Here is a 72,089-nt window from a genome sequence, read left to right as displayed (position 1 = left end):
TGTTAATTTTTGTTTTGCCAGAACATTTATTCGAGTAGATTGGCCAATGTTTGTGTTTTCCCAGTCGTTGCAATTACTTTGCTAAATTGGACAATTCATTCCGAATTTCATTCTTTTGCGCCCAGATTCGTTCCAGACAGGAAATGTCAAGTTAATTGTCCAAATTGAATAAATATTCCATAGTTTGTAGAACCAAATAGCCCACTGACACATTGCTGTCCATGCTCACACTCCAAGAATAACCACTAGAGCAAGGGGACTGGGTTGTCCATGGAACCCGACCCCAACACTTCATTGGCTTTAGGAGGGAAGGGGTAAGTGAAGAAACTAGGAGCCTATCTGGGGACGACAGTCAATGTTCAGCACCAGGCAACTTTGTTCATATTTTCAGGTAAAAATTAGTGGGGATTTAAACCTCCAGCATTGCACTGAGATCACACCCCTATGCCACCACAGCTCAGTTGTGACAGTCCCATACTGGCTCCCACCTGACATTTTTGATGGAACACGTCGAATTCTGATGCACACTGAAAGAAACAAAGATGGTCACCAGACATGACATCAAATGAAAGAGGTTAATCCGCCTTGTGTTAAATTATAACAAATCTTATTGACACCTGAGTAGTGGGTGGGAAATAGTTTCTCCCGAGTTCAGGAATTCTCACCCACAGTATGCGATAGAATTCGATCCCCGAACAGAGCCGCAACAGGGAGCAGGGGTGAGGGGTAAATCAGGGAAAGAAGGGTGGCAGCATAACCTTGGGGATGGGGTAGCCGAGTGCCTCCGTCTTACTCTAACAACAGTATGATCAGCTTTCAAACAAACTAAAAATCAGATTTAGCCACAGAGAGTACAATACAGAGCCACAATATCCCAAAATTTCTCTACAAGAAATGAGAGAAATGTTGGGCCTATTTTTCACTCCTGTTTTGGGGTGAGAACAGGGCAAATCGGAATGCAGAGCTTACCGTCCCATTCCCGCCCACCTCCATTTTGATTAGTGCCATCCAATAAGCAGCCAAAACATCCACTGGAAACAGACGAGAGCCTCATTACAGAAAGCAAATCGAGGTCCTATGACAAGGGCAGCAGGCACATGGGAACAACACCACCTGCACGTTCCCCTCCAAGTCACACACCATCCCGACTTGGAAATATATCGCCGTTCCTTCATCGTCGCTGGGTCAAAATCCTGGAACTCCCCACCTAACAGCACTGTGGGAGAACCTTCACCACACGGACTGCAGCGGTTCAAGAAGGCGGCTCACCACCATCTTCTCAAGGGCAATTAGGGATGGGCAATAAATGCCGGCCTCGCCAACGACGCCCATGAACGAATAAAAAAAATAGGACCCCAGTGCAATTTTCCAAGTACCAATAATGCTCCTCCTGGCCCCAATCAACCCTATGTGCCCTCCCCTGGGGTCACCTCCCTCGACTGGCACAGCTCTGCGGAGGAGCTGTTGGATTTCCCAGGGGGGCTTTCCCCTTCCTGCCCATGCAGTGGGCAAGCTGCTCCGAATGTGTGGGCATCTCACTGTGAATATGGTCATGAGGCCTGACCGTCAAAATGATTCGGGCCTCTGACCTCTTTCATCAGGCAGGCGGTGGGCTCACTTTGTCCGTCCGATGAAAGGGGGCGCATCAAGATCGGTTCCGTTATGTTTGAGAAGGCGACAAACCCCAGAACCAGGGGGACGCAGGCACATATTTACAAAAGGGAAAATGCACAAACAATTAAGATTACATGGAATTATATAGAATTTACAGCACAGAAATAGGCCATTTGGCCCAACTGGTCTATGCTGGTGTTTATGCTCCACATGAACCTCTGCCCATTTTACCTCACCTAACCCTATCAGCCTATCCTTTCTCCCTCACAAATTTATTTAGCTTCCCCTTAAATGCATCTATGCTATTCGCCTCAAATACTCCATGTGGTAGCAAGTTCCACATTCTCACCACTCTCTAGGTAAAGAAGTTTCTCCTGAATTCCCTATTGGATTTATTAGTGACTATCTTATATTTATGATCCCTAGTTTTGGACTCCCCCACAAGCAGAAGCATTTTCTCTACGTCTACCCTATCAAACCCCTTCATGATTTTAAAGATCTCTATGGGGTCACCCCTCAGCCTTCTCTAAAGAGGCCAAGCCTGTTCACTCTTTCCTCTCAGTTCTGGTATCATCCTTGTAATACTTTTTTGCACTTTCTCCAGTGCCTCTATATCCTTTCTATAATATAGAGACCAGATGTGTGCACAGTACTCAAAGTGAGGTCCAACCAAGGTTCTCCACAAGTTTAACATAACTTCTCTGTTTTTCAATTCTATTGCTCTAGAAATGAACCCTAGTGCTTTGTTTGCACTTTTTACGGCCTTGTTAACCTGATTTAACTACTTTGTGCGGAGGGTGATGAATGTGTGGAACAGGCTGCCCATGGAGGCAGTGGAAGCAGATAGTGCGGATAAATTAAAGGGAAAATTGGAAAACAAAGAGGGAGTGGGCAACTGAAGAGTATAATTTTTTGGGATGAGCCAGATTGACTGGACCATCTTTCTTAGTGCTGCATTTTTGCTCTGTTTCCATGAACATTTTGTCACAATCTTCACATAGGGTTGGGTAAAACTGCCACTAAACTCACAACAAGCCCTTGCCCCCCACCCCATCAGCTCCACCACCCCCACTTTCAGCGTAACTCTACATCACAGGCCGATAATCAGATTTGAGTTGTTTTTGAAGCTGTTGCTACTTTCTAATTTGCCATTTATGCTTGGGCTTCATTTAAAGTGGGCTCTTCAGCTGAATAAAGTTGCTCATCGCCTGGACAGGAATCCACAAAGACACCTTAATTGCCGATTCTAACCCTGCGCGCAAGGGAGGAGCAGGGCGGGCTGCTGGTTAAAATGGCGGCCTGGCGCGTCCTGCTGCGTTTCCGATGTCTTTGCGCCCGCCGCCATTTCACCTGCTGGGTTTCCGGCAGCGTCGGGGCTGCTCGCTGCAGGCAGGCGGGTGCTGATGACGCCATTCGGACCGCAACATGATTTGTACCAAGGATCGCGCAAATCACGCACCGTACCGGACCTGCCAGTGAAACCTGGTGACAGGTAGGATCGGGGCCAGAAGAGGTCCAGCTAAGTTCTAATTTTCACTTGTGGGCCAGGAGGAGCAGGAGCGTTCCTCCAGACTCCACAAGGAAAACTTAGACTTCCCCTTCCTCGGGCTTCCCTCCCCCTCCCTTAACCGCCTCCAGATCCCTCTCCCCCGCTCACCACTTACTTTATGCCAAGGGCCGTTCCTTCGAGTCCCTGGTGGCGGGCCCTCCTGCCGCACAAAATCCTGCTCCCACCCGCCGGCTGCCTCATCATTCCCGCTAAGTTCAGGCAGAAGTCCTTCCTCCAGCATGTTAACGAAGCCCGGGGGGTTAAAATGGCCCGGACTTCATGTTGGCACCATCATGGGCGCTTCACACCTGCCCCTGCTCCCACATGCCACACACCTACCCCGAGTTAAAATTGGGGTTTTAAAGACCCATTAAAAGCATGAAATGAATAAAAATAACTGGATGAGGTTTCCCTGCTAGCAGTAGTGCTAATAAGTAATACATTTTTCCTCCCTTTTCACGTTTTTAAATAAAACACACTCCTCTCCAATTGTTAATAAAAGGACACCTGCTCTGAGTAACATAAAACTGAAAAGGGAGACAATAAAGTTTTAATGATACGACAAGTCCCAATTCCCACTCCAAATGCAGCATCGTCGTGGGGCATAAATGGGACTTGTCAACACCCGGCTTTAATAAAGCTACAACGCTGCAGAGAAAGGTTGGCTGGAGCTCACAGACACACACGCCCTTCGAGAATGGCAAAAGCAGCTGCAGCTGTGGGTTACCTCATTGCTTGTAAGAGATAAGGGACCAAAATTGAGGCGGCAGTCCCTTCCTACTTGCAACAGCGCAACGGTTCACTTGGCAGGTCTTTCGACATTAGAAAGCCAACAGTCATGGTGGCCAGGTGATTCCAGATGTTGGAGGACTTGAAACCATGTAGTTAGTACAATCTCGCTAAAAGCAGTGAAAGGAACTGCTCCTGCTTTCTAAATGATCTCTACTCCCCAAACCCCTTTCAGCATCACGCAGTTTCTCAGCTTTATAGATGTGCCCAGGTCATAGACTGGTCAAGAGAATCCCATCTCAGCAGCAAGGAGGTCACAAATGTGTAGGTTTAGCTGACTATGCTGTGCCCACCCAGCCTCCTTCGTTCACTCCCAATTCTTTCCGTACAGGACGCTAAACATTGTCCAGCAATCTGCAATTGATGAACATGGGTGAGTTATAAAAAGGCTATTACACAAGGGATTGGGAAGTACAATGAATTTGAATGCTATCCTTTCACTCGGAATTGGGGTTTGAATCCAACCCAGACAGATGGGATTAAAATTTCCTCCCCTTAATGGCTGATAAATATCACTGTTTGTTTACTCTCGGACCACTTCCCAGAGAGCTAATTTCTACCGAACAAAAAGGCTTTCAAATTTAGCCCTTGTTGACTCTATTTTGTCTGTAATCTCATTCAGTAAGGCCATAAAGACACAGTGTGAGAAAAAAAAAGGTTGTTTTGCTAGTGAGGTGCTGTGGTGTTGTCTGCAGGATGGAGTTTAAAGTACATTGTCTGGGTATTGTAGGAGAGAGTTCTGTGTTGTATTTGGCCACTTCTAAGTACATAAGTAGAAATATGTTACATTTCTCCATCCATTCCTTAATTTAACAAGGGAAAGAAAGAAAAGAAAGAAGGAAGGAAAGAAAGAGTATTGTAGCATCTTATAACCCCCTCCAGACATTCCAAAGTCCTTCACAACCAGTAAATTATTTTTGAACTACAGTCACTGTTGCTATGTAGTTAAATATGTAACAAAAGGATATATATTTTGGTGCAGAGTATAAACGCAGAAATGCATACCTGCCCAATTTAGTAAATTAATCTTATTTTAAGGATTGAAGTAGTTCCAAACTTTTGCTAGATTTAATTTTTATCCAAATCTAAATTAAACAGTGCAAATAATGTTGTTGCATGAAGGTTGCAATGAAGTAAATATGTTTATGAACAAATTGTTAATATTTGGTCATTTCATAAATTTGCTTGTCTCAGATTTGCATGTGAATTCAATTATATATGATTAGCCTACTGATCAGGAAGGTATAATGGTGTAATTTTTACCATTCAGCTCTCCCAGCACAGAGGTCTGCACAATCGGAGTTCAAATCGGGAATTTTGAGATTAGTACATCCAATTCAAAGCCCAATTAATTTTTTATCTATTATAGATGGAAAATCGTGTGAGACATGAACCAGTCATGCTGACTTCCACTCCTGAACTCCCAATATACACCCCCGTCACTCAAAGCTCTGTGCTGGAAGCACTCATTCATAAAATTCACCCTGATGTTTTATTTCAGGGCTGGAAATTTCCATTCCCCATCTCCTCTGGACCATGTTACTTTTCCAGCTTCAATGAAGAGAGAGAAACAAGCACCTCTACCATTGTGTGTACCAACAATTTGTTTATCTCTTATCTCCAGTCCTTCATTCTTTCTCTGAAGACGGGTGGTGGTTCATCTGTGGAAAAAGTGACAAGTTTGTTGGGTTCTGTTCCTAAAAATTCTTATGTTCTAACCTGCATTGCACTACCTGCATAGGCTCTTATGATTAATGTATTAGTTAAATTGTGTTACTAAATTTTGAACTCCTCTTCATCTGGACATGGGCCCTCCTTACAATGTTACGTCAATGCACATATATCAGAAGATACAATGAAGGAAAGTATATAAAATGGAATTTAATAAGGGTGAAGAATTTCCTCCCATAATTGTTTATTTTAAACACACAGATGAATGATAATTCATAATAAAAGGTATGGAATCAATGGAGCGACTTATACCTAAATCATGCCAGTATACTGGACAGGGCCAATTCTATTATCCCATGCTCCCAGTTCCATAATTTCCCAATCAGTGCTCCCTGTGAGGCCCACTCCTTGCCAGGAGCATCAGTTCAGGGAATCAATCTGCTATCTGAGTGAATTTCCTGATTTCTACACAGTAGTATATAAACACTGGGCACTTTACACACTGCCACAGATCTCCTGAAAATATTTTATAAAACAACAGTTTACATTCAGTTAAGACGTTCAGCGTATCTTGAGTAACTTAGCAGTAAACATAGTTTTCTGATGGTTCAGCTTTTCCGAACAAAATCTTCCGAACATTGTGAGACAGATACAATTAAGTTTGGTCAATGAACCTTATGTTGTGTACTCGTGTATCTAGTAGTAGCCCATCAACATTCTCCATATCTCTGTAACCTCCCCTCCAATAACTGCGTTCCTCCAATTCTGGCCTTTTGTGCATCTCCGATTTCTTTTGCCCCACCATCGGCAGTCGTGTCTTCAGTTGCCTAGGCCCTAAGCTCTGGAATTCCCTCCCTAAACCTCTCCGCTTGTCCACCTCTCTCTTCTCCTTTAAGACGCTCCTTAAAACCTACCTCTTTGACCAAACTTTTGATCACTTGTCCCAATATCTCCTTATGTGTCTTGGTGTCAAATTTTGTCTGATAACATTCCTGTGAAGCGCCTTGGTATGTTTTACTACATTAAAGGCGCTATATAAATGCAAGTTGTTTTGTTTGCATAGAAAATCATAATTGGGAGTGTTTGTGCAGTGGGTTTGCGCACTATCCTTTTATCTCTGGACGTAGGTTTGAATCCATTCCAGGCTGATAAGATGAAGGGCTCTACATCCCAGAGTACTAAAGCAAGTGGCCCTCGAAATAGTGGATGCATTGGTGGTCATCTTCCAAAATTCTATAGACTCTGGAACAGTTCCGACAGATTGGAGGGTGGCAAATGTAACCCCACTATTTAAAAAAGGAGGGAGAGAAAAAACAGGGAATTACAGGCCAGTTAGCCTAACATCAGTAGTGGGGAAAATGCTAGAGTCTATTATAAAGGATGTGATAACAGAACATTTGGAAGGCATTAACGGGATTGGACAAAGTCAGCAGGGGTTTATGAAAAGGAAATCATGCTTAACAAATCTACTGGAGTTTTTTTGAGGATGTAACTAGTAGAATAGATAGGGGAGAACCAGTGGATGTGGTGTACTTTTCAGAAGGCTTTTGATAAGGTCCCACACAAGAGGTTAGTGTGCAAAATTAAAGCACATGGGATTGGGGGGAATATACTGGCATGGATTAAGAATTGGTTGACAGACAGGAAACAGAGAGTAGGAATAAACGGGTCTTTTTCCGGGTGGCAGGCAGTGACTAGTGGGGTACCGCAGGGATCAGTGCTTGGGCCCCAGCTATTCACAATATATATCAATGATTTGGATGAGGGAACTGAATGTAACATTTCCAAGTTTGCAGATGACAAAAAGCTGGGGTGGAATGTGAGCTGTGAGAAGGATGAAAAGAGGCTCCAATGTGATTTAGACAAGTTGGTTGAGTGGGCAAGAACATGTCAGATGCAGTATAACATGGATAAATGTGAGGTTATCCACTTTGGTTGTAAAAACAGAAAGACAGATTATTATCTGAATGGTGATAGATTGGGAAAAGGGGAGGTGCAACGAGACCTGGGTGTCCTTGTACACCAGTCGCTGAAAGCGAGCATTCAGGTGCAGCAAGCAGTTAGGAAGGCGAATGGTATGTTAGCGTACATTGCAAGAGGATTTGAGTACAGGAACAGGGATGTCTTACTGCAGTTGTACAGGGCCTTGGTGAGACCACATCTGGAGTATTGTGTGCAGTTTTGGTCTCCTTATCTGAGGAAGGATGTCCTTGCCATGGAGGGAGTGCAACAAAGGTTTACCAGACTGATTCCTGGGATGGCAGGACTGAGGTATGAGGAGAGGTTGGGTCGAGTAGGCCTATATTCACTAGAGTTTAGAAGAATGAGAGGTGATCTCATCGAAACATATAAAATTCTAACAGGACTAGACAGACTAGATGCAGGGAGGATGTTCCCGATGGCTGGGGAGTCCAGAACCAGGGGTCACAGTCTCAGGATATGGGGTATGCCATTTAGAACCGAAATGAGGAGAAATTTCTTCTGTCAGAGGGTGGTGAACCTGTGGAATTCTCTACCACAGAAGGCAGTGGAGGCCAAGTCATTAGATGTATTCAAGAAGGAGAAAGATATATTTCTTAATGCTAAAGGGATCATGGGATATGGGGAAAAAGCGGGAACAGGGTACTGAGTTAGACGATCAGCCATGATCATTTTGAATGGCGGAGCAGGCCTGAATGGCCGAATGGCCTACTCTTGCTCCTACTTTCTGTGATTCTATGATTCCATGATCCTCTCTCTATTAGCTATATAGGCGCTGAGTGAACTCATTTTGTACAATGTCAAACAAGCTCATATTGTGTGCAAGCCTGCAACAAGAAAAGGCTACTTGCAATTGGGTGCAATTTGGTAATCTCACTTCGACAAGCTGCTACATTGGATAGTTACCTACCTGGAAAGATTTATATTGGGTGCAGATGAGGGAAGCTAATCTGAGGTTAGTCCAGTGTTGATGGAGGTCTGCTTGTCATCAGCCTATCCTGGGAGTCCTCAGTACGGACACTAGCTTTCCAAAGCGGAAAACCATTCCATTCACTGCTATTAATATCCCTCGCCTCATTGAAAACAAAAACTCACCAAAAGTTTACACTGAATTAAAACAATAGAAGAAGAAAAATATAATTAAAATCTATTAAAATAAAAACTATGCTACAGCCATCATTTCATACTTTAATTCTGCCAAAATGTACTTGCCATGGAAACATTTAAGGTTGAATTGCCTTTAAAGTATGTGGGGTTAGACAAGTAGTTATATTGAGGTTTTAAGTCACATTGGAATTCTGTAAGTTTTCCAGTTAATATTCCTAAGTTCATATAAAAAGTATGAAATGAAGATTACATGACAGATTACTTTGTACATTATAAATACTAAGTATGTATATAATCAGTGTCTAGAAGAGCTTCCAAATTTCCATATCTTAATTGAGCTTAAATTGTTGGTGTATGTATTTCTGAGAAGCTTTGTGGCATTGTGTAATAGTTAGCATTATATATGAGCACACAGTGTACGAGTATGTCCAAAACTCTTGGATCTGTTCTGTTTCTGTTTAGAAGTTGAAATGCTCCACCATTTTGTATTTTGTAATTTTAATGTTTCTGTTGCTCATCTGTCCTTAAACCAACTTTTAACTCAGACTCAGAGTCTTAGAATCATAGAATCATACAGCACAGAGGGAGGCCATTCAGCCCATTGTGCCTGTGCCAGCTCTTTGAAAGAGCTATCCAATTAGTCCCATTCCCTTGCTCTTTCCCCATAGCTGTATCCCATGTCCTCTGTCCCTATTCAATATCCCCTTGTTCCCATCACATACTCCTGTCTCTCATACCCCTTACTCGCTATCCCCCAGTCCCTCACTGTTAACCCTCTAGTGTCTCCCAATGAAACTGTTCATGCTTCTGTCTCCTTTACAAATAGCATCCTTTACTGGTGCTCGCCACAATTTTTTTGTAAATAAACCCCCCATTGACAATTATTGCCACCTACTTTGCTGACTTAGCCAGTTTGTTCCCAATACCATGATGATTGACAGCAGATGTTTATGTACAATATGTGCTTGATGCTAACAAATGTTTTCACTTCAATTATTTCCACATCTGGATAATAGGAAACTGCACGTCTTGGCAGGGTTAAAATAAAATTCATTACATTAAAAATTATGGGGCATTGCAGCTTTGAGGGATAATTGCTGCCTTCAAGTTCATTTTTACTGTTGTTTTGCAAGCTGTGTTTTCTTATGTTATGTAGAGTCTCATTAAAAGAATATTATTTTAAAAAATCAAACTCTAGCAAATAGTCATGGTTACCTTGAAGATCCTTGTGTTTTCTTTTCAATTTGTTCAACGCTTTTGTTTAAACAATATACAATGCAAGATTTTCAGTTGGCCCCTGCACATTTTGCTGCATGTGGTGATGCTCAAGATTTGTCTCTATCCCTCACCATTCTTCCTTGCGATCTGTCTCTATCCCTCACCATTCTTCCTTGCGATCTGTCTCTATCCCTCACCATTCTTCCTTGCGATCTGTCTCTATACCTCTCACCATTCTTTCTAAGGATCTGTCTCTATACAACTCACCATTCTTTCTCAGGATCTGTCTCTATAGATCTCACCATTCTTTCTCAGTTATCTGGTGTCTTAGGACCTTTTTGCAGGGTTTTTTTGTTGTCTTTTGTCATAATGGGACATAGGATAGAGATGAGCCTGCAGGGATCTATTGTGGAGTGCATGTATAATTACAGAAGGTTGGCTTACGGTGGAGTTGGCAGAGTGTTGTTGGGTCATGAAAATAGTGTTTAGTTTGGAGATAGCGGTAGTAGTCATGTTGGGGAGGGTGGAATTTGACGACTTACTTCGGTTCCTACGGAGAAGTTGGCCTGGTTTACTGGTCCCATTTTTATGCCAGGCCCTGAGAAGTGCTAAGTGAGGTGTCCCAGCATTTGCTGTTGGGAGCACTACTGTTCCTCATTTATATAAATGACCCATATTCGGAAACTCAATGCAAAGTGGTCAAATGTAAGATAAAGAAAGAAAGTCTTGCATTTATATAGCACCTTCCACGACCTCAGGTCGTCCCAAAGTGCTTTACAGCCAATGAAGTACAATACCAAACTTTGAGGGGCAGTGGGATCCGAGGAAGCAGCTCAGAAAGTACAGAATGAGTTGGACAAGATAAGCACATGGGCAGAATAATGGCAGGAGTACACATAGGTTAGAAAAGCAAGCAGTACACATACTCCATAAATGGAGTTGAAATCTCTAAGGATGAAGTAGATAGAGACCTAGGAGTCTTAGTAGATTCAATACTAAAAATGTCCAACCAATGCAAAGCAGCAATAGAATATTGAACTACGTAGCCAAAACAGTGAAATATAAATCAGAGGTCATGGTCAAACTGTACAGCTCAGGTCAGACCACATCTTGAGTACTGTGTCCAGCTCTTGTCACTGAGACACAAGGAAGACATTCAAGTGCTGGAAGCAGTGCAGGGAAGAGCCAAGGGGCTGATCCCTGGTGTCAAGACTTTGAGTTATGAGGAGAAACAAGGGAGAATTGGGCTTTTCATCCTGGAAAGGAGGTGTCTGAGAGGAATACGATATAGCAAATGGTATGGAAAAGGTAAATCTGGAAAACGAATTTAAATTAAACTGTGGGAGTTGGAAAGGGGACATCAGTTCAAACTAGTAAAAGGTAACTTTAGGACTGATATCAGGAAGTTCTTCTTCATGCAGAGAGTGATCAACACTTGGAATGGACCCAGATAGAATGGTGGAGAAAAAAACCCTAGAATTATGTAAGAAACAATTCAATGCTGCAATGGGGGGAGTGTAGGGTCATTCTGGATAGATGAACTGATATGGGCCAAATGGACACCTTCATCCGTAATTATCTCGTGATCATGTGGTATGTGGCCATCAGCTGATGACAGAATTGGGATCTCCTGATATATAATGCCATTATTTCTGTTTACATAGTTACATAGAGTTACAAAGAGTCTACAGCACAGGAACAGGCCATTCGGCCCTATCGGTCTGTGCCAGCGTTTATGCTCCACACGAGCCTCCTCCCAATCCTCTTCATCTTTACTTATGTAAATCAAAACAGAATTTTATCTGGATTTGAATTTACCATTGCGAGCACACCATTCCCATCACTAAAATACTAAAACAACATACTGCAATATTAGGGAATTGTTCACATTGAGTGATTGTTTTCCAATGTCCAATGAGTCTGCTGCACACTGAATTTTTTTTGCCCAATTTTCTCCCCTCCTCTCATGGAGGCACTGGCCCTTCCTGGAGTACAGGTCTGAGCAGCTTCTCGTAGCTTGTCAGAGTGACCACTCCTCAAATGTGAGCCTAGTGAGTGCCAGCAGGCTATTTGACTATGGGAACATCCCAACTAAGCTCGTTTCTGTCCCTGTCTGAGATTTTGGGGGGATTTTCTGCTCTGCTTATGCCATTTTTCCAGGGTTTCAGCATCTCTCCCTCCAAAGTTACAGCGGATGAACGGGAGAACCCCCACAGAAATTCACCCCTTTTGTCTTTACCTGTTGACCAAGTGTGTGCTCTTTCTACCTGAGCTCAATGAATAGTAATCAAGAACAGCAACCTCTATTGATTTTGCCACTCAGCAGACTAGGGACACCCCAACAGCAGTCCCAAACTGAGATCAGGCCACTTAGCACAGGATCCAACCTGGAACTTCCCATGTTCCAGTGGCTCTGGACTACATCACATGGTGATTTTATTCACTCAAACCTTCAAATGGAGCTGAACTCACTCATTAGTTTACCTATTTTAGGATATTTAGACTGTATTGACTAAGATATTGGATAAACCATTAGCTGGCCTGATATACAAGACTGAAACGAGTAACCAACTGCACAGTCAGGCTCCAAGAATTGTTAGACGTTAGTCAAATCTATATCCAACAGCAGGCTTAACCTCACTGCCCCTCCTCATGAGATATATGTCTGTCGGAGGGATGTTGTCAGGATATTTGGTCTGAGGATACAATTGCTTTGCTAAGAGGAGTGGCAATTAATACATTTATTTTACATCATAAGTGCTATAACATGGATTAAGCTACAGCAACAAAAAGTAATTAATTCGGAGTGAAAACAAAGCTGATACCCAGGATGATCCAACTTGTTAAATGTTAAAACATAAGGATGGCCAAGTATGGGGAATGAGAAAAAAAACATGCTTGTGTAGTAGGAGCCCTTCTCTGAGTTTGAGGTTAAGGCACATTGGAGAGGCAGAGGCAGCTGTATTGTGCCTCTCGTTGTATAGCATCAAATCTAGGAGTGTTTGCTGCTTATTTTGAGTACTCTAAATGGGAATGTTTCATGCCCCAGCATTGATATCCCTCATCTTTACCAGCTCAAAAAATCACTGAAAATAAATAAAATGAGATGTGATCGTGATTAGCAGGCCATTGCCGAATTCAACACCAAGATCACTAAATTCTCCAAGATGAGGAAATGTAGGAACTCGCAAGAAAGAAAAACACACATACACCGGCATCAATATAAAAATTAGGGGAACAAGTGGGAGGGGCAGGGGTTATACGTTTAACATCCAGTTGCTTTGATTGATAAATGAAGCCACACTTGCTCGCAGAGAGTCATGGAGAGACTTGCACTGACTCCCCCTGCCATAATCCTAGCCCATGAACTATGCAGGACAGTCGCTCCAGCACCAGGAGAGACAGGGGCATTATTAAAGGGGCAGAGGAGCTTTGAATTTGGACAGTGCCTTTCAAGGTGCAATGGGACCTCTGAAAAGAGGTAAGCGGGCCTTAAGAGCGGGAGAGGAACCCACTATTAGATCCTCTCCTTCCAACATTGGATTTCTGCAGCTAGGGCCTACCATCATCCACACCCCATACTTGGCTGTCCCTTGGGTTGGGGGTGCATGGGCAGAAGGCAGGACCCTGCCTCCCCACCATCATTTCCTTGGTGGGAGGCTGAAGGGTTAGGGCGAAGAAATATTTAGGTCGGGGTAAAGATGCGGCAGTCTCCTGCTCAGCTGCCCAACTTAGGACATTATATCCAAGGAAAATCCAGTGCAGTGTCTGACTGATTCAGGATATTACTCAAGGTTCAAATTCTTACTCATCATTACATTTTTATCCATTGGAACAGAAAAGCCATATATCGAGTCTAGACATAGAAATTCTATACCATTGAGTACCAATATGAATTCCCTCAGGCTGTTCCTCCCACTCACACTGCTAGCTGTACTCATCAATAGGCTAATAGCATTCATGCATTAAGTATTCATTCAAGCTTTGCATGGACATATTGCAAATTGTTGCTGTTTTGGAATTAAATTCTGGGACAGCAATATGGTTTGCAATAACTTATGATGATAAAGGGTTTCTCGTAAATAACTTTTGCTATTGGCATTCATTAGCATTCTGTTTACCAATTTTCTCCACAATCACTTCAGACAAGTTGGAGCCTTTTCCATCTACTACTCATTTGGTGACAATTGCTTGACTAATTTTCTCTTCTGACATGGAGAAGAGAAGATATCTAAAAGTTGCAAATCATAATGACAACAGAATTGGAGACCAAAGTTCAGCAGAATTTGGCTGCGCTACAAAGAAATAGGACACAAGAAAGCTGACACGAGGGAAGATCATTTGGCCCATCTAGTCAATTACGTTCACAGACCAAACACAACATGTTGCAACATGGACTCTACCCAACCTAATTAATCTTCTGATGAAACCTTTTGCAAGCTCCTTCCTCATCCCAAAGTCAATTAGAGGAAAATTCCAAGATATCAAGCCAGTCTTACCTACTATCGTCTTTCAGCTGAGACATTAAACTGAGCCCCGTTTGCCTGTTCAGTTGATGGAAAAGGCCCCCGAGCACATTTGAAGAAGAGCAGGATGCAGGACCACACGGAATTGGTCTGTTGGCCTCATTCGTTTACTACTGGCGTCATTCGTGGTCCCAGAGGTAGTTGACCGGTCTCGGGAATATTGTCCGGCTCAGACGCTGGCTGAGGCAGTAATCAGAGTCCGGAGTGGTGGTCGGCAGCAGCCTACGTATTTAATGTAGAGCTGAGAAGAGCACTCCTGCTTCTCTTGGCTCCACATTAATGTAAGTAAAAAAATAAAAACATACCTTTAGGGAGGCAGGCTCCAGCGGTCCCTCTAAGGAATGCTAGTTTAGCTGCCAAGCGCCTCAGAATACTAACTGCAGCACACACTGCAATCAGTCACTAACGAATTTTGGAAAGGGGCCCTCAAACAGGCGTTAGGCCCCAGATGTGCATATGCAAAGGGCCTTAACCCCTGTTTCAGGCACGGGCCCTTGACACCTATACAGGAGGCTTCACCAATATGGCGGGTGATGTATTTCCAGCACAGAAAGTGCATGCTCACACCGCCTACCATATTGGATGCTTAGGCACCCATCTTACGTCTGTAAAACAGGCATGGTGCCAACAAATTTCTAGGCCAAAATCTACAAATACTAGAAGCCCAAAATAAAAGTATAAAATGCTGAAAATTTGTTGTGTTGCATACATGGTGGACACTAGAGAGCATCAGAGAGACAATAAATTGAATCGGCTATCTTGAGACTGAAGTTAACTGTAGGAGTCCAGCTTATTCTGCAGATTACTATGCTTTAAAGCCCTATGTGAGTAAATAGTATTTGACCAAATCTGCACCGTTAGAGCTGTTAGCATTTCTGTTACTCACCATGAATCACCTCTGTCTAAGAATCTAATTATGAACTGGAGAAGCTCCAGTATCTTGTTATTGATACTGAAGCTACATTTTGGATTTTCCAACTCAACACTCTTCAATCCCCTAAGTATTACACTTACGTTCCCTTCAATAATCCAAATCAGTCAAATCTACATATTAGCAGGGAGTACGACCCATATTATTTTCTCGGGGCGTAAAATGTGAAGAAGATTTCTTATGCATTCAGTATGTATATCAGGGTGGCACTACAGGGAGTGATTCTGCAATGCCACACTTCCAGCACCACGCTGGCAAGCTGCACGACACACAGAGATAGGCCCAATTCCCTGACCCACGCTTTAACTGAGCCTAGCTCTTGACTCGGAGCAGCAAATGGCAGGGTCCCTTTTATACTCCTTTAATTCCTTGAAAGGGATAAAGGTCAAAGAGCTATTATTAAAAAAAACAAGTTTACTAAAAGAAAACACAGTCACTAAAAATTCAAAACTTTAAATGCTTCGTTGAAGTCAGGCAATGCGAAACTTGCTGCAATTTCTAGTGGATGCAACATAAAAGCAAACAGCATAGAAGGAGACTTCAGTTTGGTGAAAGAAATAAGAAGAAAGACTTGCATTTATATAACGCCTTTCACAACATCAGGATGTCCCAAAGTGCTTTACAGCCAATGAAGTACTTTTGAAGTGTAGACACTGTTGTAATGTAGGAAGTCCATCAGCATACAGAGCTCAATTGGCCATGATTTTTCAACAGCAGATTGGTAAGCAACAGCATGGCTGTTAGTCTCCTGGTTGAGTATAAGATAACGGCAAAAGAACCAGAGGGGAGGTGAGGAGACATTTTCTTTAAGCAGAGAGTTGTTATGATCTGGAATGCACTGCCTGAAAGGATGGTGGAAGCAGATTCAATAGTGACTTTCAGAAGGGAATTGGATAAATACTTGAAAAGGAAAAAATTGCAGGGCTGTGGGGAAAGGATAGGGGAGTAGGACTAATTGGATAGCTCTTTCAAAGAACCGGCAAAGGCAAAATGGGCCGAATGGCCTCTTTCTGTGCTGTAAGAGTCTATGGTTCTATAGTGGACCAGCAAATGGAAGAAATGACAGAGAGAATGCACTGAGGATATGAGGGGCACCATGATATGTAGTAATGAGTTTGGGATAGGAAATACCAGGCCCAGCACAACTCCCACAGCTTAAAAGAACGAGTGTGCCTCAAGGGGCTGCTGTTGTCCAAGGACGCAGTATCTACCCTACTGTGTCCCAGACTATAGGACTGTTTCACCATTGGTACTGCCCTGTCAGATGAAAGGTAATCGACCTGAAACGTTAACTTTGTTTCTCTCTCCACAGATGCTGCCTGACCTGCTGAATCTTTCCAGCATTTTCTGCTTTCATTTCAGATCTCCAGCATCCGCAGTATTTTGCTTCTGCCTCAACTTTTATATGACCGTTTCATTCCTGGCACCAAATGCTGACGTCACAGGAGTCGGATGCTATGCCCTGTAAAGCTGCATTCGGGTCATGACTGATAGAAACATAGAAACATAGAAAATAGGAGCAGGAGTAGGCCATTCAGCCCTTCGAGCCAGCTCCGCCATTCAAAATGATCATGGCTGATCCTCTATCTCAATACCATATTCCCGCTCTCAGATGAAGGTGTCTGGCAGTGAAAGGTGCATCACACTGAGGAGAGACCAACAGCAGCAGGGCCAACTACAACTTAATAGGTTCCCCAAAGTGCAAGTGTGACTGACAGCTCCCTGCTGTAATCCCGATATAGATATATGTGACTTTCCAAGGCATGATATGCCATCAGTGTGCAGATGATATGCATGGTGGTTTCAAGATTCTGCAAATTAATGCAAATTTCTCTGGATGCAGCCACAATTCCTTCATCGTGAGACAATCAGATATGGTCAGTTTGTTTGAAGGAGGAGGGAGGATTGAAGGCTGACTCCTGGGAGATACGAGCTATCCAGATCAACCTTTGTTCCTCCGCAGAAACCCCACACTAAGCAAAGGCACCATGGCGACAATAGGATGTTGAAAGAACTAATCTCTGAACTTTTAAAATGTTTCTGATGCTTGGTCTGATAGAGGGGAGAGGAGCTTTGTAACAGACACCTGTCAAGCTTAGGAAAATTGTGAATACTTGCTGTGTACTTAGAGGACTCCCAATGGGCATGACAGAATAGGCTCAGGAAGACAATAAGATGAAGAAGATGGAGATAAGCAATCATCATCAGACCAGCCAAGTGATTCATGGAGAGATTTGCACGCCAGTATAATTCAACACTGCTTTTCATTAGGCTTGTTATTTACCACAATAACTTTATGATGCGGATATGTATCCAGGTACTGGGTGTAGATTTGACAATTATATTGTCCTATTTCTTTTCATTGTATCTTGGGAAATGGGGAAACATCATTGTCTCAAATAAATATGTCACACACTACTTTCAATGCGCTGAGAATGTTTTTATTGTCATTTATTAGGTGCCTGATGCGGTGTTTAAGTGCATGCGATCCCTTAGTGCACACAGTTAACTTGTTAAAGATGTTTGCCTACTGTACTTATCCTGTGAGCTTCTTAACCTTTGATGCATGCTGCCTGTCTCTGTCCTTTTGTGTACTCCTTTTGCTGAGCGAGTAGAAAGATTTGATATTTTGTTGGTTAAATCATCTGTGGCACATATTGCTCACAGGTGTGACCAACCCTGAGGCACCAGTGCCAGGTTGATCCTTTGCACATGTTGGTGAGCTGCTACTGCTTTCAGATGTCTTGAGGTGAAACCACTTGTGTACATCTTCATGTAGGTACAGAACTCCTGCTGTCACTTGGCTGTTCCGGTTCTTCTGCATTCAAACCACATCTGGAGGTTTCTTCCTCTGTACAGCCACTGATATGAGTGACTGCACAGCCTGAATGAGGACTTGAAGTCTCCCCTTGACACTTGCCTGTATATAAATCAACAATTGTTTCCATGTCCCACATAACCAGGGTGGCCATTGCAATTGCTACTGATATTTCTTCACCCCTCCCCCTCTCCCCTCTCCCATCCCCCTCAATGGCAGTTTCAGACAAGCAACCATTCATCATCTGAAAAACAGTGAACTCAAGTGCCTTCTCAACATGGTCAACAGATTGCAGCAAACTCTGTTGGAAAGCAGGAGCAGTTAACATCGCAAGCTAAGGAGGAGTAGGCAACTGGAGCAACCTGATGGTATCCTGTTTCTGGGAGGCGTCTCTGTATTTATCTCCGTTTCTTTGCTGTTGGGAGTGGTCAGCATGCACAGAGGTGCCACACTGAACACAGGGCCCAGGCCTGGAAAAGGTCATGACCCCTGCAACCCTGAGGGGCAAAATAAGCAGCACTGAGGGGCACAGAGCTCTGGGATCATTCATGCGCAGAAAAAAGAAGTGGGAGACGGGGAAAATATTGTGACCGTGCATCCAAGCACTACTGAGGAGTTCAAAGGTTGCAATCAGGAGCACTGAGCCCCCAGGCCCATCTGCACAGAGACGTGGAAAAATTCACACTCAGGGCCCAGTTTAAGGATCGAAGCTGTGGGAACAAATCAGAAGCGAAGTCAAGGCTCCTGAGAGAGGAAGGCTTATATGAGGAACAGTTGTTGCAGGTATTAGAAGAGAGGTTTGGTAAGTTTATGACTTGTGGCTGTTTTTTTCGGAATTGTTGAATTTTTTTTTACGTGTTTGTTAGAATCATAGAATGATACAGCACAGAAGGAGGCCATTTGTATTATGTATCGATTTAATTTCCAGGGGTTATAAATAGTGAGATTGGTCTGGGGACCAACATGGCTGCCAAAAATACTTTTTTTCAGGAATGTGATTAATTGCTTTTTTTTTTGTAAATACAGGTTTTTTTTGAAAGAGATATTGAAACAAGTGTTTTCCAATTCATTTGATAGTTCATGTATAAACCCTTCCTCAGAACTGACTCCTGTTTTCTCGATAGTTGCTGCCTTTTGCGTTTTTGTTTCAGAATTCCAGCATCTGCAGCATTTTACTTTTTGTCTTCCAATTCATTTCGTTTTAAGTGAATACGAAATATGAAGCAAAGGTGCTTCACTCTCTATAGGCACGGCAGATGCAGACGCATCGAGCAGACGCAAAACTTCTAACTATATATAATAGTTTTATTTCAAAACTAGCCGGGTGCATCTTCAACAGTGTATTAGTATAGTAGCAACTTTGTTAGTGTTGATCATATTAACTTTATAAACTTATTGGAACCGATCCTGAAACTATTCAAACAGCTTGAGAATGTTGAGAACATCTGGATGTTTACCCTCTAAACATTGAAGAGTGTCAGCTTCCGATATTCTTCAGTTTTAATGGGCTTGGCCAGCTAGCAACACTTGCAACCCGAACAACAGTAGCACATTGTACAGTAACACAGAACATCAGTATTACTATTGACGGGAAACTAAGTGCAGAAGAGACCACAGCAAAATTAGAAAAATGATTTGTTAAAAGAAGCTAAGCTACTTTAAAGAAGCAAATTGAAAGATTGGCATCAGGGTGACAGTTCAAATTGAAAAAACTTGTGTCATTATAATCAACATGAATACTTGCCTTTAAATACTTTCTCGCTGCTATCTGTTGCCAGGAATGTGCATGAAAGCCTGGGACCAAGTGATCAGTGGACAGTTAAGCAAAGTATTGGATAAAATGAAGACATATGATTTATCTAGCACATTAACTTTATTATGAAGTATATAAACAGGCTAGAGGAACTGTCCCTGGACACATGCTGCCACTAGAATGAAGCCTTATAATAACATTTTCAGCATAGAAAAACATTAAATGAAAATGGGGCCTGATCTTATCAGAGCTTAAGTGCGTTGAGGTAGTGATTAACGGGTCAGTTCTCTCTACTGATTGAACACACTGCCAATGTTTCCAGTTCCATTAACTTCAACTTACCTAGAGGTATGGAAATATATAGTAAATCCCAAGGATAGCAACATTTCCAAGCTACGAGCATAATTTCTGAGATTTCAAGAGAAAATAAGCAATCTTCTTGTATTCCTCCAAACAATTTGAATCTGAATTGGAGGGGCTAGCAGGGATTTCGCACAGGCAACTGCAAAAAAACAAAATATGGTAAGAGAGAGACACACGTCCACATCTCAAAGAGAGGCAAAGAGAAAGGGAAGGGAGAATGAGAGAAAAACAGAGAGACTAAATTAAGGGGCAGAAATGGCAAGGATAAAACAATTGTAAACAATTTTACAACACCAAGTTATAGTCCAGCAATTTTATTTTAAATTCACAAGCTTTCGGAGGCTTCCTCCTTCGTCAGGTAAATGTTTACCTAACATTTACCTGACGAAGGAGGAAGCCTCCGAAAGCTTGTGAATTTAAAATAAAATTGCTGGACTATAACTTGGTGTTGTAAAATTGTTTACAATTGTCAACCCCAGTCCATCACCGGCATCTCCACATCAAGGATAAAACAGAAAGCAAAGAAAAATAGGAAGAGTAGAGAGAAAGGAATAATAAAAATAAAAATAAGTGAGCAAATGTAAGGCCAAAGGACAAAAGGCAAACAAACTGTAACAAGAATATTGGCGAGAAAAGGAAAACTGAAAACAAAAAGAAACAGCAAAACTATGTGAGATAATGCATAGAAAACACAGCAACAAGTAAAAAAATGGACAGTGAAGAAACAACATCAAGGAGTGACAAGAGAGAGGAAGGACCAGCAGCAAAGTGGAGGAGAATGAGTCCATGTGTCCATTTTCCCTTTAGCCACGTGAATAGAAACACACCAGGAAAAGTATGAAAATTGCTTAGTTGACTCATAGGAAAATATATATGGGGAAATATCCAGAGGGAAATACAACCAGAAAATACAGGGGGAAGGAGAATGGTGCTCAGGGAAAGTGTTCCATCATGTAAGAGCCTTGTTTTATATTCATTCCAAGAAACAATAGTTTGGCAAGAATAATAAAACTGCCCCAAAAAATTATTGCAGAATCTCAGGTCAGTGAACAACAGTCAGAAGTCAGAGAAGAAAAACAAATCTGTTTGTCAGATTAGCTGGAGAAATATGCAGCTGCAGTATTACAGTGAATTCAATCTACAATTGCTCAAAAGAGCGAGTATCATTAAAAAGACTCGGCCAACTACAGTCTGTATATTTGGAGGTTCTTTGATGTGGATCTGTTGGAGGCATGTTTGGCAAGGTCACTGATGGAATATGACAGTGATATAGCCTGTAATGAATACACTGTTTAACTATATTTTTATGATATAATAGATCTTGTCAAGAACAAGTCTACTAATAATGCTGCAATGCTATGCCTATGGCAGTGGTACATTGAATTACATAGAAATTACAGCACAGAAACAGGCTATTTGGCCTAGCTGGTGTTTATGCTCCACATATAGAATCTCCTCCGACCCTACTTCCTCTAACCCTAACAGCATAACCATCTATTCCTTTCTCCCTCATGTACTTATCTAAAGTATGTGGGACTAACTATATGGCCCAAGTCCACATGTGACCTGCATTTCTTTCACCTGTGGCCCTCAACCAACATGCTGCTCCATGCCTTTCTCTGGGCCTCCATGTTCAGCCCTATTGTGAGATGTTGACATAACTGGCATTCAATACTCTTCCTTCCACATCTCCCGCTTTCCAGGTAAGAGAAAGCATAACTATAGGTTTTTTTCCCTGCATTCCTGTGGGGCAGCACCTGACCTTGACTCATCAGCTGCCCATGGCCAATAACAGAAAACAAGAGCTCCTCTGGTGAGAATTCGCAGTTGCAGACCTGAATCCAATAACTCTGCAATGGAGTGTATTGGGACATTCACCAGAGTGCCTCTAAAGCAAGACACTCCTTTGAATTGTCACCCTTTGACAAAGAGTTAGCAAGCAACCCCATTCTTTAGCTTGAAGGGGCATTGGAGTAGTGCGTAATGACCATTTTTGGAATCAAGTCTTTGCTCCACCTCAACAGGAACTTTGGGCTGGAAATTTGTCTAGGGCTGTGGCGCAAAACGGGCAGTTATCGCATCGGCCATCCTTTATATGCCCCGCCCAATATCAATGACTTCAGTCGAACTGAATATGAGGTGAGGCGAACAACAGATGGAATACCGCCCATTTTGCACTACGGGTCAAGACGAGTTTCTAATGCTATGACATTTGCCTTGACCCTTCCAAGTCTCATTGTACTTTCAGTGAAAAGTAATGAAGACTGTTCACTACGAGCTTTAGTTTACATCCTATTATATTCAGTAAAAGGCACGCTGGTCTAGATTTTCACTTTTTTTTGTAAAATAGAACAATTTTTGTGTAAATACAGTAAGAAAATTTATTTTGTTCTTATGGGATCGTTCTCCTCAGAGCAGAGAAGGTTAAGGGGAGATTTAATAGAGGTATTGAAAATCATGATGGGAGAAACTGTTTCCACTGGCAGAAGGGTCGGTAACCAAAGGACACAAATTTAAGGTAATTGGCAAAAGAGCCAGAGGTGATTGATTTTTGGAGATTTAGGGAATCAAGGGATGTGGGGATAGGGCGGGAAAGTGGATTTGAGGTAGAAGATCAGCCGTGATCTTATTGAACAGAGGAGCAAGCTCGAGGGGCCAGATGGCCTACTCCTGCTCCTATTTCTTATGTTCTTATGTAAAGCTTAACCATCACAATACAAAGATCATTCAATATTTTGTTCCATCCAGCAAGGCATTAAAAAAAGGAAATTTCCCAATTGCATATTCATGGGCTACCCCTGCCCCCCTCCCTCTATGAAGTCCCTGCAGAATTGATTTAATATATTTTCTTAGCTGCTTAGCACAATTGTGGCTGACCCAAGCAAAACTTTGGTCTTGGACAGATTGTGCAAAATATAATCAGATTAGTTCCAGTCTCTGGCCTGAATTTGTACCCTTCCTTAAGTATAATCCCCTTGAAGTAAAATTATATTTATGACTGATTGAAATGTAATCTTAAAAAGTTTATACTTCTGATTCATTGGGGAACATTAGCAGCTTCAAAAAATGATGCATTTGGTCAATGGCCTGAATGGCATGGCCCCTAAATAATATTGGCTTCTGGCTTCCAATGAGACAATGAAGACTGTTGTCTCCAGGACCAGTCACTGAACTCCCTAAGGCCTGTCGATGTGCTGACAAGTAGCTATAGTATGCCTCAATATCCTGGTACCAATGGGACTGGTCACAAATTGTGAAATTTATGCTGTTTTATTTTTTAAAGTCTAGCTGCAGCTAGCCATGAATGAATATTAAGAAAAGTGCTTTGGTTTGGGCACTCGGTGGTTGGTAATATTTCAAAGAGTTTAACTGCCTCATCCTAATTAACGGTAGTTACTTCTCCTTGTAAAGAGTTGTCCTCAGCAGTATTAAGTCTTGCATCCTGTCACAGTTTGCTATTTGGTGTGTTTGTAGATTTGATTCTTACTTCTCCTGGCCCATCAAGTAAAAAATATGAGCGGCCTAATGCTGGATGCTGAAGATTTTGTGAGCGGCCTAACCAAGGCTCCTGGAGGCCAAAGGTTGTTAGCTGCCTCCAGCGGCCTTGGTTAGGCCGCTCACCGCCTGGTACAAATGGACACAGAGTGAGCGTGCTCTGCTCCACTCATTTGTACCTCAAAATTGCAATGGCGTTCCCATCCTAAGTGCGTCATAGGACCCCAGTTTGCACACCTGATTCAAGCCGGCACCTGGGGCACCCTTGTAAAGGTCCTGACCAAAATGGAGGCAGGGTACGATCAGAGTGAGAACAGGGTGGTAAATGCAGGACTCCAATTTTAGGGTCACTACCCCCTCGCTCCCACGTGTTAAAATCGACCATTTTCTGTTCTTCAGCTCTTCTTCTGAAGGCTGATACAGACTAAAGAACTTCGTGACTGTTTGGCTTTCATATTCCTCGTGAATTTCTCCATGTGAGAGGCACAACAAGAGATTAAGAGACTGTAAGAAAAACTGATCTTTTAAACTAGACACTCTAGATGTATGTATTGTGTAACATGGTATTTGGCTAATATCTTTGCTGCTGTAAATTGTTTAGGTATCTGTTTTAGCTTCTACAGAGTTGATTTGGAATGCAATAATTTACATCATCCAATAGATTAAAGATGTAGTGGGAACCCTACAATAAATTTAGTACAAAGTTTACTGTAATCAGGGTTAACCATAGAATCATACAGTGCAGAAGGAGGTCATTTGGCCCACCGTGCCTGTGCCTTGCATATTTTTCCTTTTCAAGTATACATCCAATTCCCTTTTGAAAGTTACTATTGAATCTGCTTCCACCGCCCTTTCAATCGGTCCATTCCAGATCATAACTCACCACATAAAAAAATTTCTCCTCATCTCCCATCTGGTTCTTTTGCCAATTATCTTAAATCTGTTTGCTCTGGTTACTGACCCTTCCACCAATGGAAATAGTTTCTAATTATTTCCTCTATCAAAACCCTTCATAATTTTGACCACCTCTATTAAATCTTCCCTTAACCTTCTCTGCTCTAAGGAGAACAACCCCAGCTTCTCCAGTCTCTCCACATAACTGAAGTCCTGCATCCCTGGTACCATTCTAGTAAATCTCCTCTGCACCCTCTCCAAGGCCTTGACATCCTTCCTAAAGAGTGGTGCCAGAATTGGACACAATACTCTAGCTGAGGCCTAACCAATGATTTATAAAGGTTTAGCATAACTTCCTTGCTTTTGTACTCTATGCCTTTATTTATAAATTGTAAACAATTTTACAACACCAAGTTATAGTCCAACAATTTTATTTTAAAACTCACAAGCTTTCAGAGGCTTCCTCCTTCCTCAGGTGAATGTCAAGAAATCCTCGAACCTTTCGCATTTATAAATCACAGAACAATACCTGGTGATTACAGATAGTCTTTTCAACTGCGCGTTGCCAAGGCAACCAAAGTGTTCAGACAGATAGGTGTTACCTACAGGGCCACCGAATATACAAACGGCCAGAACAAAAAAAAACAGAGAGAGAGAGGCAGAGACATAGAAACATCCGGAAGGAAAAGACAGCAATTGACCCGTTATATTAAAAACAGTTAACTTTTGTTCGCTGGTGGGGTTACGTGTAGCGTGACATGAACCCAAGATCCCGGTTGAGGCCGTCCTCATGGGTGCGGAACTTGGCTATCAATTTCTGCTCGACGATTTTGCGTTGTCGTGTATCTCGAAGGCTGCCTTGGAGTACGCTTACCCGAAGGTCGGTGGCTGACTGCTGAAGTGTTCCCCGACTGGGAGGGAACCCTCCTGTCTGGCGATTGTTGCGCGGTGTCCGTTCATCCTTTGTCGCAGTGTCTGCATGGTCTCGCCAATGTACCATGCCCTGGGGCATCCTTTCCTGCAACGTATGAGGTAGACAACGTTGGCCGAGTCACAGGAGTATGAACCATGCACCTGGTGGGTGGTGTCCTCTCGTGTGATGGTGGTATCTGTGTCGATGATCTGGCATGTCTTCCAGAGGTTACCGTGGCAGGGTTGTGTGGTGTCGCGGACGCTGTTCTCCTGAAAGCTGGGTAATTTGCTGCAAACGATGGTCTGTTTGAGGTTGGGTGGCTGTTTGAAGGCGAGTAGTGGAGGTGTGGGGATGGCCATAGCGAGGTGTTCGTCATCATTGATGACATGTTGGAGGCTGCGGAGAACATGGCGTAGTTTCTCCGCTCCGGGGAAGTACTGGACGACGAAGGGTACTCTGTTGGTTGCGTCCCGTGTTAGTCTTCTGAGGAGGTCTATGCGATTTTTCGCTGTGGCCCGTCGGAACTGCCGATCGATGAGTCGAGCGTCATATCCCGTTCTTACTAGGGCGTCTTTCAGCGTCTGTAGTGTCCATCGCGTTCCTCCTCGTCTGAGCAGACCCTGTGTATTCGCAGGGCCTGTCCATAGGGGATGGCCTCTTTGACGTGGTTAGGGTGGAAGCAGGAAAAGTGGAGCATCGTGAGGTTGTCCGTGGGCTTGCGGTAGAGTGAGGTGCTGAGGTGCCCGTCTTTGATGGAGATTCGTGTGTCCAAGAAAGAAACTGATTCTGAGGAGTAGTTCATGGTGAGCTTGATGGTGGGATGGAACTTGTTAATGTTATCGTGTAGTCTCTTTAGTGATTCTTCACCGTGGGTCCATAGAAAGAAAATGTCGTTGATGTATCTGGTGTATAGCGTTGGTTGGAGGTCCTGTGAAGTGAAGAAGTCCTGCTCGAACTTGTGCATGAAAATGTTGGCGTATTGGGGTGCGAATTTATTTATAAAGCCAAGGATCCCATATGCTTTCTTTAAAGCTTTATTAACTTTTCCTGCCGCTTCAAAGATTGTGTATGTGATCCCCCATGACTCTCTGTTCCTGCACCTCTTTAAAATTGTACCGTTTAGTTTATATTGCCTCTCCTTTTCTTCCTCTCAAAATGCATCACTTCACACTTTAATTTTCATCTGCCACGTGTCTGCTCATTTTACTAGTCTACGTCCTCCTGAAGTCTGCTACAATCCTCCTCACGAAAAGCAGCAAAAACCAAATCAACTTTTAAAATATTTAGCACTGTTCAAAATTGACTAGTTTTATTTGTTTCACATCTGGAACTTATATAAACTCAAAATCTCTAAACATTACAAGTTTAATGTATAACAGAAAAAAACCTGATTTATTACTTCCACAAAATCCTAACAGAACTACTTTAAGAATTGCACAAAATAAATTCAAATATACTAAAAAATTCCCCAATCCACACAAAACAGAATACTGTGCAACTGATATGCATGTCAAGAGTTGCCAAGCTGACTTGGAAAGAATGTTCTGACCTGTGACCTTATCGTTTATTCTGTGTGGGAGCTGTTGATTTATTTACAAATTTTACAGCTCTGATGTATATTGTTTTAGTAGGTAGATAGTCAATGTTAACTGGTTAGGGAATATTAGTTGGTTTGAGTTTCTTTTTAAATTGATGGGAAAGTCATGGATTAACTGCATCTAAGAAAAGATAGCACTGTCTGTGATAGAGCATGCAGAACACATAAATAGTATCAGTGTCGTCGCCTTTCCATATATCTTACTACATTATGATGTCCACATTTTTATTGCTCTTGCAAAGCCAACCAATGACATTAAATGCCACTCTGATGGCATCCAACAGCTGCTGGGAGCTGTGGAAAAGCTGTTGTTTTTCATTATTATCGAAATGCTTTTGTATTTCCCACACAAAGTTTGGACAGAAAGGTCTTTGACCTGGGTCTTAGATTATTTTTGGACAAATTTTACTTTCTTCTCACACGTCACTGTAACAAACAATTTTTATATCACCAAACATTCCGAGGAAGAAAACCGATTGTTTCTTTTGGTTGAATCTGGTTTCGTTCCTTTAATCTTTCACTTACGATGCGCTGTATCATTGATTGCAGTGTCCCTGTGCTTCAAACCTGGCAGTAAGTTTTGTTGCACATGTTACACAAATCCTTCTTAACCTTAAAAACTCAGTGGAATTGTATGGAGTGCATCATAGGCTTAGTGGACATGCAAGAGGAAAACATAAACACTTATAAAAATACACATTGCTTAAGAAATAGTTATATGTCATCTGCTGAAATAATCATCTCCAACAAGAGAGAGTCTAACCACCTCCCCTTGACATTCAACGGCATTACCATCGCCAAATCCCCCACCATCAACATCCTGGGGGTCACCATTGACCAGAAACTTAACTGGACCAGCCACATAAATACTGTGGCTATGAGAGCAGGTCAGAGGCTGGGTATTCTGTGGCGAGTGACTCACCTTCTGACTCTCCAAAGCCTTTCCACCATCTACAAGGCACAAGTCAGGAGTGTGATGGAATACTATCCACTTGCCTGGATGAATGCAGCTCCAACAACACTCAAGAAGCTCGACACCATCCAAGATAAAGCAGCCCGCTTGATTGGCACTCCATCCACCACCCTAAACACTCACTCCCTTCACCACCGGCGCACTGTGGCTGGAGTGTGTACCATCCACAGGATGCACTGCAGCAACTCGCCAAGGCTTCTTCGACAGCACCTCCCAAACCCGCGACCTCTACCACCTAGAAGGACAAGAGCAGCAGGCACATGGGAACAACACCACCTGCACGTTCCCCTCCAAGTCACACACTATCCCGACTTGGAAAAATATCGCCGTTCCTTCATCGTCGCTGGGTCAAAATCCTGGAACTCCCTTCCTAACAGCACTGTGGGAGAACCTTCATCACACGAACTGCAGTGGTTCAAGAAGGCGGCTCACCACCACCTTCTGAAGGGCAATTAGGGATGGGCAATAAATGCCGGCCTCGCCAGTGACGCCCACATCCCATGAACGAATAAATTTTTAAAAAATCATGTGTCTTTAATTTAGCTGGGGAAAGATATTAGGGAAAACACAACTAAAACAAGAGTTGAGGTAATATAACTTTTATGTATATGGATCTGATCACAAGATTTGATGAATCATCTCAGTTCATTTTCAATATTTTTATTATATTCTGACTTATATTTTGCATGTTACATATGTACATCTGCAGAATGAGATAAGATTGACATATATAATAATTCATGTTTTGTTTCAAATCTGGCTTAGAAGGTTCAGGTACAAAAAGCCCATTCATATTTTTTGCTTGATAGATCCTGATTAATAAATAACTATGATTCTAATTGTGAAATTGTGAGACCATAGCCTTCGATTCTCAACTTATGTCCTTCTGAATAAAACCAAAGTAATTATATGAAGTCTATACCTGCGCTCATTCAATAAACTTTGGATTGATCTTAGCTGCAAACCTGTTTCCAAAAATAGCTCCTTAAGGTTGTACACCTTGAATGGTTTTGTGTTCAACAAGTTAGAGCGGGAGGTTGAAATCTCACTGAGCTCTTCTTTACTACAAACAAGAGGACTAAGAACTGAAATGTGCTCAGGTTTCTATGCCATCAGATATGGGACCTTTAAGAATCTCCATTTGGAGAGGCTGCTACTGCTGTAAAGACAGCTGACTGCCACTGAGCACGTCAATGTGAAGTAACTTTCGTTGAGGCTCTCCCTGACCCAATTGTAGATCGAAGATGGAGTTTCCTAAATGAATAGCAAAAATCTGAAGCCTCCCTGAAGTAGTACAGGAATAAAAACAAATGTCTAATGTCTTGGGGGTTGCTAAGAAGGCCTGAATAAAAGAGTAGTAAATGCAAACTTCAAACTTCTACATGTAGCTTTGCGGCAAGGAAAGAAATGGATCACTTAAATCCTTAGCTGCAGTCCCCAAAAAGCTGTGGAGGCTGAGTCATTGAATACATTCAAGGCTGAGTTAGACAAATTTTTGATCAGCAAGGGAATCAAAGGATATGGGGAAAAGGCGGGAAAGTGGAGTTGAGGTAAAAATCAGATCAGCCATGATCTCATTAAATGGCTCGAGGGGCCGAATGACCTACTCCTGCCCCAGCTCTTATCGTCTTATGGTCCTGCAAATTCAATTTTGAATCTTCTGGAACTTTACTCTAGAAGTTATGTTTTCTGGTTGTTATGCCTGGTGATGCAAGAGTTCACATCCAATACAGCCAGATCTGTCCCACTTCACCCTGTGATCTTCTGACAGGCCTTCTAGACCGGGCTAAAATGGCCTCACTGAAAATGAACCATAGCTTCCTTTAAATATTAGAATGCATTTAAATTGATTTTCCTTATACTTAGCATAGAATTGCACCAGGTGCATCATCTCGTCACCCATCTAGAGTGGGTCTGAGAGAAACTACATGGATGATAGAGCTTTTAACAGGTCAGGGATTTTTTAGCTTTTTTTAAAGTTTTACAAGACTGACTTGTTATTAATTTTTTGCTGTTGACATTTTTATGGAAACACTTTTCATTTAGTTTTAATTTTTTTTCAATAATTCTTTTCTCCTAACAGTACATAATGTTTATGTAGAACCTAAGATGACTGAATTGCCTGCTAATTCACTGGAAAGCTGACTGTAACTGAAGCCTTTACAAGACTTCAGCAGAACAGGAAAAAGGGTTGTGATTTTAAAAAAGGGGGCTGGGGAATCTTATAAAACATAGTTTCATGGGAGCTAGGGGAGCGACAGGCATTTAAGCGAAGAGTCCCACAGCAGTTGATAAATCAAGTTAAAATTAATGATTTGTTTTGAAGCACCTGAATTGCAGTACTCATAGTTGAAGTAGCACAAGATGCAAAAAGGCCTGATAGGGAGATCAGCAGGCTTCAAAACTGGGCTGTATTTACAGGCCCTGGCACATTTACGTGACAATAAACCTGGGAACTAGCTCCACAAATCTTGGATCAATACACAGCCAGTTCAAGAAGCGTGCCATCAACTGCAAGGATGCCTGCAGCCACCATTTGAATGGCAATGTCAGTGGCTGTCAAGGCCCCCTGCTCGCTCAACTTTTTTGCCTCTACCTCCTTCAAGGTTTACATAGGGATCATCTACAATATCAGCCAATGTCATGCTCATATAGGTACCAAGCAAGTGACACAGGTCATTATGGGCAACATTCTCACCTCCTTTCCCACTCAATAACACCATCATGACACACCTGCCTAGTGCCCGACACTGCTGAATTTCCCAAAGCATGAAGGGTTATTCATACAGATCCATAGCTATCCTTCAACCCATCCTGTGTGCCAGTAAGTGCATTAGGGTTATTCAGGTGGGCTCGGCTACAATTATTTTAAGTGTGAAGCCCTTTGAAGACGACAATGTGCCAACAGAACATGTACCCTGCTGGTGTGTGGGAGTAGGATAAGCAGTTAAAGAGCTGTAAAGGTGCACTGCAGGAAGTCACCAAGGCTTCTTCAGCAGCACCTTCCAAACCCGTGACCTCCACCACCTAGAAAGATAAGGGCAGCAGGTGCATGGGAACACCATCATCCCCAAGTTCCATAAATAGCACAGTCCAAGGGAAATCCCATAAGGTCGGCCCGGTCCGATCTCAGTGAATGCTAAGATCGCTGCTTTGTGCTTTCACCATCTTAACACCCATATTGGAAAAATCACACTTGGGTTGCTTTCCAAATTGTTGGTGTGACCACAGACAGATTTGACTGCTTCATGCATCTTCTGTTAACGTCTCGATAGATTCAAACTTAGGAAATCTATGGGCTCAAAATTTGTGAACTTGCCATCATACACTTCAGTATTTTTGTTTGGACTCTTGACCCCTTGCAATAGTCAGAGATTTGTGGGATGAAACAGGAGTCATCTTCAAAAAAAGCTTGAAGTTGTTCCATGGACACTTAAGTAAGGGGCCAAAGCTCCTGCTAATTTGTTGTTTTTACACTCCAATCAAGCTTAACTTGTCCAAAAGGTCAGTGTCTGAACTAAATCATCATTTAAGTTTGAAGTGTTAAATGTGTTTGGAGTTTGTGTGTGCAGCCTGGATAGCCTAAGTCCCAAAGCATATTTGTGACAAGCATATCAGTGTGTGCAGAAGCTTATTGAACTTATCTAGATGAAGATTAAGGTCAGGTATGAGTTCCGCAAAATAAAAATTTCTTCAATATTTGGCATGCTTACTTTCAGCTTTTGGATTCTAAATAACAAATTTTGGATATTCCATTAGGGATGAGGCAGGAGTAAATGAGACAGAAGATGAACTGAGAGCCAAGAGTGTCGAGGGGAAAAAAACACTCCAGGATCGAGAAGATGAGCAATGGGAAATTGTAACCAACTACACAGTCATTGCTGAGAAGTATAGGAAACCATGATAGTGCTGTGAATAGGAGTGAATAAATGCTTGTTGGAGTGAGCCTTTGTCTTTGTGGTAGCATTCCTACCTCTGAGTCAGAAGGTGAAGATTTTGAGCCCCACTCCAGACTATACCAGAGAGTGGAGACTAGAACATGGTCTCTGGATGACGGGTTGACATCCAGCAGGATGCTCACATCTGGATGGAGTGACCGCTGGATCAGTGATAGTATTCCCACCTCTGAGTCAGAATGATTAGGTTCAGGCCCTACTCCAGACAGCCCCGGCAATCAGAAACTGGAGCACGCTCTCCGAATCCTTCATTGGCATCCAATGGATGTACTTGCGTCCGATGGGTGCTGGTGCTCTCCATCATGAAGGACAAGTCTTGGTTGCAGCCCACCTAGGAGAAGGTTCGCTGAAAAAAAAACCCACGAGGAAGGCAATGGGAAACCACCTCAGCTACTCTTCCTTAGTAAGTGGCTCAGGAATCTCATGTCACTTGAGTTAGGAGCTGCCCTTCGGCAGAACACAATGGACGGATGTGACCATTATTGGAAGACTGTACTAGTGCCATGGATCAGTGGCGGCTTACATCTATCAGTATTGGATCAGTTAACTTCAAGAGGGCAACCAAAGTCTTGGGGGAGGTGGCCGGAGGGCGGTTGGGGGGGGGCGGACAAACAGACCTGAGATACTATGTAAAAGAAAAGTCTCCATAGAGGAATGATTGATCAAGGAGAGAGTGTCATGAAACTCCCACGGTGGACTAATTTGTTTCCAATTCACTCAGTTCCAGCCTGGGGTAAGTCAGCATCAGATGAACAGAAACATGAACCCATATGGTAGTGAGGGCAAAGAAGCAGGTTTCACGGAAGTCTCCTGCAGATGGATGACCTTGTCTGGAATTTATACCGCTTTGCCGGAGTGAGTAGCATCTGGGCAAAAATATCAGTTTCTCTGTTCTGAGGAAACATCCTTCAAACAAAATATTGACCAAAAAAAATTCTCACGAATAATTTGCATAAAGGAGTGTTCACAGGATGTTAGGCTCATCATGCAATAACAGGGCAAAAACAGAACAGTGAATCAATCAGTAACTCTATTTGCTGAGCAATAAATACAAAAACAGAAAATCACTGCAATATACAAGTTCAAGGGTACCAATTCTACATAAAATCTAATGGTTTATTTTTTCCTGTGAACTCTGTTTCTCTAGAATTCATTATCCTCGATCACAACTGCTGTTCCCAACTTGTGTCTCCAATTGAGCAAAGGTGATCAGTGCTGACTCTTCTTCCCCACCGCTTTTTCCGTAAGATATTTCTGTTTCCAAACCGATGAGGTTCGTCTGTATCACACTAAGAACGGACAAGCCATTTATTTCTTCCCTCAGTAAACATAGAACGGAGCGTTGCACAATGTGCAGTGTTTTCAAATTTGTCTTTACAGTTAAGAACATGATAAAAGTCAAGCCCATTCAGCCTATCAAAGTTCACCTCTAGCTCACCTAATTTAGTGTCTAAACTGCATTTGGATCCCTTAATGTCTGACTCTATTACCTTACTGGACAGATTATTTCAAAGGTTTATCAGTCTCTGGGTAAAGGATTTTTTGTTTTGAATATCTGTTATAAATTTCCTTTACACTCATTTAAATTTATCACATGGTCCTATTGGTCTGATTTCCTTCAAGTAATAGTCTCGGTTCACCTTATATGTGCCACATAATACGTTACATACCACAATAAGATCTGCCTTCACCTTTCTTACTCGAGATTGTTGAATTCACTCTGTTCTTTCCTCATAGCTCAGCCAGTTGTGATCTTTGCAACTTTTATTCCCACCCTCACCAATGCTTCGGTGTTCCTTTTGAAGTGTAGTCTCGACAACTGTCCACAGTGCTCCAAGTGAGATTGGACATCTGTATTATAAAGCCTCAGCACAACCTCTGTGGATTTGTACTCCACTGTGTGTATACCAACATCCTACCTCCTTTTAAATTGATTTTCCACACTGTTTCAACATTGAAAGCAAGTACCATATCTATTTATAAATTTCACCAAACTCATTGTATCCTTCGATCATTCATTTTTTTTGTCAATATGCAATAATTTATATAGTCAGTATTAAATTCCATGTTTGATAGAGTTGATCTAAATTTTTCTACAAATCATTGATTCTATCCTTTGTCCATACTGCGCTGTCTAATTTAATGTGGCCTGCAAATTTAATAAGCTCACAATTGACTTCTGCATCCATATCATTAATATAAAGAAGGAAAAAAGAAGATTCCAAGCTGTGACCCTGCATTGCTCCACTCAGCAGCTTCTTCCAGTACAACTTCTCATAAATGCTGGGTCCTATTTTTAATCCAACTTTCTTATCCAGGGCTACATTCTATACTGGATTCTCATGGTTTTTTTGGCTTAATTAGAAATTGTTCATATGGAACTTGTCAAAAGCTTTCTCAAAATCAAAATAAACTATATCTTGGGGATCTATTTTAATTCTAAGTTAGCAAGGACACTTTGCACTGTGCTGATACATTCATATCTTAGATCCAGCATAGTACCATTCATTATTGTAAGCAAAAATACATTTGCGCAGCCAATTTGGGGGTTAATAATATTTATTAAATATGGTTCCAATTTGCAGGTTTAGAATTCTCCCAAAACTGGAGACGAACATCTTTCAATCTCCCTCGGTTAGACATATCAGACAAATTATATTTAATCTGGTTCTTCATCTGATTCGCAAATTCCACTTTCCTCGTTGGTAACCCATAACAGATTAATGAAAAAGCCAGAACCATGGAAATTGCAAGCATTGTGACCCTCAAATGGCCCCTAATATACACTTATAAGGAATTCTGTCTTCTTCCCTAGTTAAAATTCACAGCCAATAATTCATAATTTTGATTTTTCTCTCTGTACCCATATCATTCCAATTTATACTCTCAAGCATGAGCCAGAGGCAGAGGATGATAGTCAAAGTTCTTCAAAGGAATTGATTTTATATATTTTCCACCATCTCTCTTGCTGAGTATTCCCCTCCACCCACATTTCCACTCCACTAGTAAATGCAGCTGTTAATTTAGACTCTAATGCACCCAAGGCTCCAGCTCTTTCCCCTTACTGTCTCCAAACTGGAGGACTTCGATCATAGCTGATAAGCCTTGTAATTTCATATTTTATTTACACTTATGCCAGTGCAGGTTCAGGTGGACTCCAATCCCCCAACTAATGAAAATTGCCTCCATCTTATCCTTATTCGAGATCTATGACCCTCTCTCATTACTGTTCGATTCAACAAAGATCATGATTTTGAATTTGTGTTTATTTACTTCCAATCTTGTTTAGTTACAGTTATCAAGAGCAGCATCTAGCAGCCCATTGGTGCCTTGATACTTCGTACATGGGAGCAGACTCCCTGCGCTGATGGCTTGCTGGATAAGTGCAATATCAAGTACGGACTTGAGTCAGACAGTCAATTCCCGGTCACTGCTGAATTAACTGATCTCAACACTCACCACCTGACATGAAGAGTGGCCATTTAGGTGAGGGGAGGCCGCATCATGGAACTGTACCTCAGCACGAATCAATGACTTTAGGAGAACAAGGGAGAAAATTGTGGGGAAGGGGAGAAGCACCTTATACACTGAGTGGGCTCTGTGCATGTTTGTCAATTCCTTTCATTGGATGCCTTAAAAGGGGAAGCTTATTCTTAATCCTAAATATTATAAAAAGTAAGATATCTATATATTTATCCATATGTATCCAAAATGACTTGTTGTCTTGTTTTGTTTTTAACCTGCTGTTGGAGGAAACATTTTGTTTGAAGTTCTTCTGGTGTGACTTTCAAGAATCTCTGTTTGGTGATATCAGGAATGGGAAATGTGAGCTGGTAGCGCTACCCTATCATGACTTTGTCTTGTAACCCCTCGTACCGAGTCTCTCAGGGCAGATCCCATCCCTCCTTCATTACCAGATTCAGGTGGAGTGCCTCAGGAACAATACAATAATACCTGTGTCATATCACCTTTCTCACATGGCTGCTTCCAACGATCGAGAGGTGTACTATATAACAACTTGCCACAGTGCTGCTGTTACTCTTCTCCATTCAAAATTCTTGTAGAAACAGCAATCTCCCTCCCCCCACCCCCCCAACAACAAAACAAAAAAAATCATTCTGTACGAATGTTATAACCCTGTTGGGTTGATTATTTGGGTAAACTCACGAAGGAGAGAGCCACACTTGAAGGGTGTGCAAATTAGAAATAAGCCGTAGCGCTGATTCTCCAACCCAAGCTCTGTTTTTGCACTGCTGGCCCGCTGGGAGTATTGGATCACTGAACTTATCCTACTGTTTATATATAATAGTCACCCATGCGTTATATTCTATAGATAAAAAGGCAGTTTGAGAAACAGCAGGTGATCACCAAGGTCATAGACTAAACTGGAAGCAAACTCAAAAAGAGCAGAGGAGTTCTCCCCGGTGCCCTTACCAATATTTATCTCTCCACCAACATCACTAAAACAGATTATCTGGTCATTATCTCATTGCTGTTTGTGAGACCTTGCTGTACACAAATTGGCTGCAGTGTTTTCCTTGCGTTACAAGTGACTACACTTCAAAAATACTTAATTGGCTGTAAAGCGCTGTGGGATGTCTGAGGTCCTGAAAAGCACTGTATAAATGCAAGTTCTTTCTTTCTTTAGGTTACTTCTCTTCCAAATCTCATGATCACAATCCAGACACAAATTCAAAAGTGTGTCAGCTCAAAAGCCTTCCTTTCCTAAGTAGCTATTCACCATTATATTTATATGCAACCATTTGCATTTTCTAATGTTTGTCTTACAGTTATACATGTTTTATCTCTGTACAGTTATACCCCCAATTATAAAGAATCTAAATCTTCAAAACGTTCAACATACACAAATTCATTTATAAAGTTACTTACATTTCTCAACAACCTATAACATTTGACAGGCCCCACTTTTTTGGCCGTGATAGACATGCTTATTATTACCTCCAGAGCTTTAGGAAGAGAGACAAGAGACACGGTGATCTTCAGGATCATGGGAACATAGGAACAGGAGTAGGCCATTCAGCCCCTCGTGCCTGCTCCGCCATTTGATAAGATCATGGCTGATCTGTGATCTAACTCCATATACCTGCCTTTGGCCCATATCCCTTAATACCTTTGGTTGACAAAAAGCTATCCATCTCACATTTAAATTTAGCAATTGAGCTAGTATCAATTGCCGTTTGCGGAAGAGAGTTCCAAACTTCTACAACCCTTTGTGTGTAGAAATGTTTTCTAATCTCGCTCCTGAAAGGTCTGGCTCTAATTTTTAGACTGTGCCCCCTACTCCTAAAATCCCCAACCACGGAAATAGTTTCTCTCTATCCACCCTATCTGTTCCCCTTAATATCTTATAAACTTCGATCAGATCACCCCTTAACCTTCGAAACTCCAGAGAATACAACCCCAATTTGTGTAATCTGTCCTCGTAACTAAACCGTTGAAGTCCGGGTATCATTCTAGTAAACCTACGCTGCACTCCCTCCAAGGCCAATATGTCCTTCCGAAGGTACGGTGCCCAGAACTGCTCACAGTACTCCAGGTGCGGTCTAACCAGGGTTTTGTATTGCTGCAGCGTAACTTCTGCCCCCTTGTACTCTCGTCCTCTAGATATAAAGGCCAACATTCCATTAGCCTTATTGATTATTTTCTGCACCTGTTCATGACACTTCAATGATCGATGTACCTGAACCCCGAAGTCCCTTTGGACATCCACTGTTTTCTTACGGCCTGATCTTATTACACGTGGAAATAATCCACTCCTGCAAACTACAGATTGGCCAGTCAGTAACTACTTCTCTTCTTTCTAGTCAAGCAAAGGTGAAAATCAAAATCATATTTCCCATGACATTTATTCCTGCTGGCTCCACGTTGCGGATTATTTATTATCATACCATCACATTGCTGAGTGTAAAAGAATGGAAAGAACTTGCATTCATGAAGCACCTTTCAGGTCCTCAGGATGCCTCAACACACATTACAAATCAATTAATTACTTTTGAAGTGTAGTCATGATATGTAGATAAATGCAGCCACCAATTTGCATTCGGCAAGGCCCCACAAACAGCAAGTGGATAGATGACCAGATAACCTGTCTTTAGCAGATTTGGTTAAAGAGGAATGTTGGATAGGATACTGGAGGAACTCCACGCTCTTCTTAGAAAAGAGTGTCATGGAATCCTTTATGTCCACCTGAGTAGGCAAACAGTCTCACTTTATCATCTCATCTGTACAACAGCACCGCCAACAATTCAAGACTCCGCCCATGCAACATGGAAATATCAGTGAAGATTCTATGCTCAATGCAAGGTTTGAACCCAAAACCTTCTGAGTCAGTGGCTGAAGTACTACCAACTGAGAGTTAAGCTGACACTTTAGTATAGATGCCTTGTATGTTCTCCTTTTAACAAGCGATACAGTGTCACTATCCTCCATTGATAATCACTGATAATGGACAACACTGAAAAATGGATGTTACAGCAACTCTGTCAGAGTAAGAGCATTTGGGGTGACATGAGAGAAGGAGAAAGGGAGAAAATCAGGTAACAAGGAATCGCGATGAAACAATAGTTGGGAGGAAGGAAAACAAGATACTCTAGGTTGTTTATACACTGTATGAGTGAACCAAAAGTGGGCATGTCCCAATAATGTTTAACCAATCATAATCCAAATCTAAGCTGTCAGGAAGAAGATTGTCAGGTGAATGGCGCAATCAACAGGGACCAGCTGCTGACCGGTGAGTACCTAAATTATTTATGACAAGCTTGGCGGCGGTCAGACAAGTACACTCCAGGCCTGAAGACTGAAGTGAGGACAATGCTTCACAATGCCCTGTGGGAAGCTGAAGGTAATGGGTGATGAGTAAGTACGTTTACTAGTAGAATTACTTGAAGTGTAAGTAGTAAATAAATCAGGGCCTTGTTCCTTTTGCACTCTTCCTGTTATGTGTCGATAAAAGAGCTGCTGATTTGAATTTATTCCATATCCAGGGCAAATTCTATCAATCAGGCGAATATTAAATTCAATACAAAGTGATTCCAGAATTAATTCATAAAAACAAGTTTTAACAGGATTAGTTCTGCAGTTGACATCTTACGTCTCCCATGTGTACATCACCAATGCTGCTGGCCCAAACTGACCAAAATCAATTTGATTATGTGTGAGCACAAGTTGAAAATCCATGTTGGAGCTGGAAAATTCGGATGCAGTTCATTGAAATTCATCACACATCCCGTGTGGAATTATAGGCCCAGATGATAGTGCATGACAAACGCAAAGTGTGTTTCTTAGTTTCCTGTAAAAGCTGCGGTAACATTGACTATTACTGTATTGTGTTAGGACACTGAACTTTCACCTCTGGATCAAGATTGTGTCAGTCATTGGGCCAGCAGCAATTATTCTAAGAAGGAACAATGAATGAGAAATGACTAGATACATGGGAATTATGTCTGATCAGATATATAATTACCTACAATCAGCTATTGAGACAGATTTGATTTGAATTAGCACAATAACTACCCAGCAAAACTGTGTTATAATAAAACATTCAATGCAGAAAAGCCTGGCACAGTTTTTAACTTGATAGTATAATACTTCATGATTCATGAAAGAATGGCAAAGACTTTAGATTATGATCACCATTAAATCCTCCTGTCAGCAGCTGCTAACAATTAATTCTATCCACAATACATTACAAGTTGGCAAAGCTACACAATGATGAATAGTAGTTGCATACATTTCCACTAATACTTATCACTACATCGACTAACAATCAAAAATTACTAGCAAGGTTAGAAAATCACAGTTTGTGGAGTAATTTCTTTACAATTAAAATTGTGACCTTATGGGTTTTGTTTGGTTACTTGGATGTTTGACATACCTGGAAATCCATTACCATGTTTAAGAGTCTTCAAGAAATCCACATAAAGTTCCTGATACGGTGTATGCAATCTCTACCCATGGAGATACTCCTCACATACTAAGACCAGAGGCACAAGTTGGCAAGAGCCAAGGCTTAGGAACCCTCATGTATACACAGGAGCACAGTTGGAGTTTGGCCAGCTGAAGCCATACAGCATATTGGCACAGAACACTGGCAGCTTCCCGCTGCTCGTCCAGCTAGGAAATCCTATCCATTAGGCAAATGGCTTGTGGGTAATTTGGAGCTGAGTAATGATAGGTCGACCCTTCCATGTCCCAACATTTTGATTGCTCCACGGACCCCCAAACACATCTGATGTACTTGCCGAAATGACTCGGAGAATACCTTAAGAACTACTGTCGTCACTACGATTGCACAGTAGTTTTTGTGGATAGAACATGTAATTGTGACCTGGAACACTGAGAATATGTGTCCCTCAAACAGATTCCTATTCCCTAGTCCAGAAGGGAAGTTCGAAGCGAGTCAATGGTTCTTGGGGCTGATCTACATCACTATATTTTCCTTGTGCTTCTACATTTTTCGATGTTAATGATGCTATATAAATGAAAATTGTTCTTATTACTAATTTCCCTGCCTCACCTAGAACAGAGTTTAGGAACTTGATATGATAATGGAAAGGTTTTTTTTTGTTCGTTCATGGGATGTGGGCGTCGCTGGCGAGGCCGGCATTTATTGCCCATCCCTAATTGCCCTTGAGAAGGTGGTGGTGAGCCGCCTTCTTGAACCGCTGCAGTCCGTGTGGTGAAGGTTCTCCCACAGTGCTGTTAGGAAGGGAGTTCCAGGATTTTGACCCAGCGCACAGTATTCAAGGTGATGCAAAGTAGAATTCACTTTCTTCCAGCAAGCTTCCTTCTATCTATGCAACACATCCTGTCAGCACTTCCCGTCAAACTCTGTGTGGAGGGATACCTGCTACGGCCCACTGGATTGGATGTCAACTCAGTGGAAAGATTCAGATTCCAAGGATACACTCAATGTGCATAAAAAGGATGGCCAATTCCTGATTTTACAGCAGGTAGTGAGATATGGGCTTGGAATGAAGGCAAGGAGAAAAGAAAGTGAACTTTTTCTGATCGGGTCCAGAACATAGACCCAAATTGATGAGTAAGCTTTATGTGATAAATGGCTTTTTCCTGTTCCTATTTTACCATCTTTAAATATAACAGATTTCTGTAAATATATTTAAAAATACATTTTGGAGTCATTTTTCCAAACTACCATTGCAAGACAACTATGCACTGGTTGAACTGTGCATAAATGTTTCAGAATGTGTGACTGAGATGTGCTCCTCATCTCTTTCTCTAGACATCTTTACTCGAGTGAATATATTACATGCTGTATCCCATGTTTCAAATGCTCGCCTCTTCACTTTCTTTACCCTAATTTTCTCCCTTCCTCTTCTAAAACCTACGACTTATGTTGGAGTACAGTTCCATGGGCATCGGCATTCTTTGGTACTACCGGGGTATCAGACTTTATGCCGAGGCAGTGAATTTCAAGCAGATTCATTGACTATGAAGGGCATCGCAGCTGAACCCAGTCATTCAAGGCTCACTGTATAGCAGTCAAGAGCAGGAACCCTGGCTTATTTTCCCCTCTCCCCAGCCTAGAGACACTGATCAGCTAACTCAGCATAGACCAGAGATCAAATCTGGTCTGTATAACTCAATATCACACCAGGTGGTCCATTTAAACCATTGGGGATCTGATTGTTGCCCCTTTCAAAGAAAAATAAATGCACTGATAGATGGATAAAATATCAACTATTTGCTTTCAACTGTAGAGAGAAGTCAGGCACAGCTCATACAAAGCACAATGCACAGCCGGGCAGCCTAATCTATTTATTCTGTGTGTTATAATTGGCCATTTTATTGCTCACAGAGTGGTATTTGTGACATTCTAACTGATTTACAGAAGTGGTTAAGAATCTACAAGGATGTGTGGATTTATACAATAAACAGAACATCACGGCAGTGATTGTAAGTTCCAGGTAGTCCTTCATTAGTGTGAAAGATTGTCATAACTCACTCGCATCTGTGCTGGAGGGGGGTCGGAGTTTGAAGTGGAAAAGGTCAGACCCTAGGTCAATGGCACGGCAAAAAAATAACTGGAGCCACTGAGGGAGGTCTTGTTATTTTCAATGGCTTTTTGCTACTGTGCCTGGTCCAATTTGTTTAGGAGCATTGTTTCCAGGTCATTTAATGTAAATGGTTGGTTGACATACCCCTGTGCTGGTTCTCCTCATGAAGTGTTTTTTATTCACCCAGATATGTGCTTTCTTGAACCTCAGAGCTACGGAGGACAGAAAGAGGAAGTATGAACACCTTGGGGGTAATTTTAATCCCCAAGAACGGGTGGGTTGGGGGTAGGTAGCAGGTTAAAGTAGCAGCTTTTTGGAGCAGGACCGCATCCCGGCCCCAATTCGCCCACTTCCGGGTTTGACCCTGGCGCATTTGGATGCGGGTGCACAACAAACACCCAGAAGTCCAGCCCCCACTTAAAGCCGGCGGGCCGATACTTAAAGGGGCAATGTACCTCATTGTGTTGGTGAGGTACTTAATTTTCTGTGTACTAAAACTGTAAAATGAATTTAACCTTACCTGTTCGGGTTTCCCATCGCTTCCAATTCACATCAAGTGATTCCATGAGGTGAGTGCCTTTATTGCACTGCTTGTGGGCCAGGAGGAGCAGGAGTACTTCATCCAGGCCCAACAAGCTCACCTGGAGTGACAGGACCCCCCCACGATCAACCTATCCACCACCACCACCCCCCCCCACCCCGATGCTGGACCTCCCTCCCCCGATGTCGTCCATGTTCCCCCACCTCCCGCACCCCCCCCTCCAATTTCTTCCGTGGCCCACGATCTCCCTCTTACCCCGCTTTCCGATTTGTGACTCCTTTCCCTTCCGACAGGCAGCCAGCCTGTCAATCTGGCTGTCTGGAGTGTGGGAAATCCGGAAGCACAAAGACTCACCTTCAGTTGAGTTTTGATCGCAGATTGCGACGCACTCGTTTGGCTTCCTGGTTCCCTACGCGAATATCTACTGACGTGCGGGGTACCTAGATCCAAGGTAAAATCATGCCCCTTGTGTCCATTTTAGCCAGAGATGTTATAGGTCTATTAGAGATAATACAGGGCCTAATACCCTTTGAATAATTAGAGACCAAAAAGGTAACCTATGTGTGGAGGCAGAAGATGTTGGTATGGTTCCTAATAAATACTTTGTGTCTGCCTTCACAAAAAAGGACAATGCAGACTTTGTCGTTAAGGAGGAGGAGTGTGAAATATTGGATGGGATAAACATAGTGAAAGAGGAAGTATTAAGGGGATTAGCATCTTTGAAAGTAGATAAATCACCAGGCCCGGACGAAATGTATCCCAGGCTGTTAAAAGAAGCAAGGGAGGAAATAACGGAGGCTCTGACCATCATTTTCCAATCCTCCCTGGATACAGGCATGGTGCCGGAGGATTGGAGGACTCCTAACGTTGTACCATTGTTTAAAAAGGGAGAGAGGGATAGACTGAGGCCAATTACAGGCCAGTCAGTCTAACCTTGGTGGTGGGCAAATTATTGGAATCAATTCTGAGGGACAGGATAAACCGTCACTTAGAAAGGCATGGATTAATCAAGGACAGCCAGCATCGATTTGTTAAGGGAAGGCCGTGTCTGACTAACTTTATTGAATTTTTTGAGGAAGTAACAAGGAGGGTCGATGAGGGTAGTGCATTTGATGTAGTCTACATGGATTTTAGCAAGGCTTTTGACAAGCCACATGGCAAACTGGTCAAAAATTACAAGCCCATGGGATCCAAGGGAAAGTGGCAAGTTAGATCCAAAATTGGCTCAGTGGTAGGAAGCAAATAGTAATGGTTGACGGGTGTTTTTGTTGGAAGGCTGTTTCCAGTGGGGTTCTGCAGGGCTCAGTACTAGGTCCCTTGCTTTTTGAGGTATATATTAATGATTTGGACTTAAATATAGGGGGCATGATTAAGAAGTTTGTAGATGATACAAAAATTGGCCGTGTGGCTGATAGTGAGCAGGAAAGCTGTAGACTGCAGGAAGATATCAATGGACTGGTCAGGTGGGCAGAAAAGTGGCAAATGGAGTTCAATCCGGAGAAGTGTGAGGTAATACATTTGGGGAGGGCAAACAAGGCAAGGGAATAGACAATAAATGGGAGGATACTGAAAGGTGTAGAGGAAGTGAGGGATCTTGGAGTGCATGTCCACAAATCCCTGAAGGTAGCAGGACAGGGGGATAAGGTGGTTAAGAAGGCATATGGGATTTATTCTTTATTAGCTGAGACATAGAATATAAGAGCAGGGAGGATATGCTAGAACTGTATAAAACACTAGTTAGGCCACAGCTTGAGTACTGCGTACAGTTCTGGTCACCACATTACAAGAAGGATATAATTGCACTAGAGAGGGTACAGAGGAGATTTACAAGGATGTTGCCAGGACTGGAGAATTTTAGCTATGAGGGAAGACTGGATTGGCTGGGGTTATTTCCTTTGGAACAGAGGAGGCTAATTGAGGTGTACAAAATTATGAAGGGCCTAGATAGAGTGGATAGGAAGGACCTATTTCGCTTAGCAGAGAGGTCAATAACCAGGGGGCATAAATTTAAAGTGATTGGTAGAAGGATTGGAGGGGAGCTGAGGAAAATTTTTTTCACCCTTAGTGGGGTGGGGGTCTGGAACTCACTGCCTGAGAGGGTGGTAGAGGCAGAAACCCTCATCACATTTAAAAAGTGCTTGGATGTGCACTTGAAGTGATGTGGCCTACAAGGCTACATACCAAGCGCTGGAATGTGGGATTAGGCTGGGTGGCTCATTTTCAGCCAGCGAGGACACGATGGGCCAAATGGCCTCCTTCTGTGCCTTAAATTTTCTATGATTCTAGGTCACAGGGAAAAAGAAATATTGAAATAAAAAATGAAGGCAGCGACTATAAAAAGAAGGTGGTGCAGTGCTTCAGCACATTAGGGGTAATTTTGACTTTGGTTGAGAGTGTTAAACGAGAGATATCGGATCAGCCGCCCGTTATACATCTCTCCTGATTTTCATCTCCATTGACTTCAAAATCGCCCATTTTAAACTATCATCAAAAGTCAAAATTACCCCCATTGTCTATTTACTTCTTGGGCTTCAGTTCAAATCCAGCCCTGGCCGATAGGATGAAAGTTTCTTCTTGGCTGACTATAGGGGCCACGTGTGAAATGAGTTCAGACAGTCTCAACCAAGCTCTTTGGATGCACAATAGTGTCCTACTCTGACAATCTCATACAGATAGCTTTGGTGTGAATGGATACGTTGCACAGGTGCTGTAGGTGTTAAGGCACGTTGCTGAGACAAAGTGAAGGGAGATTTCCTCCGGCACTGGCTGTGCCACACTTGGCCTGGGAGTAATTGTTTGCTGACTCTGGGCATCTAATTTGCTCCAGTAACACACTGGTTAATGTGATTCTGTAAAATTCCTTTCTTCTCCGTCTTCATTAACCCATTTAAAATTAAAAGGGCTGACGACTTTGTTAAACTAATAAAATAATTGTATATGGGCATATTAACTAGCACACCACTGGAGCAAATTAACTCCCTCAGTGCCAAGTGGTCTACTCCTGACCACTTATATCAGGAGTAGGCCTATCAAACCAGCGGCTTCATCATTATGTTAGCCTTGGCAGCTCTTTATCTTTGTAACTGCAATTCAGCACTCTTTCTCCACATCCCTTAATATCTTATTTCCCCAGTAAGTATTTATCTCCCTTATAAACATCTCAGTTGATTCTGCATCTATAACCTTCTTAGGCATTGCATTCCACATTCTCACAACCCTTTGTGTGAAGAAACTTTTCCAGTATTTTAATTATAATTTTAAGCTTATAGGGTCAGCCACGACTCAATGATAGCACTCTCAACTCTGAGTCAGAAGGTTGTGGGAAGTCCACTCTAGAGACTTGACTGCATGATCCATGCTGACGCATCAGTGAGGGATTGCTGCATTGTTGGAGGTGCCGTCTTTCGAATAAGAAGTTAAACTGCAGCCCAATCTACCCTCTCAGGGGGATGTAAAAGATCCCATAGCACTATTTGAAGAAAAGCAGGGGAGTCCTGGCCAACATTTCTCCCTCAACCAACACCACTAAAAACAGTTCACCCGGTCATTCATTTCATTGCTGTTTGTGGGACCTCCCCGTGTTCAAGTTGCCTAGAAAATAATAGACTACACTCCGAAAGTAATTCATTGGCCGTGAAACACTTTGGGACATCAAAAGTGCTATATAAATACAAGTTCGTTCTTCTATAGGATAAATTCACCGACTCCTGCACTCGAAGAGGGTTCGGGTTGAAGATAGGGTTACAGCTGGAGTGCCAATTCTCCTCACACTGAATTTATCCTCATGGCCCCCTTGAAAGAGAGAAAAATCCACAAAAAAGCAGAAAAAAAATGAACGATGAGAACATTTAAGCATGCCTAGGGAAACAAAAAAAAAATTACCTTAATTTTGTCTGACGCCTCAAAGAAAAATGGAATATATTTGGCAGGAAATTAAAGAAGAGTTTGAAAATGACATGTTTTAACTGCAATCTTTTTATCCCTGCCTCATGCTCACTAAACTCTAATTACTGCAAACTGAAGAAAATGTGTGACAAGTGGATGGAATATTAGACAGTTATCAAATCGAGAAAGAAAAGTTATACGAGCATGCCAAAGATTACCTTTTTAAAAAATATATATTTATTACAAAAACATTAACAACCAGATTCCCAAAAATAACAATAAGCGCTGATGGAAGATAAATAAAACACTGTGGATTGTTTAATGCACCAGGATGATACCAGGGATAAGAAGCAAGGCTAAAGAAACCAAGGCTTTTTTCTTCAGAGCAGTAAAGGTTAAGAGGAGATCTGATAGAGGTGTTCAAAATTATGAAGGGTTTTGATAAGGTAAATGGGGAGAAATTATTTCTGACATTGAGTCGGTAACTAGAAGCAATAATTTGAGATCATAACCAAAAGAAGTTTAGGAGAATTTCTTTTGTATGCAGAGTGTTGTTAGAATATGGAATGTTAGCCACAAAGACTGGAGGGTGCAGAATCCATAATAAGCTTTTAAAAGGGAAATGGGTAAATATTTGAAAAAAGAAAAATTGAAAAGATTATGGGGAATGTTCTGAGGATTGGGATTCAGTGGATAGTTCTTTCAGCGAGATGGCACAGGCACGATGGGCTGAATGTCCTCCTTCAATGCTGTAAAATTCATTTGTAATTAGAATGACACATCTGGGGCAACATATTGGAAAATCCAAGAATAGATCCATCTGATTGCTGTTTGTGGGATCTTCCTGGCACAGAACAATCGCCAAGTTTGCCTACATTGTCATTGTGTGAAACACTTTGGAGACATTTCAACACCATGATAAAGCTCTCTCTCTCTCTATATGTATATATGTAATTATTTACTTCTTTACCTTACAAACATGTGCAGTTGGTTATTTATTCCATGTACAAAAGACCACATCATGACAGAGATTTTTAATTTAGAAACACCTCCCCAACTACCCATGTCTATGTTTAAGCCTAAACCCCTTGACCTTTCCACCTCCCTCTCCTCCTTTAAGATCGTAAACAATTTTACAACACCAAGTTATAGTCCAGCAATTTTATTTTAAATTCACAAGCTTTCGGAGGCTACCTCCTTCCTCAGGTGAACGATGCGGAAATGAAGTCCTCGAAATGAAGTCGCATTTATAATTCACAGAACAATGCTGGTGATAACAGACAGTTTTTTCAACTGCCCGTTGCCAAGGCAATCAGTGTGCAGACAGACAGGTGTTACCTGCCAGGTCTCAGAATATACAAATCACCAAAAAAAACAACAAACAAAAAAAAACAGAGATAGAGAGGTAGAAACATAGAAAAGACAGCAACTGACCCGTTATATTAAAAACAGATAACATTTGTTCGCTGGTGGGGTAACGTGTAGCGTGACATGAACCCAAGATCCCGGTTGAGGCCGTCCTCATGGGTGCGGAACTTGGCTATCAATTTCTGCTCGACGATTTTGCGTTGTCGTGTGTCTCGAAGGCCGCCTTGGAGTACGCTTACCCGAAGGTCGGTGGCTGAATGTCCTTGACTGCTGAAGTGTTCCCCGACTGGGAGGGAACCCTCCTGTTTGGCGATTGTTGCGCGGTGTCCGTTCATCCGTTGTCGCAGTGTCTGCATGGTCTCGCCAATGTACCATGCTCCGGGGCATCCTTTCCTGCAACGTATGAGGTAGACAACGTTGGCCGAGTCACAGGAGTATGAACCATGCACCTGGTGGGTGGTGTCCTCTCGTGTGATGGTGGTATCTGTGTCGATGATCTGGCATGTCTTGCAGAGGTTACCGCGGCAGGGTTGTGTGGTGTCGTGTACGCTGTTCTCTTGAAAGCTGGGTAATTTGCTGCGAACGATGGTCTGTTTGAGGTTGGGTGGCTGTTTAAAGGCGAGTAGTGGAGGTGTGGGGATGGCCATAGCGAGGTGTTCGTCGTCATTGATGACATGTTGAAGGCTGCGGAGAACATGGCGTAGTTTCTCCGCTCCGGGGAAGTACTGGACGACAAAGGGTACTCTGTTGGTTGCGTCCCGTGTTAGTCTCCTGAGGAGGTCTATGCGATTTTTTGCTGTGGCCCGTCGGAACTGTCGATCGATGAGTCGAGCGTCATATCCCGTTCTTACTAGGGCGTCTTTCAGCGTCTGTAGGTGTCCATCGCGTTCCTCCTCGTCTGAGCAGACCCTGTGTATTCGCAGGGCCTGTCCATAGGGGATGGCCTCTTTGACGTGGTTAGGGTGGAAGCTGGAAAAGTGGAGCATCGTGAGGTTGTCCGTGGGCTTGCGGTAGAGTGAGGTGCTGAGGTGCCCGTCTTTGATGGAGATTCGTGTGTCCAAGAAAGAAACTGATTCTGAGGAGTAGTCCATGGTGAGCTTGATGGTGGGATGGAACTTGTTGATGTTATCGTGTAGTCTCTTCAGTGATTCCTCGCCGTGGGTCCATAGAAAGAAAATGTCGTCGATGTATCTGGTGTATAGTGTTGGTTGGAGGTCTTGTGCAGTGAAGAAGTCCTGCTCGAACTTGTGCATGAAAATGTTGGCGTATTGGGGTGCGAATTTGGTCCCCATGGCTGTTCCGTGTGTTTGGGTAAAGAACTGGTTATCGAAGGTGAAGACATTGTGATCCAGGATGAAGCGGATGAGTTGTAGGATGGCGTCACAATGTCTTCACCTTCGATAACCAGTTCTTTACCCAAACACACGGAACAGCCATGGGGACCAAATTCGCACCCCAATACGCCAACATTTTCATGCACAAGTTCGAGCAGGACTTCTTCACTGCACAAGACCTCCAACCAACACTATACACCAGATACATCGACGACATTTTCTTTCTATGGACCCACGGCGAGGAATCACTGAAGAGACTACACGATAACATCAACAAGTTCCATCCCACCATCAAGCTCACCATGGACTACTCCTCAGAATCAGTTTCTTTCTTGGACACACGAATCTCCATCAAAGACGGGCACCTCAGCACCTCACTCTACCGCAAGCCCACGGACAACCTCACGATGCTCCACTTTTCCAGCTTCCACCCTAACCACGTCAAAGAGGCCATCCCCTATGGACAGGCCCTGCGAATACACAGGGTCTGCTCAGACGAGGAGGAACGCGATGGACACCTACAGACGCTGAAAGACGCCCTAGTAAGAACGGGATATGACGCTCGACTCATCGATCGACAGTTCCGACGGGCCACAGCAAAAAATCGCATAGACCTCCTCAGGAGACTAACACGGGACGCAACCAACAGAGTACCCTTTGTCGTCCAGTACTTCCCCGGAGCGGAGAAACTACGCCATGTTCTCCGCAGCCTTCAACATGTCATCAATGACGACGAACACCTCGCTATGGCCATCCCCACACCTCCACTACTCGCCTTTAAACAGCCACCCAACCTCAAACAGACCATCGTTCGCAGCAAATTACCCAGCTTTCAAGAGAACAGCGTACACGACACCACACAACCCTGCCGCGGTAACCTCTGCAAGACATGCCAGATCATCGACACAGATACCACCATCACACGAGAGGACACCACCCACCAGGTGCATGGTTCATACTCCTGTGACTCGGCCAACGTTGTCTACCTCATACGTTGCAGGAAAGGATGCCCCGGAGCATGGTACATTGGCGAGACCATGCAGACACTGCGACAACGGATGAACGGACACCGCGCAACAATCGCCAAACAGGAGGGTTCCCTCCCAGTCGGGGAACACTTCAGCAGTCAAGGACATTCAGCCACCGACCTTCGGGTAAGCGTACTCCAAGGCGGCCTTCGAGACACACGACAACGCAAAATCGTCGAGCAGAAATTGATAGCCAAGTTCCGCACCCATGAGGACGGCCTCAACCGGGATCTTGGGTTCATGTCACGCTACACGTTACCCCACCAGCGAACAAATGTTATCTGTTTTTAATATAACGGGTCAGTTGCTGTCTTTTCTATGTTTCTACCTCTCTATCTCTGTTTTTTTTTGTTTGTTGTTTTTTTTGGTGATTTGTATATTCTGAGACCTGGCAGGTAACACCTGTCTGTCTGCACACTGATTGCCTTGGCAACGGGCAGTTGAAAAAACTGTCTGTTATCACCAGCATTGTTCTGTGAATTATAAATGCGACTTCATTTCGAGGACTTCATTTCCGCATCGTTCACCTGAGGAAGGAGGTAGCCTCCGAAAGCTTGTGAATTTAAAATAAAATTGCTGGACTATAACTTGGTGTTGTAAAATTGTTTACAATTGTCAACCCCAGTCCATCACCGGCATCTCCACATCCTTTAAGATCCTCCTTTAAACCCATCTCCTTGACCAAGTTTTTAGTCAATCCTCCGAATGTCTCCTTCTTTGGCTCAGCATCCATTTCATTTTTGGTTAGGCCTCTGTGAAGTGCTTTGGAATGATTTTTTTATGTTAGAAGACGCTATATAAGTAAAAGTTGTTGTCGTTTTTGTAATTTGAATTAGAATCTTTTGCAGTTAAATCACTGTCCCCCAACAGGATGCTCTCTATTAAATTCATCTGTTAGAAAGTGAGAATTAGTTAGGTCACTCATGAAATAAGGTACAGATCATATAGCTCACCCTCCATTATCCCTCATGAATACAAGAATCTGCTTGTGACGCGCATTGATAGGAAGTGTAACTATTACTTTAACATGATATACGTGGAGTTGGTATTGGATGTGGAAAACAGTTACTCTCTGTTCACGAGCATGTGGAGTGAGCTTCTGAAAGTCTGCGGCTCATCATTTATAAACCTGTCAACATCGAAACAAGAGCAGAAGGTTTAACAGCTAACAGCAAGGGGAGGAAATAGATTTCAGCCGTGTAGATAAGGAGAGAAATATTTTTTAAAAACAACATTCCTGTTTCATGCCAACAGTGTATGTTATACTAAAACTGTCAGGTTTTTTTTTCCTACTACTTTAACATTCTGACATCCTTAAATAGTAATTTATATAAAACTTCAATAGGAATGTGTTGTCATTTTTAATGAATGGCAATTAAAAATTGAAACTGCCACCTTTAGTACCCCAGTGAATGTCTGACTACATTTACTAAGTGAATGTAAACAGGGAAAAAAAAAAATAATTTAACCAGAGTTGCTGCTATTGAAAGTGACAAAAACACAGTTCTTATTTATTTAAGAGCAAAAAATTATTCAAAACTTCAAATATTCGCCTTTTTTGACATCACAGTTAATAAAGGAAAATGTAGGCATTGGTTTAACAAATCCCGATAATGTCATCTGGGAGATCAAGTGATGCAGGGCATTAAAAGTCTGTCATGTTGAGAGAATGAAAGTCTCCTCACATTGCAGGCTGTGTCGAGGCTGGGCCATCCTAATGAGCATCAGATCACAGGACCAGACTAATCGGCCATTGACGTAAATTTTGCGAGAGCATGTGGCACACCGAGCCAGCACATGTTGAGACACTTCAGAAACACTGCCAGTGAGGTTCCCGCATGAGCTGGTTGCATGCGAGGCCCTGCTGATGGCAGAAGATCTCATTAAATTTGCCCTTATGTTGGCAGTCTCACTCAGAGATGCCATAAGAATGATTTGTGCAGGAAATGAGGGGGGGCGGGATTCAGACTGCTATAATAGGAGCTGCTCTTTTAAAGTTGGCGTTAAGGCTGATTGTTACAGCAGAGTAGAGGCAGCGTTATCTCGGAGCTAGCTGTTCCATATCCGATGTAGATGTATTCAATACTGACATTAGGAGGCCTGAAATGGGGAAGGGTTCCGTTCCTCAGTGCTGACATCCTTTGCCTTATCATTTTTTCCCTCTTCTTTTCTTCACCCTTGCTGTGGCCCAGTTCCACTGCTAATGGCCACCTTCTGAATCCTTATCTCGGCTGCAAATAAAGAAGCTGATCGGCTGCAAGAACCATCATAGCTGAGCATGATCTTGTCCTCACCCACCATTTCCAGCAGGGGTCACTGGGTTGTGATCAGGAGCACGAGCCCCGCCTGAATTTTCCCCAACCTGTGGTCGGGGATACTGAGACCAAGGGCTCAATGTTCCCAGGACTGCGGGTTCGCGACGGGGTGTCTATTGCGGCGAAATCAGTCTGCCCCCCGCGTGATCGCAGGCTAATTGGATCCACTTACCTGGTCTTCCGGGTTCCCCACTGCTGATCTGCGCATCGGGCGGGCTGCACATGCGCAGTAAGGTCTGTCAGCTGGAGGAGCTCTATTTAAAGGGGCAGTCCTCCACTGACAGATGCTGCAAGAAATAGCAAAAATTACAGCATGGAGCAGCCCAGGGGGAAGGCTGCTTCCAGTTTAATGATGCCTCACTCCAGGTATCAATACATGGGGTGAGGAGGAGGGGGAGGACAGAGATCTTCCCCTCGGCGGGCGGGAGGAAGCGGCCTGCCTCTGCCACCAAGAAGGCGTGGCTCGAGGTGGCAGAGGAGGTCACCTGCACCACCAACATATCGCCCACCTGCATACAGTGCAGGAGGCGCTCCAATGACCTCAGTAGGTCAGCCAAAGTGAGTACACATAGTCTTTCCCCTACACTCCGTCTGACACATCACCGCCCCCACCCCACATCTCCTTCTGCGCCGCCAACACTACTCTGTCACATCACCCCTCATACCCACTCAAACCTCATCCTCATCTTACCTGCACCTACTCACCTCGCCAGTACTCATCCCGCCACTACCACGCAACCCAATCCTCATACAATCTCATGGCTCTATCTCATACTCACCCTCTCATGCATCTCTTTCACGGTCAGCCTCACTCAACCTGCCATTACCTGTGCTGCAGCCACAGGGCATGCATCAGATATGTGCAGTAGGCAGCGTAAGGCAAACATGTCGTGAGCATGAAGGGGATGCACAAGGGTGTTTGAGGGTTTGTCATGGTTGTTACATATATTGAATTTCTGACCAACTCACATTACATATTATATTGGCACCACTATTGCCACGTCTTTGCGAATCTTGTCTGGTTTGTGCAATAATGCCCTTTCCTGAGGATCACTATGAAGACCCACAACTGATGCCACCCATTGTGTCACTGCAGAGTGGGTGTAGGTGTATTTGCAGGGCTCTTTTGTGCAGACGGCTGAGACACGTCGGTGATGTGCCCGGTGGAACCCTGGAAGGATGCGGAGGAGAAGTTGTTGAGGGCAGTGGTGACTTTGACAGCGACAGGTAAGAAGATGGTGCTCGGGCCAGCCGGGAGCAGCTTGGCATGAAGGAGGCTGCAGATGACCACGATACATGTCGAGTGACTCTGAGCCTCCATGTGCACTGCTGCTCAGAGAGGTCCAGGAAGTTGAGCCTCAGTCTGTGGACCCTGTGGCGAGGGTAGTGCCCTCTGTGATGCATCTCTCCCAGCGGTTGCCCTCCCTCCTGCTGTACAGGTGGATGTGTCACAGCACTGTGTTGTGGAGCTCCACGTGTCAGAGGTGGACGGCGTGGATGGTGAGGCTGGTGATGCTGTTCGTCTTCCGAGGAGGTCATGACTGCAGCTACGGCGGCCCCCATCCGGAAGATGTACATCTGAGGGGGTCCGCAAGGTAGGTAAATGTCTCTGGACCCCAGGGTAAGTGTGCAAGTTGGTGAATTTTCTTGTCAGGAGGAGGGTGGTGGAGGCCAAACTTTGTCCAAAGTGACAGAGTGGCCTCCTGCAATGAGTGAGGGTCTCCCCCCCCCACCTGTCAAATGGACCTTTGCAGCTGCCACAGGCTGATAGTTGCAACACGTCCATTTCAACTGGGAGTGTTTCCCCCAGTACGGGAAACAGTCCCAGTTGTCTTTAAAATCCCACCCCTCCTCACATATTCACTTAATCAGGTCTGTTAATGACCTGAAATAGCAAGGTAAATATTGTTAAGTGGCACCCCGCCGGCTTTAATTGCCTGCGGGAGTCCCACATGCAGGGGCTGCGCGCGCATGTCGGCGCGTCTGTGGGGAACCTGGAAGTGGGCGGGTTGGAGCCGGGCTCCGGACCCGCTCCGGGAATCCCCAATTTTCGGAGCCCCCCCGCCAGGAACGCACCCGATAGTGGGTGCTAAAATGAAGCCCCAAGTGTGGTGCCCCTGCAGCCACCCCTGGCCGAGATCCAAGTAACCCAGAGCAGACTGGGGATCGACACAGGAATCTCAATATGGCTCAGTTCCACAGCGGGCAGTATCTTTATTGTAAATAGGAACTGAATGTCCGTTCCTTCGACAAGTGCAAAAGAAAGTGTTGGTGCAATACTAGACACAAACGTAGTGACAGGCACACTCTACGGGTTGTATGTAGACTTTCAAACTAATCATTCAGGTGCTGATAATAGTTCTACTGGAACCATTTGGACCTCCTCTGGACCCATCTTTTGTTTCTTTACTTCTCCCATTATCACCCCCTCTTGCCTCGCACCATCATGCCTTTTGTCATTTAATCACTCCTGCCTTCCACCCTATCACACTCCTGCCCTCCACCCTTCCTTTTTGTTCTTTCCTCCCCACCCTTTTCTCTGGCTCTGGACTTGCTTAAAAACTCTTAAATCTCTATCTTCTTCCAGTTCTGGTGAAAGGTCATCGACCTGAAATGTTAACTCTGAATTTTCTCTCTCCACAGATGCTGCCTGACCTGCTGAGTGTTTTCCAGCATTTTCTGGTTTTATTTTAGATTTCCAGCATCTGCAGTATTCTGCTTTGGATTCACTTTCATTGCCCTTGCTGAGATGCAGACATCAGAAATATGGGGTTTGATCCCTCAGTTATGGCGGTATGAGAAACGCATTTTACCTCCTGCCGCACCAGACTGCGTCAAGTACCATTAGGTTTGGACAGTTTTTGAAAGGCCGATGACAAACATTACATTTAAATATGTGGACTGTGTCAGTCTTACTCTGAGGTCAGCATATCTTTATCACAATGAACGACAAAACTGCTCGAGAGCCTGTTCCATGTTGTTATTGAATCAGATGACAGGAGCCAACTTTCAATAATGATAGATGTAGCTATGCACATTCTGTGTATATAGCATCAGTATCACATCAAAGTGGAGCCTGGACTGCAAATCTGACTGTAACAGTTTAACCCCCTCATCGGTCCAGCAGAGTATAATCTCATTGAGAAAAGTCAACACAGGGTGCTGACGTGTGTTTACATGATATGTCGATGTGAGGAATGCATTGACATATCCCGTGCATGCGAATGGAGCAATAGGCTGATAAAAGGAAGGCTGGAGCACCAAGCTGTATTTTATGCCCTTTGTATCAGGAGCCAAAGAAACTGTAGTGGACTTTTCAGTACAAAGGAAAATGGAATTGGCTTTCGCCATGTCTAAGATTAGAGCAGGATCCAGGGATTTAAACATCCAACATAGAAGTAAAAGACGCAAAATTGGAGAGAATTAGGTCGATTTTGACTTGATGCGATAGTGTTTAACGCGTGATAGCGAGTTGGCAGCCCATTTTTACGTCTCTCCCAATTCTCATTTCCATTGAAGTCAATTGGAGAGATATAAAATAGACGGCTGACTCCTATCATCTGCTTTACACTGTTGCACAAAGTCAAAATCTACCCAATGTGCTTAGTCATACAAAGATTAGGTAAAATACAGTATATAGTGTTTGGATACATGTGTGTGTGTTAGCTAAATGTAATAATCTGACAAGGACAATGTGACAGGCAGGTAGAATTGAGACAAAGCAGGAGTTGGTAAAAATACATTCATATCCATATTGCTCTTGGGAACTTGTGGGAAAAGGAGGAGTAGTAGACAGTACTTCTCACAGTACATTGTATGGAAACATCTGTTAAACATTTTTACCTCCATTATATTTCATATGTTACTGTAAGTTCTGTATTACAAGCGTAAACAGATTTTATATTTTACCAAGTGTAAAAGGACAATCAATACCATTGAGGCAAAAATCCTTCAATTTTGATTGATAGAAGGAGCTGGAAATGCATTTCATAAGATTTGTTAGGCACATAAATCACACCAGACATAGAAATTATTTCAGTTAAGAGAGTTTACACAACCACATTCCCCAACTCCTAAATGTGACTCAGACACATGTGTTTTTGGTCAAATAATATAGGACTAAACATGGTACTTTTCAATTTTTATTATTGGATCAAATTGATTCCAATCTCATTTTACAGATATATTAAAAAAGGATACAGGAAAAATTATTATTTTTAATAACAAATGCATTTGACACAATAGAATGTTGGAGGAGTTCATCGTGAAGGGAAAGCTATTAGAAATCTCTCTGCTTCTGTCCATAATGTGTTAGTTTCTGCATGTTTAACTTAGCTGGAAAGAAACAATCTGTCACACAGAAATCATGTGCATTAATTCAGCAAAACATGAAGGTAAAATCAAAGCATCTTTTTTGATCATGTATGAAAGTGTTTCTCACCAAAATTCCAATGAAAATACCTTTAGCCCGTGTGTCAGCGAGTGCAAGATTGGAGCGTCTGTGTTTTATTTCCCCCTTTTATCTTCCAATGGTCTTTGCTCTGGTCCTTCTCACCTGAAGGTGTTGATTCAAGCAGGGGGTTGGGGTTCTACGGGGTCTACACACTACAACAACCAAGTGACCATTTTCATGTGTGCACCGACACTGAGCTATTAGATGTGGGGGTATCACTGCCGAGCCCAATATTGCCCTCACTCTATGTCCACTTGCAAACTTCCAACAGGTGTCACTGGATAGTTGATGATCAATTGGAAGCCTGACTGATAATCCCCTTCTTAGTCTGAGGACACCAAGGCTATTTTAGTGAAATTGGCAGAGTGAGGTTGGTGTATCAGTGTAAATGTCAGTGTGAGTTTAGAGTGTCTGTGTAAATAGCCATGTGAGTTTAGAGTGTCTGTGTAAATGGCAGTGTGAGTTTAGAGTGTCTGTGTAAATGGCAGTGTGAGTTTAGAGTGTCTGTGTAAATGGCAGTGTGAGTTTAGAGTGTCTGTGTAAATGGCAGTGTGAGTTTGGAGTGTCTGTGTAAATGGCCGTGTGAGTTTAGAGTGTCTGTGTAAATGGCAGTGTGAGTTTAGAGTGTCTGTGTAAATGGCAGTGAGTTTAGAGTGTCTGTGTAAATGGCAGTGTGAGTTTATAGAGTATCTGTGTAAATGGCAGTGTGAGTTTAGAGTGTCTGTGTAAATGGCAGTGTGAGTTTAGAGTGTCTGTGTAAATGGCCGTGTGAGTTTAGAGTGTCTGTGTAAATGGCAGTGTGAGTTTAGAGTATCTGTGTAAATGGCAGTGTGAGTTTAGAGTGTCTGTGTAAATGTCAGTGTGAGTTTAGAGTATCTGTGTAAATGGCAGTGTGAGTTTAGAGTGTCTGTGTAAATGGCAGTGTGAGTTTAGAGTGTCTGTGTAAATGGCAGTGTGAGTTTAGAGTGTCTGTGTAAATGGCAGTGTGAGTTTAGAGTGTCTGTGTAAATGGCAGTGTGAGTTTAGAGTGTCTGTGTAAATGTCAGTGTGAGTTTAGAGTGTCTGTGTAAATGTCAGTGTGAGTTTAGAGTGTCTGTGTAAATGGCCGTGTGAGTTTAGAGTGTCTGTGTAAATGGCAGTGTGAGTTTAGAGTGTCTGTGTAAATGGCAGTGAGTTTAGAGTGTCTGTGTAAATGGCAGTGTGAGTTTATAGAGTATCTGTGTAAATGGCAGTGTGAGTTTAGAGTGTCTGTGTAAATGGCAGTGTGAGTTTAGAGTGTCTGTGTAAATAGCCATGTGAGTTTAGAGTGTCTGTGTAAATGGCAGTGTGAGTTTAGAGTGTCTGTGTAAATGGCAGTGTGAGTTTAGAGTGTCTGTGTAAATGGCAGTGTGAGTTTAGAGTGTCTGTGTAAATGGCAGTGTGAGTTTAGAGTGTCTGTGTAAATGGCAGTGTGAGTTTAGAGTGTCTGTGTAAATGGCAGTGTGAGTTTAGAGTGTCTGTGTAAATGGCAGTGTGAGTTTAGAGTGTCTGTGTAAATGTCAGTGTGAGTTTAGAGTGTCTGTGTAAATGTCAGTGTGAGTTTAGAGTGTCTGTGTAAATGGCAGTGTGAGTTTAGAGTATCTGTGTAAATGGCAGTGTGAGTTTAGAGTGTCTGTGTAAATGGCAGTGTGAGTTTAGAGTGTCTGTGTAAATGTCAGTGTGAGTTTAGAGTGTCTGTGTAAATGGCAGTGTGAGTTTAGAGTGTCTGTGTAAATGGCCGTGTGAGTTTAGAGTGTCTGTGTAAATGGCAGTGTGAGTTTAGAGTGTCTGTGTAAATGGCAGTGAGTTTAGAGTGTCTGTGTAAATGGCAGTGTGAGTTTATAGAGTATCTGTGTAAATGGCAGTGTGAGTTTAGAGTGTCTGTGTAAATGGCAGTGTGAGTTTAGAGTGTCTGTGTAAATAGCCATGTGAGTTTAGAGTGTCTGTGTAAATGGCAGTGTGAGTTTAGAGTATCTGTGTAAATGGCAGTGTGAGTTTAGAGTATCTGTGTAAATGGCCGTGTGAGTTTAGAGTGTCTGTGTAAATGGCAGTGTGAGTTTAGAGTGTCTGTGTAAATGGCAGTGTGAGTTTAGAGTATCTGTGTAAATGGCAGTGTGAGTTTATAGAGTATCTGTGTAAATGGCAGTGTGAGTTTAGAGTGTCTGTGTAAATGGCAGTGAGTTTAGAGTATCTGTGTAAATGGCAGTGTGAGTTTAGAGTGTCTGTGTAAATGGCAGTGTGAGTTTAGAGTATCTGTGTAAATGGCCGTGTGAGTTTAGAGTGTCTGTGTAAATGGCAGTGTGAGTTTAGAGTATCTGTGTAAATGGCAGTGTGAGTTTAGAGTGTCTGTGTAAATGGCAGTGTGAGTTTAGAGTATCTGTGTAAATGGCAGTGTGAGTTTAGAGTATCTGTGTAAATGGCCGTGTGAGTTTAGAGTGTCTGTGTAAATGGCAGTGTGAGTTTAGAGTGTCTGTGTAAATGTCAGTGTGAGTTTAGAGTGTCTGTGTAAATGGCCGTGTGAGTTTAGAATGTCTGTGTAAATGTCAGTGTGAGTTTAGAGTGTCTGTGTAAATGGCAGTGTGAGTTTAGAGTGTCTGTGTAAATGTCAGTGTGAGTTTAGAGTGTCTGTGTAAATGGCAGTGTGAGTTTAGAGTGTCTGTGTAAATGGCCGTGTGAGTTTAGAGTGTCTGTGTAAATGGCAGTGTGAGTTTAGAGTGTCTGTGTAAATGGCAGTGTGAGTTTAGAGTATCTGTGTAAATGGCAGTGTGAGTTTAGAGTGTCTGTGTAAATGGCAGTGTGAGTTTAGAGTGTCTGTGTAAATGTCAGTGTGAGTTTAGAGTGTCTGTGTAAATGGCAGTGTGAGTTTAGAGTGTCTGTGTAAATGGCCGTGTGAGTTTAGAGTGTCTGTGTAAATGGCAGTGTGAGTTTAGAGTGTCTGTGTAAATGGCAGTGAGTTTAGAGTGTCTGTGTAAATGGCAGTGTGAGTTTATAGAGTATCTGTGTAAATGGCAGTGTGAGTTTAGAGTGTCTGTGTAAATGGCAGTGTGAGTTTAGAGTGTCTGTGTAAATAGCCATGTGAGTTTAGAGTGTCTGTGTAAATGGCAGTGTGAGTTTAGAGTATCTGTGTAAATGGCAGTGTGAGTTTAGAGTATCTGTGTAAATGGCCGTGTGAGTTTAGAGTGTCTGTGTAAATGGCAGTGTGAGTTTAGAGTGTCTGTGTAAATGGCAGTGTGAGTTTAGAGTATCTGTGTAAATGGCAGTGTGAGTTTATAGAGTATCTGTGTAAATGGCAGTGTGAGTTTAGAGTGTCTGTGTAAATGGCAGTGAGTTTAGAGTATCTGTGTAAATGGCAGTGTGAGTTTAGAGTGTCTGTGTAAATGGCAGTGTGAGTTTAGAGTATCTGTGTAAATGGCCGTGTGAGTTTAGAGTGTCTGTGTAAATGGCAGTGTGAGTTTAGAGTATCTGTGTAAATGGCAGTGTGAGTTTAGAGTGTCTGTGTAAATGGCAGTGTGAGTTTAGAGTATCTGTGTAAATGGCAGTGTGAGTTTAGAGTATCTGTGTAAATGGCCGTGTGAGTTTAGAGTGTCTGTGTAAATGGCAGTGTGAGTTTAGAGTGTCTGTGTAAATGTCAGTGTGAGTTTAGAGTGTCTGTGTAAATGGCCGTGTGAGTTTAGAATGTCTGTGTAAATGTCAGTGTGAGTTTAGAGTGTCTGTGTAAATGGCAGTGTGAGTTTAGAGTGTCTGTGTAAATGTCAGTGTGAGTTTAGAGTGTCTGTGTAAATGGCAGTGTGAGTTTAGAGTGTCTGTGTAAATGGCCGTGTGAGTTTAGAGTGTCTGTGTAAATGGCAGTGTGAGTTTAGAGTGTCTGTGTAAATGGCAGTGTGAGTTTAGAGTATCTGTGTAAATGGCAGTGTGAGTTTATAGAGTATCTGTGTAAATGGCAGTGTGAGTTTAGAGTGTCTGTGTAAATGGCAGTGAGTTTAGAGTATCTGTGTAAATGGCAGTGTGAGTTTAGAGTGTCTGTGTAAATGGCAGTGTGAGTTTAGAGTATCTGTGTAAATGGCCGTGTGAGTTTAGAGTGTCTGTGTAAATGGCAGTGTGAGTTTAGAGTATCTGTGTAAATGGCAGTGTGAGTTTAGAGTATCTGTGTAAATGGCCGTGTGAGTTTAGAGTGTCTGTGTAAATGGCAGTGTGAGTTTAGAGTATCTGTGTAAATGGCAGTGTGAGTTTAGAGTATCTGTGTAAATGGCCGTGTGAGTTTAGAGTGTCTGTGTTAATGGCAGTGTGAGTTTAGAGTGTCTGTGTAAATGTCAGTGTGAGTTTAGAGTGTCTGTGTAAATGGCCGTGTGAGTTTAGAATGTCTGTGTAAATGGCAGTGTGAGTTTAGAGTGTCTGTGTAAATGGCCGTGTGAGTTTAGAGTATCTGTGTAAATGGCAGTGTGAGTTTAGAGTGTCTGTGTAAATGGCAGTGTGAGTTTAGAGTATCTGTGTAAATGGCAGTGTGAGTTTAGAGTGTCTGTGTAAATGGCAGTGTGAGTTTAGAGTGTCTGTGTAAATGGCAGTGTGAGTTTAGAGTATCTGTGTAAATGGCAGTGTGAGTTTAGAGTGTCTGTGTAAATGGCAGTGTGAGTTTAGAGTATCTGTGTAAATGGCCGTGTGAGTTTAGAGTATCTGTGTAAATGGCAGTGTGAGTTTAGAGTGTCTGTGTAAATGTCAGTGTGAGTTTAGAGTGTCTGTGTAAATGGCAGTGTGAGTTTAGAGTATCTGTGTAAATGGCAGTGTGAGTTTAGAGTATCTGTGTAAATGGCAGTGTGAGTTTAGAGTATCTGTGTAAATGGCCGTGTGAGTTTAGAGTGTCTGTGTAAATGGCCGTGTGAGTTTAGAGTGTCTGTGTAAATGGCAGTGTGAGTTTAGAGTATCTGTGTAAATGGCAGTGTGAGTTTAGAGTATCTGTGTAAATGGCAGTGTGAGTTTAGAGTATCTGTGTAAATGGCAGTGTGAGTTTAGAGTATCTGTGTAAATGGCCGTGTGAGTTTAGAGTGTCTGTGTAAATGGCCGTGTGAGTTTAGAGTGTCTGTGTAAATGGCAGTGTGAGTTTAGAGTATCTGTGTAAATGGCCGTGTGAGTTTAGAGTATCTGTGTAAATGGCAGTGTGAGTTTAGAGTATCTGTGTAAATGGCCGTGTGAGTTTAGAGTATCTGTGTAAATGGCCGTGTGAGTTTAGAGTATCTGTGTAAATGGCAGTGTGAGTTTAGAGTGTCTGTGTAAATGGCCGTGTGAGTTTAGAGTATCTGTGTAAATGGCCGTGTGAGTTTAGAGTGTCTGTGTAAATGGCCGTGTGAGTTTAGAGTATCTGTGTAAATGGCAGTGTGAGTTTAGAGTGTCTGTGTAAATGGCAGTGTGAGTTTAGAGTGTCTGTGTAAATGGCCGTGTGAGTTTAGAGTATCTGTTGGGAAGCCTTCTGCCCACCCTGTAAATGGGATATGACACCAGATGCAAGAAAGCCAAATGTGATGGAGGAGGAGCAACTGTATTTGTTAAAATAAAATCTAAATTTAAACAAGATTCGTAACCTTGTACTGTACTGTCTGCCCTTCACCTTGCCTGACTCAGCAGCCCTAGTGCAAGCTGGGTAAACGTCCACCTGACTACTCTTCGAATTATAGGATCCCATTACAGTGCAATAAAAAACCAATTTTCAAACTATTTGTACTGAACCAAAGTTGAAAGTCTAAAATTTGACATTAACTTTTAAAATATTAATAGCTACAAAAATAAAAATCAACAAGAAATTGAATAATCAGACTACAGGCAGCCAAATCCACATTACTCTGAATACCTCATTTAGTTATATTTAATAAATGATAACGTTTTGGTAGAGTAGATAGGGAGAAACTGTTTCCACTGGCAGGAGGGTCAGTAACCAGAGGACACAGATTTTAGATAATTGGCAAAAAAAAAGCCAGAGGGGAGATGTGGAGAATTTTGTTAAGCAGCGAGTTGTTATGATCTGGAATGCATTGTCTGAAAGGGTGGTGGAAGCAGATTCAATAGCTTTCAAAAGGGAATTGGATATATACTTGAAAAGGGCACATTTGTAGGGTTGTGGGGAAAGTGCAGGGGAATGGGACTGATTGGATAGATCTTTCAAAGATCCGGCACGGGCACGATGGGCTGAATGGCCTCCTTTTGTTCAGTAAGATTTTATGATTCTATGTATAACAGGCTGCATAGTGCAGTTTGGAGGTCGTGTAATGTGATTGATACTAAAAAAGAGTAATGTAATCAAGCTCTTGAAAGTTAGAATTTTATCGATGCGAGTATTTGTACTCATTAAGATGAAGGAATCAGTGCTGAGTAATGGAAAATGTTTGAACTTTTGCTCCGATGTCTGTAGTACGTTCTCCTCCATCAGATGTAGAACTCCCTCTATGTTACTCTGACAACATGCCTAAACCACAATCTTAATGGAGGACCTCCAACTGTTCCATACAAATCCAGACTGACTGAGTGTATCTCTCAGCCAGTTCACTCATCTTATGCCAGTCATCCTGAATTGTAGGGAAGATTTATGTCCTGAACAGATTGCTATTGGGATCTTAAGCAAAACCAAAATACTGCGAATGCTGGAAATCTGAAATAAAAACAGAACATGCGAGAAACACTCAGCAGGTCAGGCAGCATCTGTGGAGAGAGAAGGGGATGTACATAAGGAAGAAAGGAAGAGAAGGATATGCTGGTGGGGTTAGATGAAGAGGGGTGGGAGGAGGCTCGTGTGGAGCATAAACACCAGCATGGACCAGTTCGGCCGAATGGCCTGTTTCTGTGCTGTAAATTCTACATAAAAAAAACAGAATTAACGTTTTAGGTCGATGGCCTTCCATCAGAACTGAAATGCTATTGGGGTCTTGATAGATGTTGCCATGTTCCATTTTACTGTGAAGCTTTAGTAACTATCTAACAATGGGGGAAAGATTTTCTTTGTGCATTACCTGTAGCAGAATCGTAAATGAGTTCTGGGGGGCAGCCGTGCACTATGGGAGTTCCCGAATGGGCGTTCCCGAATACTGCCGTGGTCAGGGAGAGGGAGGGGAAGCAGGGGTGGCCAGTCGTAGGTTTGAGTGATCAATGTCCCAAACCACAGACTTTTGATCCAAGGATCTGTTTCCTTACACAGCAACAGTGACCACACTTCAAAATACTTCAATAGCTGTGAAGCGCTTTGGGACAGCTAAGCTCGCGAAAGACGCTATATAAATGCTAGTTCTTTCTATCGCCCTCCCTTCTCCACAAAGGGGGCCGATGTGGTCAAGATGATTCCTGGTTTCTTCAGGATCTAATCCTGGCCCCCAAGGTGGGACTTATTTCCACTGGTCAGGAGGCCCATATACCTCCTTTCACCCGTGTACCAGTGGCTCAGCGGATTCCAGGCTGGAACCAAGTAAACCCCCGGCCTGGAAGTTCTCTATCTCCAGCCCTCTGGAATGCGCCAGACGGCCCACAGATATTCAGTGCCAGAGCTGTTAAACAATGGAATGTTTACGAGGAGGAATAGCTGAGGCCGAGACCATCTTTTAAGGAAAGAATGGACAAGCATTTGAAGCAGAGGAAGTTACAGGGCGATGTGGAGAGCACGGGGCAGTGGGACCAATGCCATAGCAAGGAGGCTCAGACACGTTGGACCGAATGGATCTTTTTTTGTGTTGTAAACTTTTATGATTGTGTAAAAAAAGCACCAAAATGACATTTTAAAAAAAAGTCTGCTCATTAAATTTATGACTTGTTGCAATCACTACCGAGGTAATCATGAACCATTAATAACGGAGTGTGTGCCCAATGAAAATTAAGTGGACCTGTGTTCTTCCAGCTCTTCATCACGTCTTAAAGTTGACCCTGCCATGTTCTCACAGCTTTCATCTATTTATACCAACTATGTGACATTACTTTGCAGGACTGTGGCTGTGCACTTAGTGTAATCCACTTAATCTCACAGCTATATTGTTCTGGAAACATCTATGAGAACATACAGAGATCAAGTACACTTGAGAAAAAACAACCGTCTCTTTTAAAACAGATGAGCGATACTATGTTGAACTATAAACCAAATAATTCATTCCCTTGAAAGGTACAAATCTTTCTACTATCAAGCATTTATTCTGTCAAATTAACCGAGCAAAAATGTACTTGTTTACATGGAATTATTAAAATCAACGAATAGCATTACCCGTCCTCCAAACTGTAATACGATCATTTATAGATAGCTAGATATGGAATGTTTAATGAAAAACATATGTGTTGTTAAAGGTTTTATTTGTGAGTTGAGTTGCTATTCCTATCATGTTCATGAATAGAAACTTCTCAAAGTTTGACTTGGTGACTGATCCATCTGAACCTTGTAAAGGTCACTAAATCTTGAACCTACGGCTCTTCAGAGAGTACATATGGTGCAATTTGTGCAACAGTGGTACAATTCTTAATGTCTAAAGTAATTTGCGTGTACTTCTGTGCCTCCCTTTGGACGAACATTTGCCCTCAAATGTTGCCTCACTGGTCTGAGTCAAGCAAATGATGATTGTTTCTCCAACGAGGTATGCTGACAATTTTAGTGTTGCTTCCATTATATTGAAAGGTATGCTGATTAGAACTTAGAATTTCAGTAACAAATGCAATGCTGATCATTTCCTCCACTGCCTTTTAGTTGAAATCATAGTCTAGAGCAATCAAAAAAATCATCCCCACTCCATAACAAATGGAGAGTTGCTGTTTTTATGAAATTATGGAGGTACAATTCGAAAGGAAGAGAATAAGGTAGAATAGTGGCTTAAGGCTACATTTCTGTCTCAAATTACTGTTCAGGCCCACAGAGAATTATGCAAACTAATTCAAGGTCAATTCAGGGAATATAAGGGACAAGTTTCCAGTGGGGAGCGACTATTTTAATCAGAGAATAGTGCAAAAGACTTTCGGATATGTGCTCTTGTGTGGTGAGGCTCCCTACCGGGAGCGCAAGGTCAGATAATAAGCCTTGTAAAATAGCAATTATAATAGAGGCTCTCTCAATTTTCACAGTGCCATTTTCAAAGAAATTCAGTTTGGAAAACTTTCTGTTGGACTTCATTAGCAGCATTATTTTGATTCCTCTCCTAAACTTTCCTCTCTTCCTCCTTCTAAGCTCCAAATAACATCCTAAATCAGTACTCATTGGAATAACTCCTACTCTAAGTTATTCTTTCCCAGGTCCTTATCTTCATCACTCTTCCCTTTCCCCTACGATCTAGAGGCATTTAAAATGCAAACTCGGCATCGCCTAACCACTGTTTCTTGTTTGTCTCATCTTCTCTTCTACTCTTTTCAACCATGCAACAAAGACAAGCTTTCATAAATGCCTCATAGTTTTGAAACAGATTTAAAAATCACACCCCATTTCCAAAAATCCTAGTCACAAGTGATTTAATAAATAAACTGCACCGCTTTGCGAGAGATGGAGAAGAAATTTGATCTTAAATGGACAGCAGCTAAGAGACTGATCTTAAACAAGATGTTTTATATTGGAGTGAATGGAAGTGCCTTTGTGGTTAAGAAAGTGTTTGTATTTAACTGGGATTTGATCTCATCTCAACAGGCTTTAAGTGGGCTTCATTGCCAAGAGTTTTGGTATTACAAAAAAGATTTTGGGTATCCAACACTCTAAGTCATCTTAATAACAAATCCACACAGGTAAAGCTTCTGCTTGCCCAGTATAGAAAACACAGTCTTTGCCATTAGGAAGGCAAACCAGTTACTAAAGTGCAGAGAGCTTAGGCACAGGTTGGCAAGAGTCAAGCCTTAGAGACCCCCAAGTGTGCATGAGGGTACTTACAGGAATTTAACCAAATCAAACCATACAGCTTACAAACAGGATTACTAAGGTTCCTACCACTTGTCCAGTGAAGACCGCTGTACCTGTTGGGGAATTGGCTTATCTGAAGTTCCCAGGTCTCACCACTGGGCCAGGCTGACTGTTCAGGTATCCAATTACTTAGCATGCCACAGAGAGTTATGTCAGTTCTTAATCCTCCATCCTTTGGCATGTCATCTTGGAACCAATTCAACCTCAAAGTGGTCCACAGTGAAGATAGTCATTAGTTGCTTTGGACAACTGATAAGTGTTAGGTGTCAGCCCTCACCAGATGAGCAGCAAATTCCAGGAACTACTCATGAGCAGCAAAGTAAACTGAACAACTCACTGTAAAATGTCTCAGTGCATTTCCACATTCTTGATGGCCACAACATGGACACACACCATACATCAAGCAGGGGTTCCACCAATTGGAAGTGGGAAGCTTCAGCAGCAACATCTTGTCTCTCTGCAACACGTGATTGGTTGGTATCAAACCCTGACTATATGAGCACATGTTCTCATACCCCGGTCTCCAAGTAACATCTTCCAGCAGTTATCATCCCAAGCCTCAGTGTTTCATCAGCTTTATAATGGGCGAGTACCTTTATCACAGTGAAAGGACCTACAAAGGGACAACTGGGATTTGTCAACCACTTTGACATTCATTGCTGGGTACCAAGTCTGCTCATTACCAATTGCTCAACCCAAGTCTTCACTTGAGAGGCTTTGCCAAAGAGATTAAAAATAGAAAGAGAGCCATAAACAAAGGTATTTAATGCGGAGGTGATGATACTTCAGGAAGTATTACAGTCATTTTTGGTGTACAGTATCTGTAGGGAACTCCATTCAAGAAATATTTCCTTTATGTGTTTTATCTGGAGTTTGGTCAGACTGCAGTCAGAAATTGGGATTATGTTTTTACTGGAATGTTTGCATTGATTTTTGAGAAAAACAAAAATAGCCTGTGTTCCGTAAGTATATCTACTGTTCCATTGGAATGAGTGAAAGGGATAAGACGACTTCTGGCTCTCTTGTCTATTTGTATAAGGAGAAAAGGCCACTCATGTCAAAGTGAAATCCTGTTAATTCATTTCCCGACATTTACACTGAAAAAGGAACTCATCCAACTGCCAAATCTATGATTTCTCTATTAGGATTGCTTCCCCACAGAGTAGTGCCATATTTTATTATTAAAATTACATTTGTACAAGCAACCCACATTTTGACCTTCACCTCAGAGACATAAACAAAAAGCAATGTTTGCTGTTGTCTAGCCACAGAGTCTGATATGTCGAGACTCACTTCTGCTCTTTCCTGCTTTACCCTATATGTATATGTGAACCTACCATCACCCCCATCATAAATTTGGACATTTTTCTGTTTCCTTTTTCCTCCTTGTAATCTTTACAAATTAATGAATGTTTGGGCTCCCCGCACTTGCTGAAAGCACTGTGCCCAGGGTGGTGGTAGGAGATCTACACATGATCCCTCTCCTGATGGATACCCAGCGAAACCAACTGGAAAGTGTTACTTTAGTGAGTGTCGGGTGAGATAGTCTCAACAGATTGTAGCAAATAAAATATTCTAAATATCGGTATTAAGGGTGCTGCATGGCTCTGAAATTACCATGAAGAATGAACATTCCTTCTTTGTCCTGCTTTAAAGTTCGAACAACTGCTGAGCTTTGCTTGGAAAAAATGTAAAGATATAGCAGGAAAAAGTTAACATGTCAATACGAAAGGATATGGCAGCTGTAGAATCGATAAAGGTCCCCTTGGTCACAAAAAACGCGACAGCCTGGAATTTTGTCGAAATAAAGTTACACCACTGTTCCACCTCTAAAAAAAATTTGCATCCCCCCCCCCAACCAGTGGCCTTTAGAGGGAGTTACACATGAGTTTCCTGGGTCTGTTTGTTTGCTCTCCCATTGGTGCCATCATTGAAGTAAAACCTTTGTCAAACAGGTGTAAGCAATCGAACTACCTTGAAACTAACCACCTCCCCTTGATATTCAACGGCATTACCATCACCGAATCCCCCACCATCAACATCCTGGGGGTCACCATTGACCAGAAACTTAACTGGATCAGCCATATAAATACTGTGGCCACAAGAGCAGGTCAGAGGCTAGGTATTCTGCAGCGAGTGACTCACCTCCTGACTCCACAAAGCCTTTCCACCATCTACAACGCACAAGTCAGGAGTGTGATGGAATACTCTCCACTTGCCTGGATGAGTGCAGCTCCAACACTCAAGAAGCTCGACACCATCCAGGACAAAGCAGCCCACTTGATTGGCACCCCATCCACCACCCTAAACATTCACTCCCTTCACCACCGGCGCACTGTGGCTGCAGTGTGTACCATCCACAGGATGCACTGCAGCAACTCGCCAAGGCTTCTTCGACAGCACCTCCCAAACCCGCGATCTCTGCCACCTAGAAGGACAAGAGCAGCAGGTACATGGGAACAACACCACCTGCACGTTCCCCTCCAAGTCACACACCATCCCGACTTGGAAATATATCGACGTTCCTTCATCGTCGCTGGGTCAAAATCCTGGAACTTCCTTCCTAACAGCACTGTGGGAGAACCTTCACCACACGGACTGCAGCGGTTCAAGAAGGCAGCTCACCACCACCTTCTCAAGGGCAATTAGGGATGGGCAATAAATGCTGGCCTTGCCGCGACGCCCACATCCCATGAATGAATAAAAAACAAACTGCTGTTCAGCCTTTAAGAGAGTTTAGCCTGCACTCCTCAGTGCCAGACTGGGGTACAAGAAGGTAAGAGAGGAATGGCATTTGGCTCTTTCACTTTGCTCTCCAATAACTTCACTGCAAGTCTTATCAATATTTGTATTATACTTCCACAGAATTAGGACCACTCAAGCGCCATCTGTATCCTGAGGGCAGCAGGACACGGCCCCATCCAGCAGAAGAACACAAAACTCTACAGACGCAGAACTTCAAACCCTCCTCGAGGAGATTGAAGGCACCAGAGACAGACTCCTCGAAGGCTGCCAGGAATGTAGTTCATGCCCCTTTGGAAAGTGGTGGCGCTGGCTTCTACCTGCTTTTCCTGCCAAAAAAAAAAATCCTTAGTTTATACACCATTAAGGGCTGATAACAGCCAGGAAATTCGCCCCCTTTTCAGACTATAGAACATCTAGGGCTGTCGTTTCCTGTTCAGCACCAGGATGTAAAAGCTTGGCAGGGCCTTCCCTTAAAGTCCTGCCCAAGTTGCTCATCAATTTCCACCCTGAAGAAAAAAATCTACCTCCTATTCGTACCTTTTTCAGCTTTTTGTTTGTTTTTTTTCTTGCTCCCAGTATGTCCTGATGCTTCCTACAACAGCCAAGGATGGGATGTTACAAGCATCAGCTAAAATGCATGATGGTATCATTTTTATATATTGTTTTATGAACAAACTTTTGTGATAGCAAACATGTTTCCTGGCCTTGCATGAAAATTCATTATACTTGATAGAGGAGTTCAAACTCTGGCAAGATAAAACCTTAATAAGAAGGGCTGCTTTGCCAGTCTCTGCCAGTTTATAATAACAAGATGCTGTTACGTATGTGTAATAAGTGCAGTAAAAAAAAATAAAGTCAGAAAAATTATGTTTTGAAGAAACAGCAACATTGTGGTTAATACCAGGGGATCCATGATGGTGAAATAACGGTGAAGAAATGCCAAATCCAAAGAATAGCTGCAGTACTGAATGAGGTCTGGCAGCCATGTAGTCATCACTAGGTAGAGTACCCACTGACTGGTTAATCGGTGTCTGCCATGGCTCAGTGGTGCCCCTCTCTGGAGTGGGACTTGAAGCCTGAGTCAGAAGGTCGTGGGTTCAAGTCCCACTCCAGAGACTTGAGCACAAAATCTAGGCTGAAACGTCAGTGCAGTACTGATGGAGTGCTGCACTATCAGAGGTGCCGCCTTTTGGATGAGAAGTTAAGGTGGACGTAAAAGATCCCATGGGACTATTTTAAAGAAGAGCAGGGGAGCTTCCCCCGGAGTCCTGACCAATATTTATCCCTCAACAAACATCACAACAACAGATTATCTGGTTGTACAAACATTGCTGTTTGTGGGACCTCGCTGTGCACAAATTGGCTGCCGCGTTTACTACATTACAACAGTGAAGTACAAAAGTATGATAGCCATGATTTTTATAATTCAAGTATAATGTGCCCAGTCATACTTATACGTGTCTGGTAGCCTTTGACCACCTATTACCACCAAACCCCCAGTCTGTAGTATCCCCGAAATAAAATGAAATGATTCGACATGGTAACTGGACAATCTGAAAAACCCTTGATCTCAGAAATATCTGGTGTGTGGCAAAGTGTGTCCGGATTTCTGAAATGATTTAGAGTGTGAGGGTCAGTAGTGCCAATGCCCACATATAGGGACAAACAATTTAGAGGCTTTCATCACCTACAATGCAAAATTAAAAAACCTACCACATCTTTGAAAAGGCAGTTGTCGGGGTGTGAGAAAAGTCTTTGGCCAAGTCCTCGTGACACAATAATGCATTGTTGTGCAAGATATATCAATGCTCACATGTTTGACAAACAAATGGAAAATAATTTACTAAACATGTATTAATTGGCAACAATGCCTCTTTAGAAATACCGACACAGACCCTGATTTTGGACTAAGAGAAGATGTACTGGTCTAGAAATCCGTCTTTGACGGTAGCGTTAAACGGGCGGTGTCACATTGGCAGCTCGTTATTCTGTTCATTAAAGTCAATGGAACGGAATAACGGGCGGGGAGTATATCGGGCAGGGAGCAGAATGGGCAGGGAGCAGAACGGGCGGGGAGCAGAACGGGCGGGGAGCAGAACGGGGGGGGAGTATATCGAGCGGGGAGCAGAACGGGCAGGGAGCAGAACGGGCGGGGAGCATGTCGGGCGGGGAGTATATCGAGCGGGGAGCATATCGGGCGGGGAGTATATCGGGCGGGGAGTATAATGGGTGGCGGGTACCACCTGTTTAAGTCTATTGGTCAGACTTTTTTTTAAATTTCAAAATATACTTTATTTCATAAAATTTAAACATGCCACAGTTCTAAGAC

Source organism: Heptranchias perlo, chromosome 36, assembly GCF_035084215.1.
Source record: "Heptranchias perlo isolate sHepPer1 chromosome 36, sHepPer1.hap1, whole genome shotgun sequence".
Classification (NCBI taxonomy): domain Eukaryota; kingdom Metazoa; phylum Chordata; class Chondrichthyes; order Hexanchiformes; family Hexanchidae; genus Heptranchias; species Heptranchias perlo.
This window is presented reverse-complemented; position numbering follows the sequence as displayed.